Below are 59,425 nucleotides of genomic sequence, written 5' to 3'. Positions count from 1 at the left end.
CCGGTTGAATTCGAGAGAAAGGAGAGGAGGTCTTGTAGCTTTTAGGGTTTTAGTGAGGGAGAGAGTGTGTGAGAGTGTAATGGAGAAGGTGGATGAGGGGCTTTATACTCGGTGGGTGGTGCACCCTACAAGGGTTTCGAGTGGGCTAAGGGAGGTTGCGGCCCAACTGGCCCAACCGTTTACTGTTTACTCGAGACCGAGAATGGTCTCAAGTCTGGTTCGTGGTCTCGGTTCACTAGTATTTATACATATATATATATATATGTATATATTACATATACATACATAGCAAAAGGATCACACAGAACATCAAGGTAACACGCACTTTCATTTAATAACGTATATACACACAATGTTAATACAAAAGGGTTATTCGGGAAAACCTAGAGTGTCACATTATCCCCAAGTTTTAAGAACTTTCGTCCCGAAAGTTAAGGCAGCCACTGTCAAGCTAGTACGTTTGAGAGTGTTTCAACGGGGTGTCACATCATCCCCCCGTTAGTTTGGAATTTCGTCCCGAAATTCGGTTGTAGCTTCAGTGCTGGGGGTTTCGTTTGGGAACAACTGGGGATACTTGCACTTCATCTGGTCTTCCCGCTCCCAGGTAAACTCTGGGCTACGTCGCGAGTTCCAACGAACTCGCACGAGAGGTATCTGCCTACGTTTGAGGGTTTTGATCTCTCGATCCGTGATCTCAATCGGTTCCTCAGTAAAGTGTAGCTGTTCGCAATAGTGAGTTCCTTGAAGGGGATTATCAGTGTTTCATCTGACAAACACTTCTTCAGATTAGACACGTGAAAAACATTGTGCACCGCACTCAGCTCTTCAGGCAGATTCAATCTATACGCAACCTTACCGATTTTCTCGGTAATTTCGAATGGTCCAACATAACGCGGATTAAGCTTGCCCCGTTTACCAAAACGAACCACACCCTTCCAGGGTGAGACTTTAAGTAGAACCCGGTCCCCGACCTGGAATTCTAGCGGTTTTCTACGCTTATCAGCGTAGCTTTTCTGACGGTCACGAGTTGCCGCCATGCGTTGTCTTATCTGGGCAATCTTCTCCGTTATGTCTACCACCAGTTCTGGGCCTGTGACCTGGCTGTCACCAACTTCCGCCCAGCAAAGGGGTGATCGACACTTACGACCGTACAACGCCTCAAAGGGTGCTGCCTGAATGCTGGTGTGGTAGCTGTTATTGTAGGAGAATTCCACTAGCGGTAGATGCTTCTCCCAATTCTTGCCAAAATCGATCACACATGCTCTAAGCATGTCTTCCAGGGTTTGGATGGTGCGTTCAGACTGCCCATCCGTTTGTGGGTGATAAGCGGTGCTCATGTCCAAACGTGAGCCAAAGGATTTGTGCATAGCTTGCCACAACTCCGAGGTAAAACGAGCATCTTGGTCGGAAATGATGGAAGTTGGCACCCCGTGCCTCGAAACTACTTCCTTTAAGTAAACCTCTGCCAAGGTAGAAAACTTGTCTGTCTCCTTAATAACCAAAAAGTGTGCGGACTTGGTCAATCGATCTACTATTACCCAAATAGTATCATTCCCGCGTTGGGATCTAGGTAGGCCAGTGACGAAATCCATGGAAATTTGTTCCCATTTCCATTCCGGGATTTCTGGTTGTTGGAGTAGGCCTGCTGGTTTCTGATACTCAGTCTTGACTCTCGCGCAGGTCAAACATTTGCTGACATATGTTGCTATGTGGGCTTTCATGCCAGGCCACCAATAGGTGGTCCTTAAGTCGTGGTACATCTTATCCGCACTAGGATGTACTGAATAACGAGACTTATGGGCTTCGTCCATCACAAGTTCACGTAGATCTCCATAGAGTGGAACCCAAATGCGCCCGGTCACATAGTAAGCGCCATCTTCTTTTTGTTCTAATGGTTGCCTCGATCCTCGCAGGGACTCAGCCCTGATGTTCTCCGGTTTCAGGGCTTCGACCTGAGCATTTCGAATCTGAGTAGGGAGGTTAGACTGGATGGTAAGTTGTAGCGCTCGCACGCGCTTGGGCGTAGTGTCTTTTCGGCTGAGGGCGTCTGCCATGACACTGGCCTTGCCCGGATGATTCTTGATTGCGCATTCATAATCATTCAAGAGTTCGACCTATCGACGTTGTCGCATGTTTAATTCCTTTTGCTTGAAGATATGCTCGAGACTCCTGTGATCGGTGTAAATAGTGCACTTGGTACCGTACAGGTAATATCTCCACATCTTAAGAGCAAAGACTATTGCTCCCAGTTCCAAGTCGTGTGTACTGTAGTTCCTTTCGTGAGTCTTAAGTTGACGAGAGGCGTAGGAAATAACTTTCTCGCGTTGCATCAACACGCAACCGAGCCCGTGAATAGACGCATCACAGTAAACCACAAAGTCGTCGGTACCTTCAGGTAACGAGAGAATAGCAGCACTACAGAGGTTGTCCTTTAGCTTCTAAAACGCAGATTCCTGAGCTTCATTCCATTTGTACGCAATACCCTTCTGAGTGAGTGCCGTGAGAGGCTGAGCAATCTTCGAGAATCCTTTGATAAATCTACGATAGTATCCTGCCAATCCCAAGAATTGGCGAACTTCGGTCGGAGTTTTGGGCGCAGGCCAATTCTGTATAGAGTCGATCTTAGCTGGGTCGACGTGAATTCCATCCTTATTGACCACGTGCCCATGGAAATGGACTTCTCGAAGCCAGAAGTCGCATTTCGAGAACTTGGCGTCCAGTTGCTCATTGCGAAGGAGTTCAAGAATAAGGCGCAGGTGTTGTTCATGCTCTTCTTGACTTTTCGAGTAGATTAGGATGTCGTCGATAAACACAATCACGAGTTTGTCGAGGTAAGGCTTGCACACCCGGTTCATGAGGTCCATGAAAACCGCAGGCGCGTTAGTCATTCCAAAGGGCATGACAAGGAACTCGTAATGACCATAACGAGTTCTGAATGCAGTTTTGGAAATGTCTTCATTACGGACTCTTAGCTGATGATAGCCCGATCGTAGGTCAATCTTAGAGTAGTAGCTCGATCCTTGCAACTGATCGAATAGATCGTCGATACACGGGAGAGGGTAGCGATTCTTGATGGTGACTTTGTTCAGCTCGCGATAGTCGATGCACATTCGGAAAGTGCCATCCTTCTTCTTAACAAAGAGTACTGGTGCTCCCCATGGTGACGAACTAGGACGGATAAATCCTTTATCCAATAGTTCCTGCAGTTGCGTAGAGAGTTACTTCAGTTCTGCGGGGGCCAGTCGATAAGGCGCACGAGCTATAGGTGCTGCTCCGGGAGCTAGCTCGATTTGGAATTCGACCTGACGGTGGGGAGGGAGTCCAGGTAGTTCTTCCGGGAACACCTCGGAGTAGTCGCGTACCACTGGAAAATCTCCAATCCTCTTTTCCTTTTCCTGTGTGTTGGTGACAAGTGCTAAGATAGCGGTGTGCCCCTTCCGTAGACACTTTTGGGCCTTCAAGAACGAGATGATGCCTGTGACTTCTCCGCCTTTGTCCCCTTGCACGATGAGGGGTTTGCCAGAATGGCGGGGAATGCGGACCATTTTCTCTTGACAGAGGATTTCCGCGCGATGTTTGGACAACCAATCCATACCGATGACGACGTCGAAACTTCCAAGAACGATAGGGAAAAGATCGATGTTGTAGGTCTGACCAGACAGTACTAGTTTGCAGCCTTTGATAACATGTGAGGCCTCGATGTTTCTACCATTAGCTAATTCGACGATATGATTAGAACTTAGTAACGAAGGCGGGCGCTTAAGCTTCTTACTAATACGTAGGGACACATAACTAGCATCGGCTCCGGAATCAAATAATACAGAAACATAACGATCATCGAGTAGGAACTTACCCGCCACGACGTTAGGGTCATTCCTTGCTTCTCCAGCTCCAATCACAAAAGCCCTTCCCCTTGTACCATTCTCAGCATTGTTGTTCTGATCGTTATTTCTAGCTCCCTGATTGTTGTTACGGTTCTGGTTCAGTTCAGGGCAATTCTTCTTAAAGTGCCCCTCAGCTCCACACTGGAAACAACCCTTAACGTTCCCATGATGTTGCTGTTGCTGCTGCTGATTCTGTCCGGCGGGACGTGGACTCCTACAGTCCTTGGCCTCATGTCCCATCTTGTTACATCGCTGACACTGACTTTTCCCACAAGGCCCACTGTGATGTCGATTGCACTTGTTGCACTTGGGGTGGTTACCGCGATAGCCACCCTGTTGTTGAGTGCCCTTGTTGTTTTCAGTTTTCCTTTGCTGTGTTGGGGCCTGGGTGGGGTTAGCATCCTTGCTTTGATTTCCTTCCCACTTACGCTTGTTGTCATTAGAAGTTCCGGCAGTAGCACTGATCCTTTTGGGCAGCTTGCCCTCTTCTACGGCCTGATCAGTGAGTTTGTGAGCAAGACGGACGTTCGGCTGAATGGTATTGAGGTTGGCTGCAGTCACATGGCTTCGGATTTCTGGAGCCAAACCCTTGATGTACAATTCGATTCTTCGATACATAGGCCGAGACATGTTTGGACAAAGAGCAGCATAGTCGTTGGACAGTTTGGTGTAGGTCTCAATCTCTGACCCAACCATCTTAAGCGCAAAGTACTCGTTCTCGAGTTTGTGGATGTCATCCCGGTGACAGTACTCATCCTTAATCATGTCCTTGAAATCCTCCCACGCAGTAGCATTAGCAGTTTCCAAACCAAACATCTGAATTTGCGCCTTCCACCAGGAAAGCGCGTTTCCTTCAAGCGTACCAGTAGCAAACTTCACCCAATTCGCAGGGGGACACTCACAGATAGGAAAGACAGCTTCGACTTTCTCAATCCAGTGCAGAAGACCTATGGCACCCTCAGTGCCATTGAAAGGGAGAGGTTTGCAATCTATAAAAGTTTTGAAAGTACACACGTGTGGTTGCGCAGGTGCATGCTGACCTGTTGTGAGAAGCGAAGCGAATAGGTTTAGGAGTTAAAGACGATGCAGCGGTAGGATCTAAACATCCTCGGATAACGAGTTTACCTCCAGGGTGAGCTGCGAAAGCTGCAGCCACAGTGTTGAATTGAGCCTGAGTCATGTTAATGTTTCCTCTTCCACGTCCACTCATTGTCTTCATAATCAGAAAACATAGTATGAGTGTGATGTCGTAATGTAGCGAGAATGAGATAGAAGAGGGAGGTGTATCTATCTAACTAAGCACACTAGTACGTATCGTAGAACAGAAAGCATAAAGCAAGCAAGTAGACACTAGTCCGAGCTATGAGGTCTAATGTGTTGAGTCTTGCACTTGGAGTGTAGTCTCGTCACGAGTCACGGGTTATAGTCTGGTTTTTCTAAAAAAGATTTTCCCCTTTTTAAAACCAAGTTCACTATAACCAATGGCTCTGATACCAATCTGTCACACCCCCAAAATCCACATGCGGAACACCACCGCTTGGAGGCGTGACTTACCAGGATCCAGCCACCAATTATACTGAGCAATTTAATTAATAACATAAGTAATACTCACCAACCACAAGGTTGGCAAATATCATAATCAAAGTTCAAAAGTATATAAGTTTAAGTAATAGTTCAGATAAGTAGCGGAAGCATAGACAAAATAGTTTAGAACAAGATTCTTAGTTCAAGTTTGTTTAGAACCCAACACACGGGTTAGACGACCACTACACATCCGCAAGCTGCAAGCTCCTGAATCACTGGGTACCTGCAAAGCATGCAGTAAGGTGTCAACGTAAAGTTGAGCGAGTTCACTAGTTGTCTAGTTTTAGTTTTCAAAAACATAAGTTGTTTAGTTAAAGCATTTATAATCACGTTGTGGGGAGCTACCCCATCTGTAAGCTCACTAAACTGTAGATACCGAAACTGTTGACGGAAAGTTGTTGTGCCCCGAGTCAATGTCTATCGTCATTGACCAAGATGCAAGGTCTACTAGTTCATGCCCGATCTCCCTCGGTCACGGTGTGAGGTTGTCAAACCTAATAGCGCTATCAACTAATTACCCGTTCGCCCCCGGCGATTAATCGGTACTGTAAGCAGGGACTTAAGGTGATAGAGTTTCGTTTAGCTTGGCTAGTTGTGATTTATAAATAATATCCAAACGTATCTCCCCCGGAGATAGTAAATACCCATTCGGATTTCCCCTGGAAATAATAGTTCAAAAGTATTTTTCCCAAAGTTGGCAGTTTGTCCGTGTCCCTCCTTGGGACGCATGCTTTTAGTGTGTGAACTCACCTTAGGTTGCTCGACAGATTAGGTTACTTGTCAAACACGCTGGTCACCACGTCCTAACATGGTTACCAGTATAGGTCAGGGTTGGGTACAGAGAATATCACGTATATTTACACATTATCTAACACATAGCATGCATACAGTTACATGTTGAGTTATTGGGCCTGTTCTACTATTGGATCAGTCAACAGTATCAACTAACACATAGTTCAGTTAAACAGGCAGCCCAAACAAATCACGTTGTGGCCCAATTACTAAAGTGAACAGCCCAGTCGAGACAAGGTGGTCTCGACTCGAGAACCTGCGGTCTCGAGTCGCAACCAGGAGGTCTCGGCTTGTAAAGGTTGGTCTCGAGTGGTGCAGGCATGACTCGTAACCCCGGAGATCTCTAGTCCCGTCTCGAGTTGTCACGATGTGGTCTCGAGTCGAGACCTTGATGGTCTCGAGTCCGTGGAGTCCGTTTTGAAGTTGCTTGGTCCAGGTTTCGAGTCACAACCGTGCGGTCTCGAGTTGCAGCTTCATGGTCTCGAGTCGCAACCGTTGGTCTTGAGTCGTTTACCTACTGATTCTGATGCATCTGCCCGAATTGTACTATGCAACAGAATTCTGATTTCCTGAGGTTATGTACTATCCAATGATATCACACAAACATGTTTCCTTGTCTAAAACTTAACCAAAACAGATCAAAACTAGCATTTTCAAATGTTTACAACACATTCATATCATATTCATGTTGTTCATTATTAGGGTTTTCATCTTAAACAAACATACTCATTTAAACCGATTTATGGTAGCATAATACACCTAGTTTAATGTACTATCGATCATCATCATTCACACACCCAACCGAGAACATGTTAGCACCATATTCAAGCATTTTTCTACTTATTCATATGTCAAGCTAGCATGATTATTAACAAACCACTTTATCTAGAAACCAAACATCTACATCATAGATGAACATCAATCTTCATGTAATTCATGATTTTTACTCACCAAATCAATCAAGGTCATGTAAAAGAGGTTAAGCATATATTTCATTCATCAAGCACACAAGGCATCTAACACACATATAACACCTAGTACACATTAGAACACTAACCGGTAGAGACTCGAAGTGTGAGGGTATGAAGGGTCGATGAGTGAGCTTCCGAATGGTGATTCCGAGCTTGAACCGAGCCGAGTGTCCTTGTTGTACGCCGGTTGAATTCGAGAGAAAGGAGAGGAGGTCTTGTAGCTTTTAGGGTTTCAGTGAGGGAGAGAGTGTGTGAGAGTGTAATGGAGAAGGTGGATGAGGGGCTTTATACTCGGTGGGTGGTGCACCCTACAAGGGTTTCGAGTGGGCTAAGGGAGGTTGCGGCCCAACCGGCCCAACCGTTTACTGTTTACTCGAGACCGAGAATGGCCTCGAGTCGGGTTCGTGGTCTCGGTTCACTAGTATTTATACATATATATATATATATTACATATACATACATAGCAAAAGGATCACATAGAACATCAAGGTAACACGCACTTTCATTTAATAACGTATATACACACAATGTTAATACAAAAGGGTTATTCGGGAAAACCTAAAGTGCCACAGTGGTGGTGGTGATTGTTTGAGAAGATGATCTTCACTGATGGTGGGGTGGGGTTTGATATTCAGTGATGGTGGGGTGGGGTTTATATATTAATGGGGTTAATTAATATTAGGTTATAATAAACCTAAAATGCCCGAAATGCCCATGAGGGTGAAGACAAAATAGCAGGGTCAAAAGTGGGTAATCTGGTCAAATTTCACTTTTGGACTAAAATGACAACAAAATGCAAACCACAGGGACCCAAATGTAATAAGTTTGAGATTTGGACTAAAGTGGCAAAACTGGCCAAACCACAGGAACCAAAATGGCAGTTTACTCTAGAAAATATTAAGGGAATAATAAAACATGAGGCAGTAAATGAGATCACTTATCAATATTAACATTTACAACTTCAGCTATTAGGCCCCACGGGGTGGAAGGTTTATAACGAGTGATGGCCATTTTCAACGAGTGATGGCCACCCCGCCCATAAACATCAACGCGTTATATCATCACAAAAGCGGATTTTCGTTATTTTTATCACTCCGTTATTCTTTTGGTTTGTGAGTGTAATTGTTGGTTGGGGGGAAATTGTTGGGTGTGGTGGTGAGTGATGACCACCCCGCCTAAAAAAGGTTGTGAGTGATGAAAAAATGGTTGATGCCATGGCGGAACTTGATTGGTGCTTGTGAGTGATAGATTCTATGACTAGTGAACCACCACGTGTCCCCTTACACGGTGATTATATTGTGGGAATGACATCATACAAGAGAAGAGAACCGTAATCCTTTTCCTGTAAGTATAACCCATGGCCTAAAGAGAAGAGAACCTTAATCCATCCCGCTTTATAATAAAAAAAAAAAAAATACCATCAATTTACATTTTTTTTTTAAAAGTTTTCAAAAGAATCCGTTTACGGCATCCAAACCTGGCCGGCTTGGGCATTGGACACATTAAAATCTGTTAATACCTTAACCAAAACAACCAATCCACAGACTGTTTCCTACCAGACACCGTTAGCACATTGGTCATACCGAATTTTTTTTTTTTTTTAAAAACTTCGTGATATACTATGCCAACTAAAAACAATTGCTTACAAGTTACAAATATCCCCACCATCCCTTCATTTCCAAAATTTTGAAACTTTTCAGAATTTTCACAATGAAGAGCCCTCATGTCTCCCCCGAACCTCTCCCGTTCCTCCCAGACCGTGTGTCGAACATAACGGAAAAGTCATCATCTTGTTCCACTGGCTCCCTGAAAACCGGTAGTTGGCCTGGAAAAGTTGGTCATTGGGTGCACAAAAAAAAGAACTCTAGTTTAACTAAAGAAAACCTTGATGAGTTCAACAAATACGGAACAAGTCCATATTACAAAGGGCTCCTCTTTCAGGAAAAAGTTCTGGGTACAAGTTCGGAAGCAGAGAATAATACAACTCCAACTCCTATGCCACATGACTTCCAGAACATGAGCAGTCCTTACTACAAAGGGCTCCTCTACACTGAGAAGGCTCCGGGTACGGGTATAGGTACAGGTACGGGTACAACTCATGAATCAGAGAGTACTACTACTTCTGTTGCTGCTGCTATGACACATGACTTCCATAACTTTAGCGCTCCGAGTCCTTACTACAAAGGGCTACTGAACCAAGCTACAAGCCCGGACCGCGAAAGTGTAGCCACTACGACTGTCAGCTCGGGGTCAAGAATGAGTTTTTATGTTAAAATTCCAGAATTTGGGTGTTTTAAGTTTAAGGCAAAAGATGAGAAACCTCCAACAATGGTAAAGGTTTACTCTACCGAAAGTTCGAATGATCAGGAGTCCTTGAGGGAGAGAGGATCAGAGCCAACATCACCACAGTTTTCGCCACCAGTACAACCACCGCTGCCACCGCCAGTGTTATCAGTGTCGCCCACTAAAAAGGTAGCTGTAACCGCCAAAGATGATGATGCTATTGAATCAAAGGACGGAATGAAGTACATTTGGGCGGATAGATACCGACCCCTCACTCTTAAGGATTTCATATGCAACAAAGACAAAGCAATTGAGCTGCAAAAAACGGTATGATTAATATTTTACAAAACAAAGAAAACTAGTTTGATTGTTTAAAGGTTTTGATCTGTGTAGATAAAAGATGACGAATGCCGTCACTTCATATTTGAAGGACAAGCAGGTGTGGGAAAGCGGACAATGATTTGGGCTTTGCTTCGTGATGTATATGGAGCAGACAAGGTTCAGGTGATACAATCTTATGATTTAGTGTTTTTGATCACGTAATGTGCTGAGAGATTCATAGTTTTCAATAGCGAATAGCGGTAAATAGAGACAAGCTACCTATATATGCTATGAGCGTTAGCAACGAAACAACGCCCGCTATTTCATGTTTAGTGATAAAGTAGCAAAAGATTTAAAAAAAAAAATATTTTACATGTATATTTTTATCAAAAATAGCTAATATACGCTATTATTATCATCTATATCTACATACGTTTCTTCTTTCAACCATGAAACGAAAAAACCTATTGGAAATCGCTATTTATATTTCAAAACTAAAATAAAATAATTTACATGTCACTATTTGTCGTTAAACACCCTATACGCCATATGGGTGCATCGCTACATAGCTCACGATAGCTATTATTGACAACTACGGAGAGATTGAGTCTAGTGATTAGATATTATTTACAGTGAATTTAATAACTCATTGTGTTGCCATGAATAAGATTTGACCAAGACAATACACAAAGTAGTAATTCAGTATGAACTTTGAAAATAATAAAAAAAAAAAAAATTATATAGTCGTTTAAATTTCAAGGAAAGAAACTCGTTTACTTACAGATGACATGATTTCTGCAGGCAAGAGACGAGTGCAAGACATTTAACTTGAAGGTATATTTGTTACAGCCATAACTACCTATGCACACATTTGTCTGGTAACATCGGCTACACTTGCATATATACATATAGAATCTAGAAATCGATAAAAATGATTATTGCAAGACAAAAGCTAGCAAAAGGACATGATTAGTATGATTTTATATAACTTTATAGTAGAGTAACAAAATATTGGCTTCGATAGTTGCTCCCATATGTTTGAGAAAGAACACTGAATCTGAAAGTATATTATAGCCTAACTATTATATAAAAAGATTCTAGAATATTCCTTTAACTAAGTTTATTTGTTTCCCTTAACTATCATCACACACTTAGGATGGTAATTTAATAATACAATACTTAGCTTAGTAACTAAATAATTATACAGACAATAATACTAACTTATACTCATTTAATTATAACAACAATAATAATAAAATATATGGTTAACATTAGTACATCATCATTTTATTTTATTTTTTTCTAAACTTTTAGGGGTTCTATTTTTTTCTTTTTTGAAAACCTCGGTCACTAATACCTATTTCTCTAGTAACAAGGAGATCAAGTGACTGGCCCTTATTAGTTTTTAAATTCATATTGTAGGCCCTTTAATATGGATTTTGAAACTAAGTGCCTTAAGTATGAAAATATGTTTCATTTTGAAGAGTAAATTACTATTTTGGCTCCTGTGTTTTAGCTAGTTTTCAGCTTAAAAAGTAATTCTGTTAACATATCTGACCTCGAGGTTGCATATTATAACGGCTTTGCCCTCTAACACTAACTTTGTTACTTTTCTACAGTTAAGTGTAAGGGTAATTAAATAATTATATACCTTAGGGGCTGTTCCTTGATATTTACTAAAGTTCTTTTAATATTGAAGAGATTATTAATATAATTACTCAAGTTTTTTTTTATTATGTTGTTATTTTCACGATTATTATTTAATAAAATATGTTTTATATATGCAAATAAATATGTATTTTCATTAAGCCTTTGTTTTTTTATAAACGTCATTTTAAAATAATTTCTTTTTTTAACCTTTCTTTTAAAGCGTGTATGGTTTTTAAAATTATACGTATTTAAACCGCTTGTTTATTAAAATCGTTCTTTTTAAAATCTTTCTATTAACTTTTTTAAACAATTCGTTTTTTAAGTCATTAATTTTTAAAAAATTAACAGCGTTTCTTTCTAAACCATTCCTTTTAGAACCGTTTTTAAAATTTTCATTTCTGAAACTTTGAATTCAGTTTACTTATAGTTGTTAGGGAAAAAGTACTTAAGAAAATGAACGTTTTAAAAAATCAAAGGAATTTAAAAACGATCAATTTTAAATTAAACAAACGAGAGGGTTAAACACGAAGATTAAAAAAAGGATGTTTATCAAAAAACAAAACCTTAAAAAAATGAGTTAACAAGTGTAAGTTACTAAAAAACGCATGAATTTAATAAACGAAAGGTTAAATAAATAATGAATTTTGAATAAACAAACGGTTCAAAGAAATGGAAGATTTGAAAAGGAAATAAAGTATTCTAAGATTTTTTTTTTTTTTTTTGAAAAATGAACGATATTTTGAAAACTTTTTATTAGAATATTTTTTTTTCAAATCTTATATTTCTTTTGTTTTTTATACACGTCGTTTTGTAAAATTAAAAAAAAATGAAAGACTTAAAAAAGTGAATTGTTTATTTTTTTAATAAATAAATGATTTTAAAAAGAATGGTATAAAAGGAAGTGTTTAAAAACTTAAAATAAAAACGACTTTAAAAAGAACAATTTTAAAAATCAATGGTTTAAAAAGAAACAATTTTAGAAACGATAGATGGTTTAAACAAAATGTAAGAAAACAAATTATTTTTTAAAACGACTTTTATATAAACAAACACTTAATAAAAATACATATTCACTTGTCTATTTGAAACATATTTTGTTAAATAATAATCGTGAAAATAAAAAATAATAAAAAAAAACTTGAGTAATTACATTAATAATCTCTTATATATTAAAAGAACTTTGTATTATCAAAAACAATCCCTAAGGTATATAATGACCTAATTATCCTTACACTTATCTGCAAATAAGTAACAAATTTAGTGACAGGTGCCAAAACCGTTATAAAATGAAGTCTCAGGGTCTGATATGTTAAAAGATTCATTTTTGAGCTGAAATGGTTAAATTGGCTAAACCACAGGAGCCAAAACGGTAATTTACTCTATTTTCAAGTTCAATTTTCACTTTACACACAGTCAAATTATGTATGTACGCATGTATATAGAGAGAGACCTATCTAGTTGAGTGTGCGTGATTTAATCCTTAACTTTTCGAGGAATCCTTCATTAGTGGTTGTGAATGACTGATTTTTTCAATCTTTTCGTTGCAAATTTCAATATGCTTACAGCAGGAGCTTATATGTGTACATATTTCAGGGGGAAGAAGTAAGCAGTATCATAGTTAATGTGAAGGAGTCGTCTCAACATGTAGAAGTTAATCTATCTGAGTTAAAAGGATTCGAGAAGCATGTCATAGTTGAACTTATTAAAGAAGCAAATATGTTAACCGACAAAGCACGATGCAACAAAGATAATTGTAGAGGTATATTATTAATTTACTTCAACCTTAAAATATAACTAAATAAATAAAGTTAACCAAGGCATGTAAGCAAGCTAAATTCAAAACAACTCAACACTATTAATTTACCTGAAATCGATCATCAAGTGCAGCCATCATTCTCCATGAAGCAGACAAACTATCCACAGATGCATTGCTTTACATACGATGGGTTATTGAGCGGTATAGAGGATGTCATAAAGTGTTCTTTTGTTGCCAAGATGCTTCAAAGTTACAACACCTTCAAAACATCTGCACACTGATCAAATTTCTTCCGCCTTCTAATAAAGAGGTGATTATTTGATACTTTTAAACTACATCAAAGCTAGCAAGGGTATGCACCTACATACCCTTCAAACAAGTTTTCAAGTAGCTTTTAATTCAAAAAGAATTAAAAAAAAATGTTAGTTGTTTCCAGATTGTTGAAGTCCTGGAACTCATAGCAAGGAAAGAGAAAATAGAATTGCCAAGGCAATTAGCAGAAAGAATAGCTATCAATTCCAAGAATAACCTGCGACAAGCCATTCGGTCCTTCGAAGCTAGCTGGCATCATAAGTTCGGTTTCATTCTGCTTATACAAAGACAGATGCATATGTACATGGGTATATGTATACACATCTATGCGTATAGCCTTGGACGTACATATGCATGTGTTTGTGTCTTCCAAGAGCCATTCTATCCTTTATGACAATCAACACTCTTTGAAACTTACTTGTAGCCTGTTAAAGTTTCGAAACTTTTTCAACTTCTTTCATTTCCATCTTACCTTTGTTTCGTGTTTTTTGTATGATCTATCTGCAGCTCGCTTCTGGAAGAAGATCCGATAATCTTGACTGGTTGGGAAGATGATATTGCATACATTGCCAAAAGTATAGTAGAAAAGCAGAACCCCAAACAGTATGTTATCGAATTACAAATATTTACACACACTACCTGTAGATGTAAAACTAGCTAAGGATATAATAGGCACAACTCGAAAATTAGCAATTTCCTACACCTATTTCGTTCCGACACATTTACGACAAAAAAAATTATGGCTGAAAAACCCCTATATGATAGGGAACACTTTGATAATAGTAAAATTAACTAAGCTACTCGAATAATTTTAAATGAATATCTTTGACACATTTGCGACCAACTTGTGAAAAAATTAGGTTTTTTATTTTTTGCTGGAAATATGTCGCAAACGTATTAGATTTTACGATGGAGCTTTTTCGTCTAGAATTCTCGTAGAAAAATGATCAATTCTCTAGTAGTGAGAAACTATTGCCATTTAAATAATTTATTTTCAACCATGTACATTTAACCCGAAAATAATCATGGGCCTTACACCAATACTTCTAATTATCTAACACTTGAATCATATATTTCGACAGGCTATATCTTATTCGTCAAAAACTTCAAAATCTCATCGACCACAGTGTACCACCTGAGTTTATATTTGAAGTAAGAAAGATTGAAAGTATGTATCATATACATGATTCTTCATCATGTATAAATTCTCTAATGTTTCTATTTACAGACTCTAGAAGTTGAATTGAAGAAGAATGTTGACGAGTCATTGCATTACCAGATTGAAAAGACGCATAAGGACTATAGTGTAAGAACTCAGTTTAGTTTACTAAATGTGATTGGAATGGAAGAATGGCATATATGACAGTAGGTTTTCATGTTTTATTCAGGATAAGGGTACTAAAAACTATTCCAATGATGAAAGAAAAAAGCTTATCCAACAATTCATGAATATCGAAGGTAAATTTGTTGGTAATCGAACATGCGAATCACAGGTTTGAATATAAAGAATTTAGAATCGAGAATAATAAACTTGCTTGTATTGAATGAAAAGTGATGATTACAATTGACATACATGAACCCTATATATACTATACGAATAGGTGCGATTGAAGAGTTGCGTCTCCTCTTGAATCGATGTGTCTCCTTGCGAACAGTCGCGTCTTCCTTGTTTTGAGATGTTGCCGCCGTTTCTGAAGAGGTGCGTCTCCAGGAGAGGCGTCCCTTGATTAAGTTTGTAGGTTACAAACTTTCAACTTGTCGCTTCCGGTCCTCGCACTTACTAACTAATCTAATTATAACATAAAACTAACTAACTACTAATTACAGAACGACCCCTATACCTATATTTAGTTTAAAACACCAGTACTCCCCCGTAAACTAAATATAGTTTAACAAAGGTCTTCAACTTGCTTGACTTGCAGTAGCATTGGTTCCTCTTCCAATGCGAGGTTGGCTTCTTGTTGCGTGTCTTTCTCCTTTTCTTTCCACTTGGTGCAATCTCTTGCAAAGTGACCAAGTTCTCCACAATCATAACATCTGAACTTGCTCTTGTCTTGGTTTGTTGGACCCATATCTTTTCCACGTCCTCTTCCTCCTTTGAAAGATCCTTGTCCTTGACTTCTGCCATAGTTTTGAACACCACGACCCTTTCCATGATGTAAACTTTCAAACTGATTATTTGTACTTGCCATCATGAGTCCTCCTTGAGTATTATCTTCTTGCTTATCTTGACTTTTGAGACGTTCTTCAAAAGCTATTATTCTTCCCACTGCTTCTTCAAATGGCATTTTGTCTATTTCCGAATATTGTTCGATGTTTGCCACGATGGGTAGGAACTTCTTCGGAATGGAGATAAGTAACTTCCTTACGAGTTTCTTGTCTTTGATAGTGGTACCGAGAGTTTTAAATTTGGCTTTTATACCACTCAACTTGCTTGCGAAACTACTTACTGTGTCGTTCTCATCCATCTTTAAAACTTCTAGTTCGCTCCTCAAAGTTTGTAGACGTGCTTTCTGAACCATATCTGCTCCAAGATAACGAACTTTGATTGCATCCCATACTTCCTTTGCTTTTTCGTATTGCGCAACTTGCATCAAAACATCTTCCGGTAACGTTTGGAAGATAAGTGCTTTCGTTGTGTGCGCCTTCTTTTCATTTATCCCTTCCGTTGAAACAACTGTTTCCCAAAGACTATATGCCTTCAAGATTGTTTCCATCATAACTGCCCATTGGGTGTAATTCGTCTCTTTCAATTTTGGGCATTGAAGAGATACATTCCCTTGCTCGTGGAGTGACGTTGATGCGTTTCCATCCTTTTCTGTCATGCCTCCTTTATTTCTCGCCTTGCTTTTCTTGCCTATCTTTCTTATGATTGGATGATCCCTTTCTTGACTGAGTAGATCAAATTTCTTACTTAGTACTTGCGTCTGGCCAACTTGCTAACCAGGTTCTTGCGTTTCTGACCGACTTGCTAATCAGATTTTTATGTACCCCGACCCACTTGCTAATCAGGTTCTGACCGACTTGCTGATTAGCTTCTTGCTAGCTTGCTGTTGCGAGTGATAAAAAAATATCCAACCAACTTGCTAATTGGACTTAATTTAATCGACCCGCTGTACTTGCTTTTTCTTGCTTTGACCAAGAATGGTCATTTTCTTGCTAGACTGAATCGTGAAGATTCGACGTGCTACTTGCTATTTTGAACTAAACGATCCGGAACTTGCTATTTGAACCAAGAATCGGTTTGACTTGCTAGAACCGATACGGGTTCGATTTCTTGCTATACGTATCGTTTATGATTAAAAAATTGACTTGCTTACTTTAAAAACATGCTAATGATCCCTTTTTCAACGTGCAAAAAACTTGATCTTTTGAATTTTACTTAAAAAAAATTGAGACGACAACCCTTTTTTTATGTTTGTGATTCCAATATGGCTTTGCAAAAAGTCAAATTTGCAATTAAGATAGACGCTAGTGATCCTTGTTTATGATTCTTTAACGAATCAGTACAACAAATATGATGCATACAATTGGAATCAAAAATCAACTTTGACTTTTACAGAACATGAAAACCAAGATGACCCTATGGTTCCTTTCTTGTGGTTCGACTAAATCAAAGTAAAAAACGTACTTACGAAATCGAACACGTCGCCTGGTTCTCTGATTCTCTGATTCAATCGGCAAACCCAGATTATCGTTTCTTGCTCGTAATCTTGCACTGAGATTTTTCTTTCTTGCTTCCTGGATCGATTAACGTGGTGCTCTGATACCAATGTTGGTAATCGAACATGCGAATCACAGGTTTGAATATAAAGAATTTAGAATCGAGAATAATAAAATTGCTTGTATTGAATGAAAAGTGATGATTACAATTGACATACATGAACCCTATATATACTATACGAATAGGTGCGATTGAACAGTTGCGTCTCCTCTTGAATCGATGTGTCTCCTTGCGAACAGTCGCGTCTTCCTTGTTTTGAGATGTTGCCGCCGTTTCTGAAGAGGTGCGTCTCCAGGAGAGGCGTCCCTTGATTAAGTTTGTAGGTTACAAACTTTCAACTTGTCGCTTCCGGTCCTCGCACTTACTAACTAATCTAATTATAACATAAAACTAACTAACTACTAATTACAGAACGACCCCTTTACCTATATTTAGTTTAAAACACCAATAAAATTAACATTCTTGATTATGTAAATCCCCGAAAGGACAACCAAAGATCACCATTAAAGCTTCTCATGTTATTTGGTTTATGGGGTGATTGGATCTGTATTTTAAAATTGATCATTATGATGTGAAGAATCTGCATTCCTATACCAGACTAAATGTCCCACCATATTTATGGTGGGTCTTGCTAATTCTAAAAGGATGATGATACGATATAGAAATTGAAAGCTTTAGTTACTGAAAGAGCGATTACAAATAGCCAAATTCGAGATAGGTATGATCTCCAATTTTAAGGTAAGAATCCTAATTTGATAACAAAAACATGAACAAAAACAAAATAACTGTAAAACATGATACTTAAACTAATAAATTGGTGGGAACGGTTTTCTTCCACTTCTTGCAATTGTGGGTCACTTCCCTAATCTCCTAAATTAGACTTAATTTCTAACTAGTACATGGGTCAAACTGTCAGTTCCTAAAGAAAAGAGGGGTAGGCTCATTTGGCTTGGGTTAGCAAAACCCATATTACGTGGGTTTGCATCAATACTTCTTGCCTGGGGAAATGACTTGTCCTCAAGTCCAAGAAGCAATCTGAGTGAAGCTTTCATGACGGTCAATGGACTTTGCGCCATTGTTAAAAGCATGGTAATCCTCCTTGACAACAACCTCGAAGAGCTAGAAAGTCCCCATTGTAGTAGTTCGGGGCGTATTTATCCCTATGTCGAAAGCATAAAGCAATCCCCCCAAAGGCACTTGTCTTGTTTTTCTGCATCCAAAGACAGTTTTTCGGAGGGTTTTTTTGGGTGTAACATCCATGTTAACCTGACATGACGAGGCTGGAGTTGCATCTATTTTGGTAGTGACACTAACAGTTTTTCCTAACTTCAAACGAGTGACCTTGGACTCGAACTCAAGTGCTAGGCTCATGTATTGATATATAATTCCTTAATCCGTGTGGGTCAAAAGTAGAGGGTTCATTATGTAATTAGTTAAAAGGTAGTTATATGGCGGTTAAAAGGTAGTTATATGGCGGTTACAAAGTATGGGGACCAAAGTTGACAAAACAGAACTTTATAACTACCACCCCAAGGGTTGCGAAACCCCTTAGAGACACGTCTCTTGAATTCGGCAACGACACAAAGAGAAGGGACGCGACTATTGGATCCTAGAGACGTACCTATTCACGTTTAATCACATCCACATATTCTAGAGACACACCCGTTCGTGAAGAGACACGTCTGTTCACTCGCATCCATTAGAAACTATAAATAGGGTTAGATATTTCAATTGTAAATATACTTGTACATACATTCATAGTTTGTATTCATTCAGAAATCAAGGTTAGTTTATGTTTATTCGTTCATTGTGATATTCATTGTTCATTAAGAAGATTCTGGGAAACAATGGTATCAGAGCCAAGGGCTCAAATTCGTTTCGGGAAGACAATCATCAGGCGCGTAGTTGAATTCCCTAACAATTTTGATCATGCAGGAGGCGTTGATTGGGTTGTTCTTGTTAAGTTTTAACACCAATCGCATCAAGCGCGTACGATTGTTGGTCGTTTGTTAATCGGTCATCAGGAGGGTGTTCGATTTTTTATCCGATCATCACTGAGGGTGTTTGGATTCTAAGTTTTTTTGTTAATTCAAATCACGGCAAGAGGCTATGGTTCGAGTTAAGAAGACGGAAGCAAATCTGAGAAATTTGTATTCCGGTTTGAAGAAGCAATCGCAAATCTGAGAAGTTTGGGTTGTTTGAAATTTGCAAAAGACACAAAATCTGAGAAGTTTTGTGATATCAAACATCAAGAGGGTGTTCGGTTGAGAAGTTTAGTCGGAAATCAAGCGGGTTTGGGGCTGATTTTTGGTTTGTGTTTATTGAATCGCGAATCAAGCAGGAAGAGAAAAAAAACACAGCCAAGAGGGTTGTTAAGAAAAGTCAGAAAACCGTGCAGAGAATCACGATAAGAGAAGTCGGTCAGTTCACAAATTCCACGTTCTATTTTTCTGGAATCTATATAAGGTTTAGAAATTGGTTTGATTCCACGTTAGAAAGTTAGTGTGAATTTTTGGAATCATAGACTTCGGTTTTAGGAGAAAACTAAAGTTTAGAAAGTGAAAATTGTTGGAAAAGAAATTATGGCGGATTCAGGAGGAGCCTCTCCGTCAAACACGGTAGTGATTAAAGATGGTAGTTCGTTCTCCCAGTTTCAGTGTCCTATCTTAAAGTCTACAAACTATACGGTATGGGAAATCCATATAAAAACGATTTTGAGGGCAAACAGATTATGGGAAATGATAGAACCAAAACAAAATACTCAAGCGAATGAAAAGAAGGGTATGATGGCGACCGCTTATTTATATCAAGCACTACCTGAAGATATGATAATACAAGTTGCAAGTTGCAAGAGTGCAAAAGAAATTTGGGATGCATTAAAGACTAGGCACGTCGGTGCAGATCGAGTGTAGAAGGCACGTCTTCGAACACTCAAAAAAGAGTTTGAGATGTTAAAAATGAAGGAGGAAGACACTATCGATTCGTTCACTGCAAGACTAAATAGTATTGTCACGAGGGCAAGTAGTCTTGGATCAACTTTTGATCAACCGACTTTAGTACGGAAACTTCTAAGTTCTGTACCAAGAAGGTTCGCTCAAATTGTTGCAACCATTGAACAATTCGCCGATCTAGAAACAACGACGCTAGAAGAGACAATTGGAAGGTTGAAAGCCTATGAAGAACGGACCGGTTTGGTGGATGAAAACCTGGTATATAATCAAGAGAAACTTATGTATACGCAACGCGACAAGAACTATGGTCTTGGAAGGTGTTTTGGGAACAATGGACAAGGAAGGTTCAATTCATCACAAGGCAAGTGGCGTAATGGAAAGTTTAGACAAGAAGAAGATGACAAAGATTCTTCACATGATAACTATACAGAACAAAGAAGGGAAGAGAATGCATCAGAGAATGCTTACAAAAACAGAAGCAACCAAAAGAAGTTTGGGAAGAATTTAAGCAAGGTAAAATGCTACAATTGCCAAAAGTTTGGTCATTATGCCTCAGATTGTCCTTGTCCTAAATCAAACCAAAGAGGAGAGGAATCAAATCTCATGCAAGAAGACGAGGAACCAACTCTCCTAATGGCAATTAAAGAAGAATGCAAGGATCTTCTGCAACAAGGTCATGATAAAGAAAGAGAAGCACATGATGGCAATCAAGACACGGAGAAAGATCATGGTGCAAGTAAAAAAGATCAAATGGAAGATGAAGACTTCATCCTCTTGAAGAATGAAGATGCTATAGCATGAAGATGTTAAAGGCATGGATTAAGAAATTAGGGGGGAATATTGATATATAATTCCTTAATCCATGTGGGTCAAAAGTAGAGGGTTCATTATGTAATTAGTTAAAGGGTAGTTATATGGCGGATAAAAGGTAGTTATATGGCGGTAACAAAGTATGGGGTCCAAAGTTGACAAAACAGAACTTTTAACTACCACCCCAAGGGTTGCGAAACCCCTTGGAGACACACCTCTTGAATTTGGCAGCCACACAAAGAGAAGGGACGCGACTATTGGATCCTAGAGGCGCACCTATTCACGTTTAATCACATCCACATATTCTAAAAAAGGGTAGTTGCACGGTACCCCTGATCGCGGAAGGGATCTCCCTTCCCAGTTCACCACCCGACAAGGATCCCTGGCGGAAAATACCCATAGCCATCAAAGAGGGGTAAGAAACATGTTTCAAACCCGAGACCTCGAGTGTCCTCGGTCCGGCTTTAAAGCGGGTGTCGGTGGCCACCAAAGTGGCACTAATGGGAATTGAACTTGGGTCTCCATTGGAGAACCCAAGTCACTCCACCACTAGGCCACTTGTAGTGGTTATCCACATATTCTAGAGACACACCCGTTCGTGAAGAGACGCGTCTGTTCACTCGCATCCATTAGAAACTATAAATGGGGTTAGATATTTCAATTGTAAATATACTTGTACATACATTCACAGATTGTATTCATTCAGAAATCAAGGTTAGTTTATGTTTATTCGTTCATTGTGATATTCATTGTTCATTAAGAAGATTCTGGGCAACATCATGGCATTATAGACGGTTCAGGCTTTGTGGATTTTCACATCAGCTTTTAACTCTTCTTTGAGATTGTTTAGGAAAACTCCCAACAAACAATGGTCCGGCCATTTTGAAACATGGGATTAGCGTTTAGCTCACTCCTTCTTATATTCTTGGACCAATCTCATTTTCTTGATGTTGCACCAATTTTCATCAGGATTTTGGAATTCTGCAGTGCCAAAAATTTTCTGTAGCATGAGAACAAGATCCTTCTATAAGTAAATTGCTTGATAAGTGGATAACCATGAGAAAAGATCAAGGGCATCCCCTTCAAGATACATGGCTACATAGGTGCTACATCCACTTTTTTCATCATTGGTAACGTTATAATACCGAAAGTATTTTTCAACTTTGAGAGCCCTGCCTCGAGGATCTCCTCCACTCAAATTTGGGAAATCAATTTTGTTGTACTATAAGAATTGATGACAAGACCTCCAAGAACTTTTGTCTTTGAGGCTGTTTGGCAACATCTGAATGGTTAAGTGCTGAACCAATAAGAGGTCTCAACCATTAAGTGCTGAACCAGTAAGAGGTCTGAGGTCTGAACCATTGAGAGCATGTATAATGCTTAACCGTTAGGCAAATGTCTGACAAATTCAAATTATAGGTCTTAACCATTCAGACTCTCTGTATAAATCTTAACCATTCAGAAGCAAATGTCGGAACCAATCAGATATCTGCTCGTGAAACAAACAGTCTAAACCATTAAGTGCTGAACCAGTACTTGTGAAACAAAAAGTCTGAACCATAAGTGCTGAACCAGTAAGAGGTCTAAACCATTAAGAGCCTCATTAAGAGGTAAACAAACAGCCCCTTCATCAGATTGACTTTCCCCGAAATCGTCTTTTGCTTTAAGGGCTGCCATGCCATCCTTCCAGGACTCCATCTTGACTCCAATTTTGCAGCAATCACAACCAACTGTGTTGTAATCGGATCTCGTGGGTTATCATTGCTGTCACCAGAACTGCAACCATGGTTAATTTTCGCAGCAATGGAATAAAATCTAGAAAATGAAAACTTTGATTACTTAAAGAATGACTACATTAGCCAAATTCGAAATAGGCTTGATCTCCAAATTTAAAGTAAGAACCTTAACTTGATAATAAAAACATTGAAAAAAACAAAATAACCCAAAAACATGATACTTAAACTAATAAACTAGTGCGCACGGTTTTCCTCCACTTCTTGCAATCATTGGTCACTTCCTCCATCTCCTAATTAGATCTAATTGTTAATTAGGCCCTAGGTCCAACTGTGGGTTCCTAAACTAAAGAGTAGCAGGGACCATACGGCTTGGGTTAGTAGAACCCAAATTACTTGGGTTAGTATCAGATAAACATCCATTTTTGGTCAAAAAGAAAGGTAGTGTTAGTTTTTCTTTTCTTTTTTTTTTTTTTTGAAAGGCCAACTAAACTTTTATTGATAAAAACGCCGATCAACAACCGTTCAACAGACAAAATACACCAACAGTACATACATTAAACCCCCATACACCTCAAATCAAAATTACACCGGTCTTCCCAGGATAGATCATTACATTTGGCCCTATTCTTGACCCAAAGAAAGTCGTATGTTCTAATCTCATCCTTAATTCTCGCCATATTTGCTTGCTTATTGTTGAAAGTGACGTCATTCCGATTCTTCCACAAAACCCAAAGTGCAGTTTGTATCAAAGACAGAACCGTCTTTTTCCAGAGAGATAACCCGCGAAAATGATTTTGCATCACAACCAAGTCTTTTAAATCAAGCGCAAATAGTGGTCGAATCTTGCACCATGCTGCTACAAACTCCCAAACCTGCTGTGCAAAGTTGCACGAAATAAATAAATGTGTTGCCGTCTCATTCTCTTCATGACAAAACTTGCATTCCGCCACTTGAACAGGTACGTTTCTTCTTTTCAGATCCATTCCATTGATGTAGGAAGTTTACTCAAAGTAACTCGCCACGCTAGGAAATTAACTTTTAGAGGCACCCAACTATTCCAAACAAAATCAATGCCACTGTTCGTAAACATCGCCCTCTCGATCAAGCCTCTTATACTTCGAATCGTAAATCTTCGAGACACATCTCCTTTCCATTCCCATGTATCACTGCCATTACCAAAATTAAAAGAGCATAGTGATGTGATTAGGTTGCTCAGTTCAGAAATTTCCACTTGAGTCAGTTGTCTAGACCAATCGAATTTAGGAACCACCCCGCCATTCACGAGCGCAACCCGGTCGTCTATTACAGCCCACTTTTGTCCCTCCAATAAGAAAATATTAGGGTATTTGCTGCATAGTGGCCCATCACCCAGCCAGACTTCTTTCCAAAAAACAATCTTTTTATCCCGACCCGGACACCCGCGGAATAAGGTCGATAAACCCATACCTAATTCAGCCAAGTCTTTAAATATGTTTACCACTTGTTTCCACGGACCCGGAACGGACAACTTAACCGGAATAAAGCGCCAATTTCTTGAGTTATGGTGAAGGCTCCAAATCACCTTTCGCCACAACCCGTTTTTGTCCGCCTTAAACTTCCACCACGATTTTTCCAACATCGAAATATTTGCAGCCCGTAACGACCCAAACCCCAAACCCCGGTAGTCTTTTTGAGCCATAGTGTTCTTCCATGCGACCCACTTCATCTTAGCATGTTCCGGAGTTACACCCCACAAGAACTCTCTATGCAACCTCTCCAAGCTATTTATAACCTGGATTGGGGCCTTATAGAAAGAAAAATAATATGTTGGAAGAGCACTTAACACCGATCTTACCAAAGTAACCCGACCTCCAAACGATAAAGAGGACGCTTTCCATAGTGCAAGTCTTTTTTTGAACGTACTCACAACCGGATCCCAATGCTTAGCCAAGTTCATGTTGGCTCCAACTTGTAATCCCAAATGTTTGAATGGAAAGGTCACGACTTTACATCTTAAAACGTTTGCCATTGCTTGCACTTGTGCATTATCAACCCCAACCCCAAAAATGCAACTTTTGGCAAGATTTACTCTTAGACCGGATGCAAGATAAAAGCATCTCAAAATGCGATTCAAATTTTTAGTATTTTGAAGTGACCATTTCCCTATAAAAATTACATCATCCGCGTATAAGAAATGAGAAAGCGTCGGGCCATGTAAAGGAGCCGTAATACCCTGAACAAACCAATGGTGCACGCCTTTTTCATCACCCCTGTTAAAACCTCCTTTGGCAAGACAAACAAAAAGGGATACAAAGGATCTCCTTGCGTCAAACCCCTAAAACAAGTAAATTCCTTGTTCAGGGAGCCATTTACTAGAACCGAGGCCCTAACGGTTGTCACTATTGCCATAATCCATGTCCTCCACTTTAAAGGAAAATTCATTTGTGTCAAGATAGAATTTAGAAAACTCCAACTTACCAAATCATACGCAATTTCAATATCTACTTTAAAAATCAAACCCTTCTTTCTACTACGCCTCAACAATGGAATTATTTGGTTCAAAATCAATGGGTCGTCAAGGATACTTCTATCGGCTAGAAAGCCCGATTGCTCCTACGAAATCGAACCATGAATAACTGATTTTAATCTATTTACCAACACTTTTGAGACCACTTTATTGATACACCCAATCAAACTAATCGGTATATACTCACCCAGATCTCTCAGGTCTCTTTTTTTGGGAATCAAAGCAATGAAGGAAGACATACACCCGTTGCTTAATGACCCCTTCCAATAGAATTCTTCATAGAGCTTTAAAAAGTCATCTTGCAAATAGTCCCAACTTTTTTAATAAAATTAAAATTTATACCATCCGGGCCCGGTGCCTTATCCCCTTCACACTCCCAAACCGCTTGCTTTATTTCCATAATTGAGAACTGCACTATTAAGGAATCCGCTTGCAATTTCGAAAGTGAATAGAGGTTGGGATACAACAAAAGCGGCCTCACATTTAAAGGCTCTTGAAACTTTTCAAAGAGGAAATCGAAGACCGGATCCTTTATTAAAGTCGTTGAAGTTACCCACACACCATCTATATGAAGCCCATTTATGCGATTATAGCTAGAGTTAGCTTTAACCGCATTATGGAAAAAAGCAGAATTTCCATCCCCCTCCGTCGCCCACCGCACCCTAGACGTTTGCTTAATATCCATGAGTTTCGCCTTGTCTGTCTCCATAATAACTCTTTTACATTCAGCCCGCTCCTCTAGTTCAGTGGGCGACAAATCTCTAGATTCCGCTTCTAGTTCCAAGACTTCAAGCCTCTCTACCTTGGCCACATACACCCCATCCCTAGTCGCCTTATATTTTACAGCCCACTCCTTTAAACGAAACTTTAACCTGATGCAATTACGTGTGCAATCAATGACGATAAAAACGAACCGAATGGTTCCACGAACAATGTTCTTTCAATTTAAAATCAATCAAAAACTTCTAAAACATAAACCCTAGACATCTTATTTATATGATAGGAATTGTAATTCAAAAGAAAACTAAATAAGATAAAATATTAAATTTAAATAAATTAAGAGATAATTAAAGAGGCCGGATCTATCCGTATCATTCTCGCCGTCTTAAAAAAAACTCATCCTCGAGTTTTGCCTTCGAACGAAATCCACCTGGGTCAAAGGGAACATCAACTCGGCTCACACTTGTTATTATCACCACGACTTGCCTAAACTGTTTAACTTCACAGGTCATCCGGCCTGACCCTAGACTTGTACCACCTGAGTCAAATGAAGCATTGAACCTTCTCATGTTTACTATCAACTTGAACCACTCAAATATTCCAACTCCAACGAATTGAACTTTCGCATAAAAATCAGTTTGCTTTTTAGAAATATACACATTATGATCGCAGATCCCTTTTGATTTTGCAATAGCTATATTGTTGGGCTTTAATGGACCTGTCTCCAATCCCCATCAATTTGACTACCATAATTCTTTGCTGGACTACACATCTCAGGCCCACCAGTTAATTTTGAATTCTGAGAACTAGAGATTGGCCTATCACAATTTTGTAAACCCACATGTTTTGCATCCATCTCATTTGACTTATCATGCATGGCATGCATGCCATTACTCATTCTGATTTGTTCCTCCTTATTTTTATTTTGTGTAATATTATGGTTCATATCTTTTTGGAAAGGCCCCCTCACTATAATTTCTGAATTTAAAATTCCCCCACTATAAATAATATCCATATATTCTGCTAAAATTTCCCCACTATAAATAATATCCATATCTTTAATGACATTCAAATCACCTTCGTAAATATCTTTATGGCAAGTATCCCAAGATTTTTCTACCACTTGATTATCTATTATATTTTGAAATTCAATATTAACGGGAGGTTTAGTCAAATCTCCTTTCAATTGAATTTTTGAAACTAATGGCTTCGATGAATAACCATCACAAGTATCAGATATTTTATCCGATTTTTTTTCAACCACAACAAACCCATTAATCATCTCGTGAAGAAAAGACTTACCAGATTCATCATCCTCTGTGTCCTCACCATCATCACTTTCGTCCCAAACTACGGTACTTAAATCGGGTTCGTCATTCGTCAAACACTCTTGATAGATCGGTTCGAAGAATCGGGGGTGGGGATGGCATAAAGGATGCTCCTCTTCCACGTTCCCATCGTCCCGGATGATAGTTCCGGATTCGGTTTCCTTAACGCGCATGTCCCGTCGTAACTCAAGATCTCGGACTCTTTGGCATAGCCGCTTGATCTCTTCAAGATCTACGACAACGTCTCTTCAAGGTCTCGGACTCGTTGTTGGAGTCGTTTGATCTTCGGATCCCATGAATCAGAATCAACTCTGTCGTTGCCTCTGTCGGCGGTTCTACGAACAGGGCGTCATCTTCTCCACGAGCACGTGAACAGAAAACACTCATGTCGTTGCCTCGGTCGGCGACTCTACGAGAAAGAAAGTATTCATCTCCACGTTGAGCCATTTGATAAACCATAGCTCTGATACCATCTGATGCAATTACGCGTGCAATCAAATGGCTCAAGAACAATCAGTAATCAATGACGATAAAAACGAACCGAATGGTTCCAAGAACAATGTTCTTTCAATTCAAAATCAATCAAAAACTTCTAAAACATAAACCCTAGACATCCTATTTATATGATAGGAATTGTAATTCAAAAGGAAACTAAATAAGATAAAATATTAAATTTAAATAAATTAAGAGACAATTAAAGAGGTCGGATCTATCCGCATCATTTGAAAGTTTTTTCTTTTCCACATAGAGCCATTTGAAAACCAAAAGCTCTCATACCAAATGATACGGATCGGAAGCGTACTCAAATGGCTCAAGAACAATTGATAACCAAAGACGATAAACAGAACCAAAGGTTCCAAGAACAAAGTTCTTTATAGATCGGTTCGAAGAACCGGGGGTGGGGATGGCATAAAGGATGCTCCTCTTCCACGTTCACATCGTCCCGGATGATAGTTCCCGATTCGGTTTCCTTAACGCGCATGTCCCGTTGTAACTCAAGATCTCGGACTCTTTGGCATAGCCGCTTGATCTCTTCAAGATCTAGGACTCGTTGTCGGAGCCGTTTGATCTCTTCAAGATCTCGGACTCGTTGTTGGAGTCGTTTGATCTTCGGATCCCATGAATCAGAATCAACTCTGTCGTTGCCTCTGTCGGCGGTTCTACGAACAGGGCGTCATCTTCTCCACGAGCACGTGAACAGAAAACACTCATGTCGTTGCCTCAGTCGGCGACTCTACGAGAAAGAAAGTATTCATATCCACGTCGAGCCATTTGATAAACCATAGCTCTGATACCATCTGATGCAATTACGCGTGCAATCAAATGGCTCAAGAACAATCAATAATCAATGACGATAAAAACGAACCGAATGGTTCCAAGAACAATGTTCTTTCAATTCAAAATCAATCAAAAACTTCTAAAACATAAACCCTAGACATCCTATTTATATGATAGGAATTGTAATTCAAAAGGAAACTAAATAAGATAAAATATTAAATTTAAATAAATTTAAGAGATAATTAAAGAGGCCAGATCTATCCGCATCATTTGAAAGTTTCTTCTTTTCCACCAAAAGCTCTGATACCAAATGATACGGATCGGAAGCGTACTCAAATGGCTCAAGAACAATTGATAACCAAAGACGATAAACAGAACCAAAGGTTCCAAGAACAAAGTTCTTTATATTAATAATCAACCAAAAACTGAGTAAACAATAAACCCTAGATCCCATTTTATAGTTGGGCATTACAATTCAAATAGGACACTAAATAAGATAAAATATTAAATTTAAATAAATTAAGAGATAATTAAAGAGGCTGGATCTATCCGCATCATAACCACTTAAGCTTAGTAGCCAACGCCAAATCGGCCGGACCATTAAAGCGAAACCATGCACATAAACTCCCTACATACTCCATCACCCCTGGAAATTCTAACCAAGAGTTAAAAATCCTAGTTGGACACAGTCCGAAGTCCGTAGGAATCATGGATAGAAAGATGGGGCAGTGATCCGGAACAACATTAGATAACGCTATGAAGGACGCCGGCGGCCAAGTGTTCATGAACCCCGACACACCAAAAAACGGTCCAATTTACTCAACTTAACCCCATTATCCGAATGATATGTAAACTTTCGCCCGCCCATGTTATATTCCATTAAATCCGCATTAGCAATGAATTGATTAAAATATCCTGCATTTTGAGCCACGAACTCAGAATTAACTCTTTCAGCGGGATCTCTTACATCATTAAAATCCCCCATAAAAACCCAGATACCCGGAATTTAGGCTTTAACCATTAATAAATCAGCCCACAAAGACCTCCTTTCTACCGGGTCGTTTGACGCATAAACATTTATCATATTAATGGTTTCATCCGTCATCACTAAGGTCCCCGAAACTACCAAAAACCTTCTATGTTTCATAAACCCAATCTTACAAAATACAGTCGGGTTCCATATTGATAAAAGCCCCCAGACCTCCCAACCGCCTCCACAAATTCATATTCCATAACAGTTCTTCCCCAAAACTGTTTCACAAAGAAATCAAAGGTACCTGACAACTTCGTCTCTTGGATTGCTAGAAAATGCGCCCCTTGAGAAGTCTTCAAACTCCTAATCCAATCAGTCTTTCTGGAGTCTTTCACTCCCCGTAAGTTTACTAAGTTTACCACGAGACAATTCATAGAGATACCCCCTGACCGCGTTCACCATCAATCAGAACTCTCACCTGGTTCTAAAAGTTTTGAACCTGAAAACCCAGAGAAATTCCTACGTTGATTGTCTCCTCAGCCTTGGTGCAAGCAGACAACTCTACTGGAATGTTAGGCGGAATCACCGGTTGCTGAGAACCTTGACCCAGGTTCCCATCCTGACCAACCACATGGACCTGAATAGCATCCGGATTGATGTCATCCTGATTGGTGTCCGCATCATGTACATTTATGAAGCTATCTAGCACTCTCTCACTCTTGTTTGGCGAATCCCCTGCCATCTCTCCAACTTCAGCTTCCCCTAACCCCGCAGACACAGAAACATTTAGGTTCAACGATTTTTCACCTTGCTGGATCGAGGTCGCCCTATCAAACCAAGCCCAATCCTCGTTTAGACCATCCTGCACTGGGCTTCTATTATGTCGGGCCCGTTTTCTCGACTTCGTTACTGGGCCTTGGCTCACCCCTGAATTAACTCCAATATTAAAAGACCAGACCTGGTCGTACACATGGCCCCCACTTCCTAAGGCTGCATCATCATTATTACTCCTAGGGGTCTTCTCACCATGCGCCGCAAAACCCATGTCCCCAGACAACTCTTCATTTTCCCCATGCAGAACATGCAAGGGTTGAACCCTTTCATCTTCCATCTGACCGGAATCGGATCCCGGCAACCCTTCGCCGTTACCCGTCTGAAGTTCCGGCATAAAAGAGAGGGAATAATAACTGTCGGTAACCAAATTACAACTGAATATGTTTTCCCTATTTATACCATATGAACTGGTGTGTTTAAGGGACACATCCCTTTGACTTTAAGCATAAGGGTGTAGGGAGTGGGCGGCAAAGTGAGTTTGCCACTCGGTAATACCACCACCAACACTAGTTTGCCACTCAAAGTTTACCAAATCGGTGGTGGCTTGACGATCGGTGAGGGGAGGAAGGAGAGAGAGAGGGGGTGTGTGGGTGGGGTCCATGCCATCTCTTAACCAATCACATCTTTTGCTTTTTTTAAGTTTACCACTTCACCAAATGTCTAAACCATTGCCAACATTTTTCACCAAAGTTTAAACACTTTTCACTGATTGACGTGGCGCACTTTGATTGGTCGGTTTATTGGTTTGCCATCCCAAAGTGTTTAGCCACTCCTTACACCCTAACTGCCAACTCAAACGACACAACACACTAATGACCCCATACTTATATTAACTCATAATTATATTAATTGTCACACACATAATACGCTGCGTATTTATATATTAAAGTATTCTTAGTGCCAATATTAATAGTCGAACAGGTAGCACTCATTTATCAATGTGACATCCATAGTAACCGGTGACATGAGTAACCAAACCAGTTGTCCAGTTCCTCCAATATTTTTCCTTTTTTATAAGACTTGTTACAAATATGATCAAAGCTTGTGCTTTTTTGGTCTTTTACATGTATAACATATGACTTTTTATGTTTTTCCAGAATTCATAGCGAAATTTATGAGCTGCTACAAAAATCATCTTGCTAAGAAGACACTGGACATAACGGAAACAACAATAAACAGCTAGAATACAGCTTGCATGGTGTGTTGCAATTCCAGCGAATGCTGCACAATTGAACTACAGAATAAAATGGCCCCTGGGCTGGCCTCGTGATACGTTTTCTTTGTGAGCTAACTAGTCCTTGCATAGCTGCAAGTATCTACTTACCACAAAAAAAAAATTATATACTGTTATGGTTTTCATTTCTTTTTCATGTAAGTCAATCAAAGAAGACTCCTCTTCTGATGTGAAACTTAAATAAATGTGTAACTTTAATAAATTTAATACTTAACGACTTTTCAAATAAGGATTAGGCCAATATATTGTTCATATTTAAAGTTAAATAAGTGAAAAGGAGGTAACAGAACTCCTTTAGAGGTCACCCTCGAAGCTTGGGGTTCGTTCGTGCATGAATAACAACAACAATGATGATGATGAACAAGAGTATACACCTCCTAACTGTTTGGCCTTAATTTTTTGATATAAGTTTGATGCAAAGTTTAGGAGGTTTATCGTTATTTATATGTTTCGGTCTTCGTTTAACGTTAAAGTTTGATTTATGTTTGCTTTTATGTATATGACCAAAGTCAAACAATATATCAAACAACATCAGTTGTTGTTTGGAATATTTGTTGTCATTTGGTGTAATCTAAAAGACACTGGGTGTTGTCATTTGACATGTCAAACGACACATCATGTCGTTTGATCTAGAGTCCAAACGATACAGCATGTCGTTTGGACCTAGACAATGTCGTTCGGGACTGTTGTGTATCGACTATATATACAATATGTTATCATTTGAATATAGTAGTCTAGAACAAAGGTTTGTGAGGTTTTCATTTTGTGTTCATATCCAAACTCGGCTGAAATCAATATACGCAAACCTTTTGAGTATATCTTTGTGTATTGTTTTGTGTATTGCTTGGTTTGGTGCTTTAACTTGGTTTCTACACTCGTTATCACATTTACAACAAGAAGTTATTATTGTTTAAGATCGAAATCCAGACCCACATTAAACAATGGTCTTATCATTGTAATTTTGTGAGCATCGAAATAAAAGAGTATTAGTTGTAGCCTATGGACGTATGTCACACCGACCAAGCAACGTTAAACCACTCTGTCCGTGTCTCTTCTTTTTTCAGTTTCTTTGTTTGTCTTCTTGTTTGATTCCTAACAAAAAATCTTATGTTTATTGTCTATATGCTAATTTGTATTTAGTAGAAGGGTCCTTGTGTAACATGTAAAACTTAGAAACAGAAATAGGATTGAAGGGAGGCAAAAATTCGCATCAAGAGATGTGTGGTTCCTTGTGTGAAAAGACAAACATGTATAGAGAAAACGTGACTAGGGTTTATTCATTAGAAAAGCATACATACAAATGAAAGAGAAATAAACATTATATCGGCCGGGCTACAAGCTTACTATCTAATGGGCCAAAGCCCACAATTAAACTAAACTATTTTATTATACTAACATCCTCCCTGAAACTCACAATGCAACATTAATAAGCATTCAGAGTTTGTCACATAAGGACCGAAACCGAGACACTGACTATGTAACGCTTCACATTTCTGTACTTTCCTCATTTAGAAAGTATTGTTATAATTCTATTATTGGAAACTTGTATTTATATTATATCCTATTTCTTTGTAATCCGAGACTATTGATCACAATAAAATTCGAGTATTTTATTCACATTTATGTTATACATTTTAGATTTTTTTGCATGTTCATACTCAAAATCAATGTTTAAAACACCATTATACATGCTCTGTACTTGTACATTACATAATTAGACTTGTTACATCGAAAACCGGTTAAAATACGGACTTAATCAAACTTGAACCTTCGAGCAAAGGGACAAAGACCCTTCGCACGAAGGGACCTCCTCCCTTCGTGCGAATGGCCAATTCGCTCAAAGCTCAGTCGCACAAAGGCCTTTCGAAAGAAACTCCATTCGCTCCAACACACTTTTCAGCCTATAAGTAAGTGCCTAACCACATTCATTTCACTTTCCCAGTCGCCCAAGATACTCCCAGACGCTCTAAAACTTTCTTTTACGAACAGAGCATTTTAGTAATAATTTCTTCATTTCTTTTATGTTCTTACCATTTCATTTCATTCCTTTAAAGTTTTATTCAAATCATCTTGTTTGAATATATCTCTTGGATGGTTTCACGCGTTTTCCTTTGCAAAACGATAATGAAACATCACCACTTAGGAGATTCAAACTAAGATTTACAAACTTTGATATAAAACTTGTTCTTGCATCTTGTTTTATTTTTCTGTTACGAAACTTGGTTAAATCTGGTACCCATGAGGCTCATAACCCAGTTCATAGTTATGGGTTTATGTTGCATTTAATTTTCATCAAGATATGATCTGTTGTGAATGTATTAAAATGTTGTTTTGACGGGTTTTACACCCTTCGCACGAATGGCAGTTCCGTTCGTGCGAATGGGCAGTCCCCTTGGTACAAAGGTACTGTTTTACACGTTACGTTTTCGATTTCTTTTCTGGTTGATTCAAGTTCATCAGTACAGTGAATGTTGAAGTCATATCAGATTCACCATCCTCAATATGAAGGAATCTGAGTTGTGTCGAAGTGTGAACTTTGGGAGCCTCGGCTTTCCAACCTAGTTCCACCACCTCATTCGCGTACCATACTAATGAATGCCAAACAATTTGCTAGTCATAAAATAAGCTAACCTTGCCTCGCCTCCAACAATTGCCATGTTGGGTATGACACACCTGGGTTGTTCTTATTTGACTGGTTGGATATCTTATTTTCTGTTTTCACTTTCTTTGACAATTACTATTACTATACAATGATAAATCAATGTACAATCAAATTTTACGCATGAATTCTCACACAAATTGGACGATTCGGACGAAGGGACTATTTCCATTCGCACGAATGGTCTACTACTTGTTTAGTTTTGTGCTTTTTTTCGTATCTTAAAGTCTGATCCGAACCCTTACCACATCAGAATACTCACACCTTTGTTTACCCATTATAAGGTAACCTCGGTGTACCAACCCTCCTCTCTTTGGCTCCCGGTTTAGTGGAACTATGCTAAACCGTGAGTACACTCGATCCCATTTTAATTTTATTCACTTTGGGTGCAACATGTACAACTATACAAAAACAAGCAACACTATTAAACTTGTTACAAATCACACTCTATCCATTATTTACATAAGGCTTGTTTTATTCTTGTTAATCTCGCATGCTAGGTTTACATGTGTCTATATGATCATTAACTTTGCAAGCCTACCTTAACAATTATAACGCTATAGGACTAACGCCTCGCCTGTATTCTAGTGGTATTGTTAAGTAAACTATGTTACACCATCTTTATTTTGACGATGTTTGGTAATCACGATTGCGTTAAACTCTGGTTTGACATATAGCTTACACTTGTGTAGTATGTTAGTAACAGGATATACATTCTATCATGTTTGATATGAGCACAATCTTTTTCACTATTATGCTATGAAATTAAACTTGTATACTCGCCAACTTTATGTTGATCATTAATTTTAATACATGTTGCAGGTCGCTAGTTGATGACATGAAGAAACTCATTTAGGGTGGACTTAGATACCCATCTTAATGGAAAACTTTTACTTATGTTTTGGGATGTTTGATACAATTTGATGTATTTGGTTTTGAACAATGTATTTCGCTTTTAGTATTGATGGAAATGGAATTAATTATATATTGTCACATTTAGTGTTATGATGTCTCGAGCAATCTTGTTTTCGTCTCACTCCGATATTTCCGCCATCGGTTGGGGTGTGACAGATTGGTATCAGAGCCATAACTAAATGGAATTAGGAAAAGTTGCTATACTTTTAACCTAGTCTATAGTTTAGGAACATTTCTTGCTTGTGCTTACAACTTCTTGCATTCTCTCTTATTTGCTTCTTATCTATTTCTTGGTCTCAAATATACATGCTTTTCCTAAGGCAAACACAATACACACTTGAAGACACTCTTATCCCACAATCAAAATGACTCACCAAAATAGAGGTGATTGCCATATTTGTTGACGACTTTCAATCCACTTACATGTTATTTTGCACGAAATTTCACCATCAAGTTAGGAGTGATATCCATATCTTTATGGTAATTTCCATTTCATCCTAGTGGATCCTTATCAAGACTCGAGATTATATCTTGTTTCGTTCGATAAGTACCAACTACACTAGGGTACCATGTTACCAACTTAGGGGTGAAACCCGCATCTTGATAACTAGTCCCACTTTTTGATTTTCAATCTCGCCAAACTCTCGAATCCTCGATTGACTAGCGACATGTAGTAACTAGAAGGGTGAATACAGTTAACCGTTCCTCGGTGAGAGTATTCTACCTGTTAGGCCAAAGCATGTATCCCTAACTCAACAGGATCCCGATCACTTTGAAAAAAAGTCTTAGTTTCATTCCGAGACATTCCATGTTTTATTTTGAAACTCTTTTATGTCCTATCAATTTTAATGTGTTTTACGTTTGATACGCTTTTCATTTCATCGTTGGAGACATGAATTGCACTTTCCTCGCAATCTCAAACAATAATGATTCTTCGTGAACAAATTAAATTTACAATTCTTTTGTCATTATTTGTGATTATAGTATGTGAACTCTTGTTATGCTTATGTGAACTACTTGAAACATTTACATGCTATGTGACATATTACATGAACAAACTAATTTCTCCAAAACATTATGATCAAGTCTCATCCTTTCGTCTATTTTGATTCTCTAGATGTCTTCCAGCCGTCTATCCCACTCAAACAGAGGATCCAAGTCAAGCTCCATCAAGAAGATGCTCGCTTTCATTGCTAATAAATGGCTCGCGTGATACCTGACATAGTGAGCAACGTTACCTCCGCCAATACCCCCACTCCTCTGTCGATTCCAAGGTCGACCAGCCTAATCCTGTGATGTTTAACTACAAGCAGTTCGCTGCTTGCAACCCTCAACCCTTCATTGGCAATTAAGGTGTGACTAAGATGCTCTAGTGGTTTGATAGCATCGTGGTGACATTCATCCACAGCGAGTGTCCTGAGCACTTGAAAACCCGAAGCGCGACCGACGTCTTCCAGGCAAGAGCCCTTGACTGGTGGACGAACGAGCGTAACATCCGTTCCAACGAAGATGCCTATGCCCTCCATTGCGTTGAAGTTAAGCAGCTGATGATGACCGAGTTCTGCCCTCCCAACGAGCAGCAAAAGCTTGAGGAAGAGTTTTGGCACCTCAAGCAGATCGGTGATGATAACCTTGGTTACACTAATCGTTTTAAGCAATTGAGCAACATTGTACCCCACTTGGTTTCGACTCCTGAGCATGCTATCAGGAAATACCTTCAAGGTCTACCCTCTACTATGCGTGAAACCATTGAAGCCACACGACCTAACACCATTGAGCTAGTTTATTGCCTTGGTGCTAGTCTGAACAACAATCGTGTGCGAGATAAACAAACGACAACCCCCACTACCACCAAATCAGTGAACCAAGCCACCACTAAACTAAAAGAACCCAAAACCCAGTCGCGTTACAACAAGGGAAACAAACGCAAGTTTCAAAGCAAGAGTTGCAATGCGATTACCCCTGCTGTTACCCCAAACCCCCTATAAGAACCCACCAAATATCCTTACACTCGGACTCATCCCAAGTGTAACACCTGCCATTACCATCATCCTGCCAATATCACATGCCGCCATTGCACCACATGCCATCGGTTTGGGCATGTAGCCACCATATGCCACAGTAATCCTACACCACAAGGCAACCAAGTTCAGCAACCTCCCCAAAACCAAAGCCGCCAAACTCTTGCCAATAACATTAGAGCCTGCTACAAGTGTGGAGACACTATCCACCTTTGACCTCAGTGCCCTCAACCCAATCAAGAGCAGCCACAACAACTTGCAACTTGTGGTCGTGCGTTCAACATCAACGTGAACCAAGCTCAGAACGACAATGAAGTCGTGAACGGGACTATTTGATACTGGTGTGGTCAAAAGCATTGCGTCTATTCAATTTGAATCAATGTTAAATTGTACATGCTCTAAACTCCCAAAGTCATTCACTGACAAATTTGCCAACGGAAAGTCTATCACCGTTGATTCTGTTCTTCGCGATTGTTTCCTTACTCTTAACGATCATGTATTCCCTATCGATCTCATACCCATGCATTTGGGTAGTTTCGATATCATAGTAGGCATGGATTTTCTTCCTAAGAATCATGCTGAAATCTCTTGTTATGGGAAATTCGTTCGTTTGCCTCTTCCGTCTATTTGACACTCTACACATCTATGGCGACAGACCTTCAAAAGGACTTAAACTCATGTCACGCACACAAGCGATTAAGTACTTACGTAAGCAGTACTTTTCCTTTTAAGCCCACGTTGTGGAAGAAAAGGGCAAGGGAAAAGACATAAGTGATGTTCCAGTGGTGCGTCATTTTCCTGACGTCTTTGACGAAGACCTACCTGGTCTTCCTCCTTCTCGTATTGTTGACTTTCGTATTGACCTCATCCCTGGTGCTACCCCCGTCGCTAAAGCTCCTTATCGCCTTGCACCTTCTAAAATGCAAGAGTTGTCAAGTCAACTTCAAGAGCTGCTTGATAAAGGTTTCATACGCCCAAGTACTTCTCCTTGGGGCGCTCCTATGTCACACCCCGATCTCCACGTGTCACTGGTGGGCCCGGTGTGGGGTATGGTGACGTAGTTGGCATCGTCATAGACAAACAACACAATATAATAATGCACAGCGGAAGCAGAAATAGATTCATTTCAACTTTAAATAAACGTAATATTTAATATCACAAGTAGTTGAAACGGATCCACAGGCGGATCAAATAAAATAAGATAATTGTTCAACAGTTTATTGTCGTCCGAGCTTGCGAGACTATTGTGGACGCTCTAGGAGACAGCCAGCCTAGTACTTGTAGTACCTGCACTTAACCTTTTGGGAAAATACGTCAGTTTACACTGGTAAATACAAATTAACTGACTCATTTTGAAAATGATTGAAAATTGATTTAAATGCACATGGCATAAATATTTTTATAACTTGGGATAATTATGCAATATAAACTTGTGAACGAATTACATGCTACTCGTGCGTTCGGTAGCCCGGGATCTTGTCCTGGTTAAAGATTAATAGACACACCACATTAAAGAGTTATACACGACAGGTGTACGCCTACACCCCGTGCTGTGCTCTGGTCGTGGCCATCTCGTAAGATAATGCCAAGGATATCCGGGACACGGTCATTAACCCCCCAAAGGCTTAAAGTAAAACAAGACTGTTTAAACGAGCCGATCAAATTATTCCAACTGAACACCCACGGGTGTAGGATTTGTACGCTCGATCAAGCATTATTCTATATACCGTACCCCAAGCTCGTATAGGGAAAATAAGTTAAAAAGTATTTACCTGAATAAGTATGAATCGCAATTGGTAAGTGAGGGTAGCTTTTACTAGGCCTCCTATTCTGGAACAAAGGTTTATAATAACCTATTAGATTCCTAACGGGTCTTTATTTAAGCCTAAGCTTAGACCGGTTAGTTTTAAGGACGATACGGTACAAGCGCATGATTAAGCGGAGACCGGATAGAATGTGCTTTAGACCCGACAAGTTTGAATACTTGTATAATATGGGTATACTAAATACATTCTGGATTTTGAGACAAAAATGATAACGTTTGACCCGTTTCGGTCAATTTATGCAAACTAGTTACACAAACCGAACCGAGCGCCAAAAGGGCGTTACGGGTAGCCAAAAGAGTCATATGCAAGTTCCCTGAGATAATATGCTTTAAATATGATATAATATCAGTAAGTTATGTTCTATTATGCCCCGAGTAATTTTAAACTCAATTTATGCCTCATAAGGGCATTTTGGTCATTTAAAAGATTATAAAAGAGTTAAATTAGAAATTTGAGTTACAGGTCCGATTTATACAGTAAATATACTTAATTTGTCATATTATAACAGTAGGGTATGACACATATACAAAACTTATCATTTAAAATCAAACTATGCACCGTAGGGGTATTTTAGTAATTTCACAAGAGCTAAAAATGTCAAAACTGGAAATCTGAGTTCAAAATCTTATACTTACTGTTATTACATGAAAATATGCTAAATACATCAGTAGGTATAATCCTTATATGCTTAATATGGGTATAACGCATACTATGCTTTAAAAACGCTTAAAAGTGCGATTTAGAGCCGTTTCCGGGTTTTCAAAAGAAAGCTGAGATTTTAATATTTCCAGAATGCTCAAAATAATTTATTTAACAAATAAAATCAGTAGAAAAAGGTTTGGGGTCAAAAGGATTTATAAAACTCATTTTATGGCTTAAAAGGTCAAAACCGGCATTAACCGAATCAAAGTTAGCGACCTATGAAACGATCATCCAAAAATTAAATAAAAATCTTCAAAAATCCCAAAATATTATATAACATCAGTGGGTAAAAAGTTTTATATCAAAAAGTGGCCTTAAATAGGTTATACGCTAAATGCGCCGTTTATGTAACATAAAGCTATAGTTTTACGATATCGGCCATAACTCAAAATCTGGACCACCAACTGATCTCAAATTTTCGGTGCAAGTTTATAAATCAGTAGTAAAGGTTTCTACTCTTTCACTTTTCCAAAAATCACGTTTTATAACAAAAATGGCAAAATAGTCAACTTTTAAGCATAATCGGAAACATGCATATGAATCGGTTAAACATAGACTCAAGATGCAAAAATTCCAGAGAGTTAAACTAAAATAAAAATGGTCAAAAATAAACTCTAATAAAGATCTCAAACATGCATGCACGGGTCCGAATTGATAGTCTACGAAAAAGTCGTTTTATAAGACTTTCGGTTGCGATCCGAGTTTATACCAAAGATTGTCGAGCTAATCATGATAAAACATATTCTTACATTTATTATAAAGTTATTTTGATGATCAAACTGATTGCATGTCATCTACATTACCATTTATGCTATATTTCGCAAAAACAATTTATGTTGACTTTTTAAGAATAACTTTGACTCGACAAATAGCATGCTTAGAGTGGGAATCAGAGAATACCCTTTTGAGGGTTTGTTTCCCACATAAATACCAACTTATAAGTGGTTTCAATTTGAGAAATGACAGAGCCAAACTCGTTTAATCGAAAAGTCAAACTATATGAACAACGGATTGACTTTTGGCTAATAATCAAAGCTAAAACGAATTAGAGAATGATATGAATGCTTACAAGGGTCCTAATGAAGCCTAGATAGCACTTGGAGGTTGCCTTGTCGATCAGAAAGTCCCTGGAGAAGCCTTGTGAATTCTTGAAGTTGTGGTGATCTTTGTTACTACTCAAGAACTCAATAAAATGAAGAAATGATCTGATTTATGGAGTTTCAGGAGTTGTGAGAGCATCACAGGTGTCCCAACATGCATGTAATCTTATTGGTGAGTTTTAGAGGTGATGCTAGCTGTTAAGCACTCAAAATTCAGACTCAAACACACCAGTTCGCGAAATTCTGCACCTGGCAGTGGGTCGCGGCCCGCATTAGGCAGCCCAGGCGGGCCGCCTGGTGTCTGCAGCTGCCAAACTTTTATTAAATGTGGCAGTTTTGGTCCCTGTCTTCGCACGCGAGGTTTTGGCTATTTATTTTGACTCGTAAACCCTCAAACTTGGTTTTTAAGAACCTTGGGACATTTACCAACATGGTAATGTGCTCGATTAACTTTGCGCTCACCCGAAAAGTCATGAAATTCGACGTTGACGCTTTTAACCCCTCAAGTACGGTTTTGGCCATAACTTTCATACGATAACGAAACTTCATGAAATTTTTACCACATATTCTAGTGAGTATATTTTAGCATTAAAAAGCTTCGGGTCTGCCAAAAGATCACTCAGAGGTATAAATTCAACATGTTGACACTTTTGGCCCCTGCAGTTTGTAATTCCTCACTTTCGTGCAATTCCCGCTTCGTATGATCCATGATCCATCCGTTTAAGGTTATAAACATTATGTAGGGTTATCATAGAGTCAATTTATCCATTGTTGACACTTTGGACCCTTACGTTCCATAGTTTTCACTGTTTGTCAACTTTAGTCCCTCTAAAGTATGTTTCTGCATATGCAAAGTCTGTGACACGTGTCAATACATCATTGGACGTAAATTTTCGAGGTGTTACATCCTCACCCCCTTAAAAGAAATCTCGACCTCTAGATTTACTGAAACAAATGAGGATATTTCTCTTTCATCGTGGATTCCACTTCCCACGTATATTCGGGACCTCTACGGGCATCCCATTTGACCTTAACAATAGGTACATGCTTCCTTCGAAGCTTCTTCACCTGTCGATCCTCAATCGACAATGGTTTTTCCACGAACTTCAAACTCTCATCTATGTGTATATCTGTATGCGGTGTAACCAGTGATTCGTCAGCGAAACACTTCTTCAAATTACAGATGTGGAACACATTATGAATAGCGCTAAGCTCTTCAGGCAAGTTTAACTTATAAGCGACTGACCCGACACGTTCGATAATCTCGAAAGGTCCTATGTATCTCGGGCTTAGCTTGCCTTTCTTACCAAATCGCATCACCCCCTTCCAGGGTGATACCTTAAGCAACACTTTATCACCTACATCGAAGTGAAAATCTTTGCGCTTAGGATCCGCATAACTTTTCTGCATATCCCTGGCAGCTTTCAAACGATCGCGAATCTGCACGATCTTGTCCGTCGTCTCAAAAACGATATCTGGTCCTAACAGCTGGACATCTCCAACTTCTGCCCAACAGATGGGCGATCTACACTTTCTACCGTATAAGGCCTCAAAAGGCGCAACTTTTATGCTGGAATGGTAGCTATCGTTGTAGGAGAATTCAATTAGTGGTAGGTTCTTATCCCAACTACCACCCAAGTCGATCGCACATGCACGAAGCATGTCTTCCAAAGTTTGAATGTACGCTCACTCTGACCATCAGTCTGAGGATGATAGGCCGTACTAAAACTCAAACGAGTGCCCAATGATTGCTGGAAGCTCTTCCAAAAATGCGACGTATATCTAGTATCTCTATCGGAGATAATAGATACAGGTATACCATGCAATGCTACAATCTTATCGATGTATAATTGAGCTAACATATCGGAGCTACATGTCTCCTTGATGGGTAGAAAATGAGCTGACTTCGTCAGTCTATCTACGATGACCCATATGGTATCATTTCCTTTTCTTGTCTTGGGCAACTTGGTGATGAAATCCATTGTCACCATTTCCCATTTCCACTTGGGAATTTCAGGTTGTTGAAGCAAACCTGACGGCTTCTGATGCTCAGCTTTGACTTGCGCACAAGTCAAACATTTAGCTACATGCTCAGCTACAGACTTTTTCAAACCAATCCACCAGTAGTTTGCTTTTAGATCCTGGTACATCTTATCGGCTCCAGGATGAACGGAATATTTAGAGCTGTGGGCTTCCTGGAGGATAACATCCCGAAGTCCTCCATATACTGGAACCCATATTCGTCCGTTTAGTCTTAGCATTCCATCTTTGTCGTAGGATAACTGCTCCTCAGTTACTCCTAACTTCTCTTCAGGATAGTTAGCTTCCAACACAGCTTCCTTCTGTGCAGATAACATCCTTTCGTTCAAATTATTTCTTATTTCAATGCGCTTGGCATTGATCCTGATCGGTTTCACCCTTTCTTTCCTGCTTAAGGTGTCGGCAACTACATTTGCCTTGCCTGGATGGTATCTTATCTCACAGTCGTAATCATTCAAAGTTTCCATCCATCGCCTCTGACACATGTTCAATTCCTTCTGATTGAACAAATGTTGAAGACTCTTGTGATCCGAATAAATTATACACTTGGTTCCGTACAAGTAATGTCTCCATAGCTTCAATGCAAATACAACAGCACCCAATTCCAAATCGTGGGTGGTGTAGTTCTTTTCGTGCACCTTTAATTGACGTGAAGCGTAGGCAATGACCTTGCCTCTCTGCATGAGTACACAGCCCATACCAGTGTGTGATGCATCGCAATACACTACGAATTCTTCTATACCATCAGGTAATGTCAACACTGGGGCGTTGCTCAACTTCTTCTTTAGAATGTCGAAGGATTCCTGCTGCTTAGGGCCCCAATCAAACTTAATCTTCTTACGAGTCAACGAAGTTAGGGGCGCAGCAATTCTTGAAAAGTTCTCGATGAATCGCCTATAGTATCCTGCCAATCCGAGGAAACTGCGAATCCCTGTAGGCGTCTTTGGCTCCTGCCAATTCATAACTGCTTCTACCTTAGCGGGATCTACTTGGATACCACGCTTGCTTACTACATGTCCAAGGAATTGGACTTCCCGAAGCCAAAATTCACACTTCGAAAATTTGGCATAAAGTTTCTCCTGATGCAGAAGTTTGAGAATACAACGAAGGTGTTTCTCATGGTCAGCTTGGCTCTTCGAGTAGATAAGGATGTCGTCAATAAAGACGATGACGAATTTATCTAGATCAGGCTTGCAGATGCGATTCATGAGATCCATGAATGCGGCTGGTGCGTTGGTGAGCCCAAAAGGCATCACTAGGAACTCGTAATGTCCATAACGAGTTCTAAACGCTGTCTTGTGCACATCTTCATCCTTGACCTTCAACTGATGATAACCTGACCTCAAGTCGATCTTTGAGAAATAACTTGCTCCTTGCAACTGATCGAACAGATCGTCGATCCTGGGTAAAGGATATCTATTCTTGATAGTGACCTTGTTAAGCTCACGGTAATCGATGCACAGACGCATCGATCCATCCTTCTTTTTAACGAACAAGATTGGCGCTCCCCAAGGAGACGAGCTAGGCCTAATAAAACCTTTAGCTAGCAGATCATCCAACTGCGTCCTCAACTCCTTCATCTCCGTGGGTGCCAACCTATATGGTGCTCTCGCTACAGGCGCCGCACCTGGAATGATGTCTATTCGAAACTCCACTTGCCTATCCGGTGGCAAACCGGGGAGTTCTTCAGGGAATACTTCAGGGTATTCTGAGATGACAGGGATATCTTCAATCCTTGGCTTCGGCTCATCAATAGTAACTTGTGCCATATAAATGACACATTCCTTCTGCAGGCATCTGGATGCCTTGAGCATGGACACTTGCTCCGGCAATCCATGCTGGGTATCTCCCTGGATAGTAAGTGACTCACCAGACGGAGTCTTCACTACCACTTGCTTTCTATTGCACACAATCTGGGCTTGGTTACGCGATAACCAATCCATGCCTATCACTATATCGAATCCGGCTAGCTTAAAGGGAAGCAAGGATAACGGGAAAGAATGATTCCTAATGGATATAACACATCCATCTAGAACAGTCGAGGCAGTTTCTATGGGCCTCCGAATGAGTCTTGGGCTTGACGTGCGATGCGGTTCGGGTCCTACTCTGAGTCCCGCTCGATTCTCTGAATTGCCTATCAATAGCTTTGGCAACAGCGTTCTCTACTAGTGCTTGAAGTTCAGCACCAGTTACATGAATTTTTGTGTTATCTGGGTGTTCCCCTGAACGACTGTTTGTTTCTTCCGATTTTGCCATGTAGCTTTAAGCTACAATAAAGTAAGGACAAGGTCTATTTAGAAACCTAACAGTATTATCGTTCTTGACGATTTATTAACCATGGTATTAATAACCATATTAGTTAATTTAATTAATTTCATTCAGGGCTTTTATTAGCAACTATATCATAGAATGAAATATATATATTGGCACCATAGGCCTAGTCACTTGGACAACTTCTAAATTTTAAATTTAGAATTTTATAGGATTAAAATTTGTATAATTAAACAATTAATCCTTTGCTTGGCAGGGAGTTATAAACCACAACTGCCCTTTTGTTTTATCTGACATTAGTCATAACCCGTAGGCATCAAGTCACAATCAGACTTGTATACAGATATAATCTGTAGATAATTTATAAAAAAAATGACATGTGTGATTTTACAGATCACACTAGCCAAGAATGTTAACATGTTTGCAGATGTTAACAGAGATTTGAATCTTTTTAACCAGGTTTTACCATATTGGCCAGGCCTGTTAATAAGACATTCAAGCTAGGTTTTACCTTTTTAAGATTCTTATTAAATGGTAATTCAAATAATAATTGATATTTTTCATTTATTTATATATTATGTTCATGCACATAGATAAAATGAAAAGCTTAAATTAACCATTTTAAATAAAGTAAACTAGTACAACCTTTGCCCTAAACGGGACTTTTACTCAAATAGCATGCCCACGCAGGGGCTAAACCAAATAATAAACAAACAAAACAAATAAAACAAACCCACGCAGGGGTTAAACAGAAACAACATACCCACACAGGGGTAGAACAAGAGAAATATACCCACGCAGGGGTAGAGTACAGGAATAAATGTCCACGCAGGGACATGAGTAAATGAGCTAACAAACAAAGGATTTAATAATCCTTCTTACCCTTACCCTTGATCAAGTCAACCATCTTCTTAAACATTCCGCGGTTGTGTCGGCGATCTTCCCGCATTTCCTGACGCAACTCACGTCGCACGTCGTTTATCCCTTGCAGGATTTCTTGGACTTGCGGTGGCGACATCATTGGCGCCGGCGGCGGTGGCTGATACTGCTGTGGTTGAGAAGGCTGCGGCTGCTGGTATCCCTGCGGTGGGAATCCAAAAGTAGATTGCCCCGTAGCCCAAGTGCCTCCAAAAGGACCTTCAGGTGGGAGAGAGCTGTAGTTTGAAGCTATCCAGTAAGGATCTCCTGTGTAATCATAACCCGGAGGGTATATCTGCTCGAAAGGGTTGAACGGTGCCGAGCTAGCATAAGCCGGGATTGGCTCTCCAAAGTTCTGCGGCGGCAGTGGCGCAATAGGCGTAGAAGTAACCTCTGAGACGGGATGCGGAGATTCCCACATCTCTGACTTCTCGTGAAGCGGTGAGTAGCGGCTGCTACCAACATGCGGAGGGTGTGCCGATGTGAATCCCTCCTCGCGTAGACATACGTGCGTTCCTCCTTCGCCTCTAAGGCGGAGGAGGCAAAATCGGAGGTGGTGGCGGCGGTGGAGTGACCACGTCGCGCCAGAAACCCTCAGATGGGTCCTGTTGCTGCTGAGGCTGCTGCTGAAGCTGCTGCTGGGAGTGATGCTGAGAGTGCACGGGAGAGCTGTGGTAGGACTGGTGCATGGGAGAGTTATGGTAGCTAGGGGTATAAACCTAGTCGTGCTGCTTAAACCTCTGCTCGTAACTATCGGGACCATTATAAGGTGATCCCCTGAACAGTGACCCATCAGATATCTCAATGGGGTGGTTTGGTGTGCCGGACGGTGGCATGGAGGGATCGGTGTCCTCATCGACCTCCATCTCATTGCCACCTGAGAAGTGGTCTTCAGGTCCGAGTGGGTTATGACCCACTGGTTCTTCCAAATAGGCATCAGGGTTGTACAGGCCCTGATAGACGGGTGCTGGGTAGTTATAAGGCGACTGGTGTAGAGGAATGTAGGATCCGGGGGAGTTGTGGGGCCCATTTTCAGAATGGGGCCTAAAAGAGTGTGGTAGGGAAGGTGAGGTACTCAGGGATGCCGAGTGCCTGGCTGGTTCAGCGAATGATTTCCAAAGATCTTGGGCAGCAGTGTTATGGGATGCTGATGGGGTTCGCCTATGCGAAGGCCCTGCTTCATGATCATGAGATGTGGCGAATCCTCCTTGTCCCCTTCCTCGTACACGTGGCGGCATCTTGAACCTGTCAAAAATTAAACAAGTTGCGCAACAAAATATATATGAGACAAAGTTAGAAAATAACAATAAACGAAATTTTGAACATTTCCTAAGTTCTTTGTCTAGACTCGAAAATCGAGGAATGTGCAATTGTGTAACTGAGATTAAACACAAAAGACTAGTGTTTAATTCACTCAGCGTTGGCTCTGATACCAACCTGTCACACCCCGATCTCCACGTGTCACCGGTGGGCCCGGTGTGGGGTATGGTGACGTAGTTGGCATCGTCATAGACAAACAACACAATATAATAATGCACAGCGGAAGCAGAAATAGAATCATTTCAACTTTAAATAAACGTAATATTTAATATCACAAGTAGTTGAAACGGATCCACAGGCGGATCAAATAAAATAAGATAATTGTTCAACAGTTTATTGTCGTCCGAGCTTGCGAGACTATTGTGGACGCTCTAGAAGACAGCCAGCCTAGTACGTGTAGTACCTGCACTTAACCTTTTGGGAAAATACGTCAGTTTACACTGGTAAATACAAATTAACTGACTCATTTTGAAAATGATTGAAAATTGATTTAAATGCACATGGCATAAATATTTTTATAACTTAGGATAATTATGCAATATAAACTTGTGAACGAATTACATGCTACTCGTGCGTTCGGTAGCCCGGGATCTTGTCCGGGTTAAAGATTAATAGACACACCACATTAAAGAGTTATACACGACAGGTGTACGCCTACACCCCGTGCTCTGGTCGTGGCCATCTCGTAAGATAATGCCAAGGATATCCGGGACACGATCATTAACCCCCCAAAGGCTTAAAGTAAAACAAGACTGTTTAAACGAGCCGATCAAATTATTCCAACTGAACACCCAAGGGTGCAGGATTTGTACGCTCGATCAAGCGGTATTCTATATACCGTACCCCAAGCCCGTATAGGGAAAATAAGTTAAAAAGTATTTACCTGAATAAGTATGAATCACAATTGGTAAGTGAGGGTAGCTTTTACTGGGCCTCCTATTCTGGAACAAAGGTTTATAATAACCTATTAGATTCCTAACAGGTCTTTATTTAAGCCTAAGCTTAGACCGGTTAGTTTTAAGGACGATACGGTACAAGCGCTTGATTAAGCGGAGACCGGATAGAATGTGCTTTAGACCCGACAAGTTTGAATACTTGTATAATATGGGTATACTAAATACGTTCTGGATTTTGAGACAAAAATGATAACGTTTGACCTGTTTCGGTCAATTTATGCAAACTAGTTACATAAACCGAACCGAGCGCCAAAAGGGCGTTACGGGTAGCGAAAAGAGTCATATGTAAGTTCCCTGAGATAATATGCTTTAAATATGATATAATATCAGTAAGTTATGTTCTATTATGCCCCGAGTAATATTAAACTCAATTTATGCCTCATAAGGGCATTTTGGTCATTTAAAAGATTATAAAAGAGTTAAATTAGAAATCTGAGTTACAGGTCTGATTTATACAGTAAATATACTTAATTTGTCATATTATAACAGTAGGGTATGACCCATATACAAAACTTATCATTTAAAATCAAACTATGCACCGTAGGGGTATTTTAGTAATTTCACAAGGGCTAAAAATGTCAAAACTGGAAATCTGAGTTCAAAATCTTATACTTACTGTTATTACATGAAAATATGCTAAATACATCAGTAGGTATAATCCTTATATGCTTAATATGGGTATAACGCATACTATGCGTTAAAAACGCTTAAAAGGATTTATAAAACTCATTTTATGGCTTAAAAGGTCAAAACCGGCATTAACCGAATCAAACTTAGCGACCTATGAAACGATCAGCCAAAAATTAAATAAAAATCTTCAAAAATCCCAAAATATTATATAACATCAGTGGGTAAAAAGTTTTATATCAAAAGGTGGCCTTAAATAGGTTATACGCTAAATGCGCCGTTTATGTAACATAAAGCTATAGTTTTACGATATCGGCCATAACTCAAAATCTGGACCACCAACTGATCTCAAATTTTCGGTGCAAGTTTATAAATCAGTAGTAAAGGTTTCTACTCTTTCACTTTTCCAAAAATCACGTTTTATAACAAAAAGGGCAAAATAGTCAACTTTTAAGCATAATCGGAAACATGCATATGAATCGGTTAAACATAGACTCAAGATGCAAAAACATTCCAGAGAGTTAAACTAAAATAAAAATGGTCAAAAATAAACTCTAATACAGATCTCAAACATGCATGCACGGGTCCGAGTCGATAGTCTACGAAAAAGTCGTTTTATAAGACTTTCGGTTTCGATCCGAGTTTATACCAAAGATTGTCGAGCTAATCATGATAAAACATATTCTTACATTTATTATAAAGTTATTTTGATGATCAAACTGATTGCATGTCATCTACATTACCATTTATGCTATATTTCGCAAAAACAATTTATGTTGACTTTTTAAGAATAACTTTGACTCGACAAATAGCATGCTTAGAGTGGGAATCAGAGAATACCCTTTTGAGGGTTTGTTTCCCACATAAATACCAACTTATAAGTGGTTTCAATTTGAGAAATGACAGAGCCAAACTCGTTTAATCGAAAAATCAAACTATATGAACAACGGATTGACTTTTGGCTAATAATCAAAGCTAAAACGAATTAGAGAATGATATGAATGCTTACAAGGGTCCTAATGAAGCCTAGATAGCACTTGGAGATTGCCTTGTCGATCAGAAAGTCCCTGGAGAAGCCTTGTGAATTCTTGAAGTTGTGGTGATCTTGGTTACTACTCAAGAACTCAATAAAATGAAGAAATGATCTGATTTATGGAGTTTCAGGAGTTGTGAGAGCATCACAGGTGTCTCAACATGCATGTAATCTTATTGGTGAGTTTTAGAGGTGATGCTAGCTGTTAAGCACTAAAATTCGGACTCAAACACACCAGTTCGCGAAATTCTGCACCTGGCAGTGGGTCGCGGCCCGCATTAGGCAGCCCAGGCGGGCCGCCTGGTGTCTGCAGCTGCCAAACTTTTATTAAATGGGGCAGTTTTGGTCCCTGTCTTCGCACGCGAGGTTTTGGCTATTTATTTTGACTCGTAAACCCTCAAACTTGGTCTTTAAGAACCTTGGGACATTTACCAACATGGTAATGTCCTCGATTAACTTTGCGCTCACCCGAAAAGTCATGAAATTCGACGTTGACGCTTTTAACCCCTCAAGTACGGTTTTGGCCATAACTTTCTCATACGATAACGAAACTTCATGAAATTTTTACCACATATTCTAGTGAGTATATTTTAGCATTACAAAGCTTTGGGTCTGCCAAAAGATCACTCAGAGGTATAAATTCAACATGTTGACACTTTTGGCCCCTGCAGTTTGTAATTCCTCACTTTCGTGCAATTCCCGCTTCGTATGATCCATGATCCATCCGTTTAAGGTTATAAACATTATGTAGGGTTATCATAGAGTCAATTTATCCATTGTTGACACTTTGGACCCTTACGTTCCATAGTTTTCACTGTTTGTCAACTTTAGTCCCTCTAAAGTATGTTTTTGCATATGCAAAGTCTATGACACGTGTCAATACATCATTGGACGTAAATTTTCGAGGTGTTACATCCTATTCTTTTTCTGAAGAAGAAAGATGGTTCGTTTCGTATGTGTATTGATAATCGTGAACTTAACAAACTCACCGTAAAAAAACGTTACCCTCTACCTCGCATTGATGACCTTTTTTATCAACACCAAAGCGCAATGTGCTTTTCTAAAATTTATCTCTGTTCTAGCTATCATCAACTTCGCGTTATCGAAGTGGACATTCATAAAACCGCGTTTCATACTAGATATGGCCAATACAAGTTCGTTTCGGTTTGACCAATGCACCTGCGGTCTTCACAGACCTAAGGAACCGTGTGTGTAAACCCTACTTAGACCTTTTTGTGATCCTATTCATCGACGACATCCTTAGCTATTCCAAGACCCAAGTCGAACACGAACATCATTTGCGTTTAATCGTTGAACTCTTACGTGGCGAACGGCTATACGCAAAGTTCTCCAAGTGCGAGTTTTGGATCAAAGAAGTTTAATTCCTTGGACACGTTGTGAGTGAAAAAGGTATTCATGTTGACCCCTCCAAGTTCGAAGCTGTCAAGAATTGGATCGCACCGAAATCCCCTTCTAAATTCCGTTCATTTCTCGGAATAGCAGGCTACTACCATCGATTCATCTAGAATTTCTCGAGTCTTTTCAAACGTTGAAGGACTTGCTTTGCAATGCTCTTATTCTCGCTCTTCCTGATGGAAACGATGATTTCGTGGTATAATGCGATGCATCTAACCGAGGTCTTGGTTGTGTTCTCAAGCAACGAGACATGGTTATCACGTATGCTTTGAGACAGCTGAAAATGCATGAGAAAAACTACACTACTCATGATCTCGAACTTGGTGCAGTTGTTTTTGCGTTAAAGATTTGGTGACACTACCTATATGGTACCAAATGTGTGGTCTTCACCAACCATAAGAGCCGACAACACATCTTTAACGAAAAAGAGCCAAACATGCGTCAACGTCATTGGGTAGTATTGCTTAACGACTACGACTACAAGATTCGCTACCACCTGGTAAGGCGAATGTCGTGGCCGACGCACTCAGTCGAAAGACTCATGTAAACAGTATTTGTTGTTCTCAAATCTTAAGCGATCTTCGAACTCGCATTGGCATTCGTGAAGCTCAATATTCATTCGTCAACGAGGAGACCATGTACAATGAGATGATGTGGTGCTGAAAACCAACTCGTGAGCAAATCCGATGGAATCCTCTACTATCTCGATAGTGTTTGGATCCCAAATCATGATGAACTTCGTAACCTCATAATGAAGGAGGCACACAAATCACGATACTTAATTAAACCAGGAGTCGACAAGATGTACCATGATCTTCGTACATCATATTGGTGGCCTGGTATTAAAAAGGATATCGCCACATTTGTTTCGAAGTGTCTCACATGCTCGAAAGTGAAAACTGAACATCAATGTCCTTCTAGTTTACTCGAACAACCAGAAATCCCAGTTTGGAAACGGGAGAGTCTTCATAACCAAACTTCCTCGCACTCCTTCTGGTCATGATAGCATTTGGGTGATCATTGATCATTTGACCAAATCCGCTCACTTCCCATTCGCGAAGATTACAAAGTTTAGAAATTAGCTCGTATCTACACGGATGAAGTTATTTGTCGTCATGGTATTCCCATTGACATCATTTCGAACCGCGATCGTCGTTTTACTTCTCGTGTTTGCCAAACATTCCAAACCGCTATGGGTACTCACCTTAATCTAGTTCGACCTTTCATACTCAAACAGATGGACAGACTGAACGTACTATCCAAACCCTCGAGGACATGCTTTGTTCTTGTGTAATAGACTTTGGTGGAAAATGGGATGTACATTTACCGTTGATATAGTTCTCGTACAACAACAACTACCACATACCAAAATAAATTAAATTAAAATAAAGCGCGTGATGATCACCCCTTCAACCCATTCTTCGTTAACTTAAGCTAAAAGTTAAAATATTATCTAATTTTTGCTATGGTTCTTGTTCGTGTTGCTTTTATTTTTAAATTTGTTAGAGAAGTTTAGCTTTTATGTTTGTATCATTATAATTATAAAATATACTCTTTAGTTAAACTTAAACTAGAATTTTTATTCTCAATACCATATAAATTTTAAATAATCCCATTTTATATATAAATGTGTAAATATACGGAGTAAGAAGGTTAACTAAATGTTAGGTGTAGGAAAAACTTTTTAAATGAGTAAGAAGGTTAACTAAATGTTAGGTGTAGGAAAAACTTTTTAAATGAGTAAGAAGGTTAACTAATTGTTAGGTGAAGGAAAAACTTATTAAAGTTCTATGCATTCACCTTAGTTTCATACATCCTATAATGGCAAAACTTGCACCTTTTGCATTCATCTTGATTGCCATCGTAGCATTTTTTTTAAGATGTCATGGAACCACTACCATAGAGGACAATGGACATGAAATACAAATAGAAATCTCAAGTGCGTCCCAGAATCGGTGCCCCCAGGTGCAAGGAGCCTTTTGCGATTATTACCTCAAGGTGTTAAAAAATTCTGCTTTACCGAGTTGTTGTCGGCTCTTAAATGAATTGAAAACAGAGCGTGCCAATGTAGTGTGATCTTGCAGATAGAAATCATCCGAGAGATCAATCCAACATTCCTTGAATTCCAGTTCGCAGTGATAGGGGATTCTTAGAGAAGCATTACGCTTTTGTTTCGTTTCATATTTGCTACTAGCATTTTGTTGAGCTTTATCATGGTAGTGGTTCATATTCAACAAAATGCTAATAGCAAATATGAAAAGAAACAAAAGCGTAATGCTGCTCAAAGAATCCCCTACGACTGCGAACTGGAACTCAAGGAATGTTGGATTGATCTCCCGGATGATTTCTATCTGCAGGATCACACTACATTGGCACGCTCTGTTTTCAATTCATTTAAGAGCCGACAACAACTCGGTAAAGCAGATTTTTTTAACACCTTGAGGTAATAATCGCAAAAGTCTCCTTGCACCTGGGGCACTGATTCTGGGACGCACTTGAAATTTCTATCTGTATTTCATGTCCATTCTGCGAACTGGAACTCAAGGAATGTTGGATTGATCTCCCGGAGGATTAATTATGATGAATGCATCAGAAGAACATGATCAGCAATAATTACAATAATTACTGGTTTTATAGTTTATGATTAAATTTCACTATTTCAAATTTCAATTATATAATGGTATTTTTATGGTTTTTGATTGAAAATATTTTGATATCCTTTTGGGCATCTTTCTTTTGGTTGTTATATAGTTATTGTTATACGAACAAAAGAAATATTGACCAGTGACAACTGCAACGTGCGAAGAATCCCATTAGTTATGTATATTAATAACAATAGAGACTTTTCTTATGTTATAGTCGATTATTAGTTTATTATATTAATAAACCAACTTCATGTGAAAACATTTACGGATAAAATACCTTTACATCGTCTAAATTAATATGATTATAAGTTCTATAATATTATATAAGAAACCGTTGCAAAAGACTTATAACTTAAAAGTAGTAATGTAAAAATAGTTTTCCAATAAATTAGGTCTGAAACAGAATTTTGGTAAAGGTTGGTGATAAGGTAACTAATTTTAAAGAAGAAAAAAACATTAAACTTTGATCTATGTATTTTTATATTCTTTAACGGCAAATTTGGACTACTGACGGACCGCTGGAAACCACCAGCGAAACCACCCAATCATATCCATCTCCACTAGGAAATAATGTCTATACACCAATTCAAAAGGAAACCCAATCAATATGGGAAAATCCCCATTGTGGGAATCAAACCCATGACCAAATAGTCATAAGCCTTATCCCACCACCAAGATGCCACTAGATTATAATGTCAAACCCCGCCCCACGTATTTTTATATGATGATCGAGATAAAGCACGTGAAGCATGCCGTAGTATAAACAGAATTATTTTAATTTCACTTTACTTTATTTTTTCTTTTATCATACTCGAAGCCCGATGTAGTTTTATGATGCTCGAAGCCCGATGTAGTGACATGTCTTTGTTCTATATGACTAATGTGACAAATGGCAAATAACCGGTGATTCCGTACAAACTAATCACTATTTTATTTACATAATCTCATGTATTTAGAGTAATTTAATTACGTAACTGTGTCATAAAACAGATAATAGTATTAGGACAAGAAAACAATACTAAAACATATGTTGGTTTTCGTCGTATTGCAAAACCAATCAAACAATGTCCTAAAAGTGTTGGTAGAAAGTGTTGCGCGCACTATTCACGGTCACACTATTCATGCCAGCAAAACCGTGAAAACAGAACAAAACAATGAAAAACGACACACGGATAACATAAGTGAGTCCATTTACCTAACAAAAGACTAATGAGAAAACATATCTTGCAAAATTTGGGACTTTCCGGTACAACGCCCTAAATATTAAAATGTCCGTTTCGCTAAAAAATATGACATTTTTAACTCGTCCAAAACTATAATTAAGCATTTCTGGAACTTCAGAATGATGATAATTGATGACATATACACTAAAAAAACTTTGGAAATATCATCGTAGTGTCCAAAATAACGAGCTTCCGGTACTATATCGCTATACATATAACTACTCTGTTGCGGACCCGAAAGACTAGTAAGCGGTATTTTCGCCACAAAACAACCAAACGAAGAAGCTAGTGAACTAGTTAAGCCTATTTTAGGACTCAAAATCACTTCATGCTTCGCTTGACGGTGGAATAACAACTTGCGACAAAGTCTCGTCGTTACGAAATGAAAGTGTCGTTAATTCCGATGCCTAAACGGAAAGCTTTTAAGGTATCAAAATACAACTTACACTAGTCTAGCGAACTAGTTAACCATATTTTGGTGTCGTAAACACCTTAAAAATATTGCAAAGCATCGATGGTAAATTAAAACCATAACTCCCGGTTTTACATTATACCTTCCAAATATCACCTGGTATCGAACCGACGAGCTAACTAGTGGCATTCTTGCCATTCAAAATCAATACCCACTAAACTAATAGAGTAGTTAGCCTTTATTTAAAATCCTAAAGTAACATTAAACCCTAATTACCCTAATTAAATTAATGGCTAAAATATCAAGCAAATTAATAAATAGAATCATATGTCCATTAATTTTATGAAAAAAATTCACATAACATTCCCCCCCCCTCATAGTTGACGGTTTGGGTGGGCCCATGGCCTCACCAACTTGTGTGATCTTGTAAAGATTAAGGGCATGGTGTATGAGTTGGTATTGACTAGTATGGAGAACATGATTATAAGATCTTTCATACACCATTCCTTTCCATCACCTATTAATTAACAAGATTCAAACACAAAAAAAACATATTAGTCCTCTCTCCCTCACGGCAGCCTTCATACACGATAATTCCACCATAAAATTTCATGAAACTTCTCATTTTTCACATATTCTAGCCATTAAAAATCACATATACATGGTAAAGTTTTGGGTAAAATGCAAGATTATTTCTAATGGGCTCACAAAAATTAGATTTGGGCCAAGGCCCAATGACAAAACATTTGGGGTAGGCCCAAATTACTAGAATACATGGGCTAGAGCCCAATGATAAATTATTTGGGGTTGGACCAAATTACTAAAATACATGGGCCAAGGCCCAATGACAAGAAACATGGGCTCGACCCAATAACATAAAAACATGGGCCCGACCCAATGACATAAAAGACATGGTCTCGGCCCAATAACATTAAAACATAGGTTAGGCCCAATAACATGAAAGACATGGGCTCGGCCCAATAACATTAAAACATGGGTTAGGCCCAATAACATAGATGACATGGGCTGGGCCCAATGACATGAGCAAAGGCTCAATGACATGGGTGCGCGACACGAGGACATGTGAAGGGCGAAGCCCGTTCACACATAATTTAATACACATAGAATACATGTATACACTTATGAATTCAATATACATAACTAGTGAACAAACAAACTACCAACACACTAAAATTCAAAGTCGTTCCAAAATGACAAGTGAAAACACAATAAGAATTCAAGATGAACAACTTGTACGAGGTCCGAAAGACCTAGTGTCTAACGAGATTAGTACACATGTAGGTTATTGACACGTATGGACACTCACTCCGATATCATAATACACGGAATGCAAACTTGTGAGTTCATGTCCCTCCTTTCACTAATTTCAATGTTTTGTTTTCAAAAATATCGAGGGGAAATACATACAAAAACTATTGGTATGTTAGTTACGGAGTAGTAGATAACATGATCAATGTGCATAAGTAGGATGATAACATTAGTAACCATTAATCACTTAGTGACCAAGGTGCAAAAGGTGTAGATCTATTGGGCTTGAGGCACACCCCACTCCTAGTTGTTAACCGTGGAGTGCTTTTGTGATCCCAAATGATAACAAAGTGTTCTCGGTTTGGTTATTTACTTATGGTACATTATGTTAGGGGCTCGCTACCCACTGATAGATCCTTAACAGACTCCATGAATGAATCAGAACATACCATGATTACAAGATTTCATTTTCATGAATACTACGATTACAAGATTTCATTTTCATGAATACTACGATTACAAGATTTCATTTTCATGAATACTACGATTACATATGATAACAAAAACTGCATGAACTCACTCAACTTTTGTTGACTTTTTAAAATTACATGTATTTCAGGAAACAAGTCTTGAGCCGGTGATACATGATTGGATGCAATGATTACCTTTCTTACATCCCACGCAACACGCTTCCGCAACTTGCAGGGTGTGACAGATTGGTATCAGAGCTCCGATTATAGTGAACCGGGGTCAAACTTTTATAAAGTTTGGTCTACAATCACCAAGGGCTCTCACATGAAAACAAAGTTGATAAGATTACAAAGATGATTTCAAAAATTATGACAAAAATGACAAAAGGTTTTCATTGTGTCACTATAACATGAGGATCTATCACGCGGGCTCAATCATAAGTAACTGATATGGTTCAATACATGTTTAGTCTATAAGGAATAGACTTCAAAACACTAAGGCTTACATGTGAAACATGAGAACAAAAATAGCATGAGATTTAGTGATTAATTATATATATATTGTTGGTGCATGTTTGTGACAACAGCTTAGATTTGGTCTTTGGATATCTTGTAATTAGTTAAACGATAAACAGTTAGCGGGTTCAGCTTTATAATAGTTAGTTGTAATGTTTGGGCTAACTAAACCCAAAGAATTGGGTGATGGGGGCGAATTGGGCCTGTCCAATTCGCAGCCCATGTTGTTTGACCTAGCCCAGTTGTGAACCTTGTGGTATATAAACAAGGTTAGACATTAGGGTTCAGGTTAATCAGCCAAAACAGTTTGTGTGAGAGAGAATTCGTGAGAGCTAGGGCTTGGACGAATTTGTGGTCTTGATTGATTGTAATTCGTCAAGATTGATAATCAATAAAGACCGGTTTGATTGGAATTGCTGTTTCTGTTTTCTACACGTTTTCTTCTAATTCTGATCAAGAGGATTCCGCACTCTTGATTGGAAAGACGATTATGTGAAGATCCATAAGACTCAAGGGGACCTACATATATAATATATTTATATATTTGTTGTATAGAATATTTGCCATGAATGAAAATACCTTCGACTATGAATTCTATTATTACACTTAACTCACTCGATGAGAATGACGACCTCGTGTCTATTATGAAGCTTTTGGCGGAAGTGGTCCCTAATCGAGACCCTAAAGCATTGATTCTGTGGAAGATGGTTGCTTCCCTCAGGTAGTATATGTCTAGATTCGGTTGTGACGACGAGGCGGATGTGGCAACCTTGGACAACAACTCTACTAGTGGGAAGATGTCCCTTAGATTCATAAAGGTCATGATTGATTACATTCTTGTTAAGGCAAGGAAGATGAGGTATTCATCTTGAAGGTGCCCCTCCAGTGGTTATTATTACGAATTCTCTTAAGACTAACGTTGTGCCCTTTCACGAATAATGACAAGGGGCATTGGGACGTGGACCAGCACGAAGGTCCCTTCTAGGTTGAAGGTATGTAGACAATAGGCCCCTCTCTCTGACTAATCGTCTGCTTTGAATGAGAGACACTGGGGTGACCATGCAAGACAATTTATTATTACGAGGGCCCACGTAATAACAACTTGTAGTGCATGAGAATCCTGGTGGGCTCTGGGGGTCAAACCAAGAGATCACTATCCATTCGAAGTTCTTAAGTTGTTCAAATTTTTATCTAGTAGAACACTAACCGGAATGGTTACTATAACACTCTACGATACAGGAAGACTACACGCATTGTTTGCTCTTAACATTCGATCTATAACACGAGTCATCTGAGACTAGTCATCGAAAGCAAACAAAACTCGTTAGCCACTCATGGAGGATATTTCCTCAACATTCTCAAAATTCTTGTACATGGGCTGGTTCTTTGGTGTCTACGACACCTTACCTTATCTTAGTTATCGGAGATGATTACATTAA

The 59,425-nt window shown here is 39.2% G+C and overlaps 1 protein-coding gene across 1 annotated transcript; it reads left to right on the top strand.

Moving 5' to 3' along the window:
- The first annotated feature begins 8,941 nt into the window (after nt 1-8,941).
- On the top strand, nt 8,942-31,876 carry LOC118491620 (replication factor C subunit 3-like). The gene is made up of 11 exons (XM_035989526.1): nt 8,942-9,841; nt 9,908-10,018; nt 10,637-10,669; nt 13,079-13,244; nt 13,373-13,551; nt 13,678-13,814; nt 14,061-14,156; nt 14,636-14,705; nt 14,782-14,859; nt 14,942-15,011; nt 31,511-31,876. Exons 1-11 carry the CDS (start codon nt 8,942-8,944, stop codon nt 31,594-31,596), a joined length of 1,926 nt encoding a protein of 641 aa, XP_035845419.1. The 3' UTR covers nt 31,597-31,876.
- The last annotated feature ends 27,549 nt before the right edge of the window (nt 31,877-59,425 follow it).

The sequence above is a fragment of the Helianthus annuus genome, chromosome 4 (assembly GCF_002127325.2).
Source record: "Helianthus annuus cultivar XRQ/B chromosome 4, HanXRQr2.0-SUNRISE, whole genome shotgun sequence".
NCBI classification, from domain to species: domain Eukaryota; kingdom Viridiplantae; phylum Streptophyta; class Magnoliopsida; order Asterales; family Asteraceae; genus Helianthus; species Helianthus annuus.
The sequence above is the reverse complement of the archived record's forward strand: the minus strand, read 5'-3'. Positions and strand labels throughout refer to the sequence as shown.

Excerpts from the sequence above, each read along its gene's own strand:
- LOC118491620 (XM_035989526.1), top strand. The coding sequence starts at position 8,942 with ATGAAGAGCCCTCATGTCTCCCCCGAACCTCTCCCGTTCCTCCCAGAC. Across the intron at positions 13,552-13,677 it reads TTCCGCCTTCTAATAAAGAG|ATTGTTGAAGTCCTGGAACT; the intron begins GTGATTATTTGA and ends AGTTGTTTCCAG. Across the intron at positions 14,706-14,781 it reads CACCTGAGTTTATATTTGAA|ACTCTAGAAGTTGAATTGAA; the intron begins GTAAGAAAGATT and ends TTCTATTTACAG.